At 42.0% G+C, this 72,089-nt stretch overlaps 1 protein-coding gene across 3 annotated transcripts; it reads left to right on the plus strand.

The window, feature by feature from the left end:
• The first annotated feature begins 6,979 nt into the window (after window positions 1-6,979).
• On the plus strand, window positions 6,980-34,912 carry TBX19 (T-box transcription factor 19). Of its 3 annotated transcripts, none has more exons than XM_088834973.1 (8): window positions 6,980-7,176; window positions 16,074-16,338; window positions 17,913-18,047; window positions 21,470-21,531; window positions 23,196-23,257; window positions 28,488-28,721; window positions 31,221-31,356; window positions 34,333-34,618. In XM_088834973.1, exons 1-8 carry the CDS (start codon window positions 6,980-6,982, stop codon window positions 34,616-34,618), a joined length of 1,377 nt encoding a protein of 458 aa, XP_088691099.1. The 3 variants fall into 3 exon arrangements, with proteins under 3 accessions (XP_088691099.1, XP_088691100.1, XP_088691101.1); XM_088834974.1 differs by having other exon boundaries at window positions 28,530-28,721; XM_088834975.1 differs by lacking the exon at window positions 6,980-7,176 and adding an exon at window positions 34,838-34,912 and having other exon boundaries at window positions 16,078-16,338; window positions 34,333-34,477.
• The last annotated feature ends 37,177 nt before the right edge of the window (window positions 34,913-72,089 follow it).

The following is a 72,089-nucleotide window of genomic DNA, read 5'->3' on the forward strand; positions in this document are numbered from 1 at the left end:
TGAGCCCATCTTTGCATGAATTGTTCCCTTGGTATCTCTAATTTTCTTGAAGAGATCTCTAGTCTTTCCCATTCTGTTGTTTTCCTGTATTTGTTTGCATTGATCATTGAAGAAGGCTTTCTTATCTTTCCTTGCTATTCTTTGGAACTCTGCATTCAGATGCTTATATCTTCCATTTTCTCTTTTGCTTTTCACTTCTCTTCTTTTCACAGCTATTTGTAGGGCCTCCTCAGGCAGCCATTTTGCTATTTTGCATTTCTTTTCCATGGGGATGGTCTTGATCCCTGTCTCCTATACAATGTCGTGAATCTCCATCCATAGTTCAACAGGCACTCTGTCTAACAGATCTAGTCCCTTAAATCTATTTCTCTCAGAGGTGTATGGTGCATCAAATCCCTGAGGCATTTCAGGGTTCTGTGGTACAACTAGCTTGCTTCTTATTGACCTCTTCCCCTGAAGCTTATATTTCAACTTTCTCTGATCTGCCTCATCAGTAACCACTCAGCCATTTGTTTTGGCAGTCTCCAAAATTTTGGTGACATCTCTTTTCTGCTGTTGTTTGCTCTACTGTACCTCTCAACTTTGTGGGTTTACATTTCATATTACCTTAGTGCCATTTTAGAGCTGTTTGAGGAGCATATATAAAATAATGTGTTTAATCTGCCATGCTTAATCAAGAGCCTTTAAAAATTCCATTTTAAAAGAGGAAGTATGCATGTATTATAAATAAAAGTATCTTCATCAAACTTGTTAGCAGAGGTCATCTGTTGGTGCTGCAATTATAGTTTTTCTTTATTTAATTTTTCAAAATTATCTATAGCAAGATACTTAGTAACTAGAGAAAGATCATTCAAGTAAAATGATATTATTGGGTTGGCCAAAAAATTCATTTGGATTTTTCCATAAGATGGCATGGGAAAACCCAAACAAACTTTTTGGACAGCCCAATATATAGCTGTTTCAGTGAAAGCATTTTGTATTAGTTTCAAATCCAATAATTAGTTGAACTATATGAATTTGCTTTTTTTTCCAAATAAAACAAAGGTTGAATAGCAGCAGTTTCATGTGGTTCAATCTAAACTATCTAATATAATACAGACCTTAGAGGTGATAGTCTGGAAAATGGAGTCATTGTCTAGATAGGCTAGACTCAAAGTCAAGAGAGTGTAAACCATTTTTGATTGCTGGTTTCACCCCATAACCACTGCATATACTGGTTTCCAAGGATCATTCTTTACTGGGTATACTGGTTGAAGATATTTGTGTGTTAACCTAATTTTTAGGAACACACTGATTTGGATGTAACGGATAAGAAAATTAACACTATTTATTTATTTTCTTCCTTGTAGGTACACTTCACACATCTCTGTATTGTAATTCCCAGGGCATATGACTGCAAAGATGTTTGCTCCTTGGAAGAAAACCTATGACAAACCTAGACAGCATATTAAAAAGCAGAGACATTACTTTGCCAACAAAGGTCTGTGATAGTCAAAGCTATGGTTTTTCCAGTAGTCATGTATGGATGTGAGAGTTGGATCATAAAGTAGGCTGAGCATCAAAGAACTGATGCTTTCGAATGGTGGTGTTGGAGAAGACTCTTGAGTGTCACTTGGATGCAAGGAGATCCAACCAGTCCATCCTAGAGGAAATCAGTCCTGAGTGTTCATTGGAAGGACCGATGTTGAAGCTGAAACTCCAATACTCTGGCCACCTGATGTGAAGAGCTGACTCATTTGAAAAGACCCTGATGCTGGAAAAGATTGAAGGCAGGAGGAGAAGGGAACGACAGAGGATGAGAGAGTTGGATGGCATCACCGACTCAATGCACATGAGTTTGGGCAAGCTCTGGAAGATGGTGAAGGACGGGAAAACTGTATGCTGCAGTCCATGGAGTCAAAAAGAGTTGGACACAATGCGGTGACAGAACAACAATATGCCTTTTTCTCTGTTTTAGTTTGTTACATACTTTGAAGGTAGGGATCCTCATCCTACTGGTATTTATGGACCATTTGAGAAAACGTTATTCAACATATCACACAGTGTTTTCCTCTAAAGACTCATAGGAGAGGTTTCCCTTGGGCAAATGGCTTGTTTTTTATTTCAGGAACACAGTGTAATGTATGTCAGATTGTATTTCTCCCTGCTTGTACTGGCTGCTAGGAAGATCAGAGCCACACTTGAGCCATAGTTTTAAGTAGTTTTTGCTAGAAATCTCTGCTTAGAAGTCTCGTTGTCTTTGAACTAGTTTCTTATTGCTGCTATAATAGTTACCATATACTTAATGACTTAAAGCAACACAAATTTATTATCTTACAGTTCTGAAGGTCAGGAGTTTTAAATCAGCTTCACTAGACTAAAATCCAGGTATTGGTGAGAATTCTTTCTGCAGGCTGTTGGGGAGAATTCATTTCCTTATCTTTTTTAACTTGCTTGGCTTGTGACCCCTTCCTACATTTTCAAAGCCAGCAGCGCAGTAAGATACTGTTCTTTCTGACCTCTGCTTCTGTGCCTACATCTTTTTTCTCTGACTCTGATCCTTTTGTCTCCTTCTTATGAAGACCCTTGTGATTACCTTGACTCTACCTAGATAATCCAGGATAATGTCCCCATCTCAAAACTTTAACTGAGTCATATCTGCAAAGCCTCCTCCCCACACCAATTAGTTTTAATTTTTAGAATAGTTTTAGGTTTGTAGGAATACTGAGCAGAAAGTACTGAGATTTCCCATATACTTTCTAACTTTATATATGCATAGACTCCCCAGCTGTCAACATTCTGGGCCAGAGTCACACTGATGAACTTATGCTGAAAAATCATTATCACCCAAAGTCCATCATTTACAATCTGGTATTGTACCCTTTTGGTGATGTATGTCCTATGGGTTTGGATAAGTATATAATGACAGGTGTTCATTACTATGAAATCATACAGAGTGTTTTCACTGCTTTAAAATTCCTCTATGAGATGGTAACAATAACCCTGTATGCGAGACAGCAAAAGAGACACAGATGTATAGAACAGTCTTTTGGACTCTGTGGGTGAGGGCGAGGGTGGGATGATTTGGGAGAATGGCATTGAAACATGTATATTATCATATGTGAAACGAATCGCCAGTCCAGGTTCGATGCATGATACAGGATGCTCGGGGCTGGTGCACTGGGATGACCCAGAGGGATGGGATGGGGAGGGAGGTGAGAGGGGGGTTCAGGATGGGAACACGATGTATGGCAAAACCAATACAATATTGTACAGTTAAAAAAAAAAAGAACTTAAAAAAATTCCTCTGCTGTTGCTCCTAAGTCGCTTCAGTTGTGTCCCATTCTGTGCGACCCCATAGACGGCAGGCCACCAGGCTCGCCGGTCCCTGGGATTCTCCAGGCAAGAACATTGGAGTGGGTTGCCATTTCCTTCTCCAATGCGTGAAAGTGAAGTCGCTCAGTCGTGTCCGACTCTTCACGACCCCATAGACTGCAGCCTACCAGGCTCCTCTGCCCATGGGATTTTCCAGGCAAGAGTACTGGAGTGGGGTGCCATCGCCTTCTCTGAAAACTCCTCTATGTTCTGCCTATTCATCTCTCTTTCTCCCAGTCCCTGGCAACAACTGTTCTTTTATTGTCTCCATAGTTTTGTGTTTTTTAGAATGTCATATAGTTGAAATTACACAATATGTAGCCTTTTGGGATTGACTTTTTTCACTTAACAGTATACATTTAAATTTCCTCTATGTATTTTCACGCTTGCTAGTTCATTTCTTTTTAGTGCTGAATAATCATTGTTGGGTGTACCATTTATTAACTCTTTCAACTATAGAACAACTTCTTGGTTGCCTCCAAGTTTTGTCAATTATAAACAAAGCTGCTGTTAACATCTGTGTGCAGGCTTTTTTTGCAGACATAAGTTTTCAACTTATTTGAGTAGTACCATGGATGTTAGATCATGTGGTAAGAGTATGTCCAGTTTTGTAAGCAACCATCAAACTGTGTTCTGAAGTGGCTGTATCATTTTGCATACCCACCAGCAATGAATGAGAACTCCTATTGCTCAGCCACCTCATTAGCATTTGATGTTGTCAGTGCTTTGTTCATGCTAATGGGCACATAATGGTAACTTGTTATTGGTTTAACCTGCTTCTCCCTGATGACGTATGATGTTGAGCAGCAAAGTTCTTTTTTTATCATATGTGAGGTACCACATTCACAGGTTCTGGGGATTAGGGCATGGGCATATTATTCAGACTATCACAATTTTCTCAATATTAATTACATGAAAATGAAAATTTTGATTCCTCAATCTAAAGCTGTACCTCTGTAGACTCCTCTCCCTGCATCCTTCCCTATCTCAGTAAATTGCCCTCTTACCTACTAACCGTTCACCACAGACACTTGATTCCTCACTATCTCCCTCACCCCACATCCAGTCCCTCTGAAGTTCTGTCGTATCTACTTCTAAAATGAATCTAGATTTCTATCATCTGTCTTTGTGGCTACTGCCACCACCCTAGGATAAACCAGCGCCATCTCTTGCCTGAACCACTATAATAACCCTCTAATTTTTCTCTTTTCTTCAATTCTTGACTTTTACTACTTTATTCCCTATAATTTGTCCAGATTTAAAAAAAAACACAAAGCAAAACATGCTATCTTCCTGCCTTAATACACACTAATAGTTTTGTATCTCATGTAGAATAAAATTCAAATTCCTTTGAAGATTTATAAGACCCCTCTTAAAGCACATCTCACGGTGATCTCTGTACCACCATGTTCTAGCCACGCTGGCCTCCTCATGGTTCTTTAACTGGCCCAAGCGACACTTCTCATATATGCCTCCTCTGCCTGAAACTCTTCCTCCAACTCTTCTCTAACTAAATCCTTGTCATCTTTTTTGTTCTCACCTGAAATGTCTCCTCCTCAGAGGAGACTCTCCATACAACACCACCTAATTAGGATCCTCCCCACCCTGCATTTTTCTCCGCCATCTCACCCCTTTACAGTCTTCATAGACTTATCACTACTGGTAATTACTCAGTTCAGTTCAGTTGCTCAGTTGTGTCCAACTCTTTGTGACCCCACAGACTGCAGCACACCAAGCTTCCCGGTCCATTACCAACTCCCAGAGTTTACTCAAACTCATGTCCATTGAGTTGGTGATGCCATCCAACCATCTCATCCTCTGTCGTTCCCTTCTCTTCCCGCCTTCAATCTTTCTCAGCTTCAGGGTCTTTTCAAATGAGTCACTTCTTTGCATCAGGTGGCCAAAGTATTGGAGTTTCAGCTTCAGCATTAGTCCTTCCAATGAATATTCAGGACTGATTTCCTTTAGGATGGATTGGTTGGACCTCCTTGCAGTCCAAGGGACTCTCAAGAGTCTTCTCCAACACCACAGTTCAAAAACATCGATTCTTCGGCACTCTGCTTTCTTTATAGTCCGACTCTCACATCCATACATGACCACTGGAAAAACCATAGCCTTGACTAGCGAACCTTTGTTGGCAAAGTTATGTCTCTGCCTTTTAATAAGCTGTCTAGGTTGGTCATAATTTTTCTGCCAAGGAGCAAATGTCTCAGTTGTTTATATTATTCATCTTCTCTGTCAGATTTTTAATTCCATGAAGTCAGGGTCATTTCTGTTTCATTCATTGTTGGATGTAAAGCTTAATCAGTATCTGGCACTTAGTAGGCACTGCATACTGTTTGTATACCATACTTACTCTGACTTTATCTTATGTTTTTGCTTTTATCTTTCTTTTCTTTTCATTTTTTGCAGCTTTCTGTTGTAGCAAGAGGACAACTCACAAGTCCCAGCATCTACTTAGTGTTGGGGAGGTGGAGCTGTCTCTGCCATCCCCATGTATACTGTGTGTACTCTGTATCATGTGTAAAAGAAATGTTTTCTACTAGTAGTATCTCCTCAGGGAAGGTGGGGATTCACCTCCGAATGCCAGATAGGCCATAAACCATTGAAGGGGAAAACCAGAATGCCTTTCTAGATTTAAGATTATAATTGCATAATAAGGCAAAAAGCTTATTTTTCAATCACTGGGGACAGAGTGCTTCCTTAGATTAATATGGTGCTAGAAGGATTTTTTCTCCTTCTGGCTAGGATTGGAAATAGGAAATATTTGGGCTGTGGATACTAGGGAGGAGGAGCAAAGTTCAGAGCTCTTCTGCTTGTGGGAGGCAATGAGGGACCTTGAGATGAGCAGGAGACTACACCTTGAGAGGTCTGTAGGATCCTTCAGGAGAGAGATGGCCAGTAGGGGATATCCTGGGATAATTAAGTCCTTAGCTCTTTTCTCCTGATCTCTGACCCTTGAGTGGATGGCACACAGAGCATCTTCCTTCCTTCTGTGGTACAGTTGTCATATTCCTTGGCACAATGCCCTTGGCCTTCCATATATTCTATTCTATTCAGAGCTAGTGGTTAGGTTCTCAACTGTGTCAGGAAATCCTGTATTGGCATCAAGGTTTTCAATCCTTCATTTTCCCTATAGATACCACAAGCCATGATTTATACACAAATGTGATTTGCCTGATTGTTACAGTCTGGGCCCACAACAATTTTAATTAACTGGAAAATGGTCCTCAATACACTGATTAGACCTCTTCAGGTACAGCAAGATAAAAGCCTGATAATTTGGATGGAGTACCCTTCTTAAATATCTACTCTATACACAGCAGCCAATGGGAAAGCCAGGCTTTCTCCCACCTGATCCAGTGAGTAATTAAGAGAGGGCTTTTTCTTCCCCACCTCTCCCCTCCCACCCACCCCCAACTAAAGCTTAACAGGTTGGTGGTATAATTTGTAGACTTTCAGGGTGTCGTGCTAGGAGCTTAGGCAAGAGACTAGGCATCTCTTCCCTAGCTTCCCAGGCACTGTCCAGCTGGCTTTGAAAAGCAGGCAAGTTGACAGGAGGAAAGAGGTGGGAGCCGACAAAGTAACTACCATTTCTCAGCAAAGTTTGAGAGGGGCTGTGGCCATGAATGAATTGGACACTCAGAAGACGTGTGATGGAACTGTTTCTCGTCTGCTCAATGTGGTGGAAAGTGAGCTTCAGGCAGGGAGGGAAAAAGGCGACCCTACAGAGAAGCAACTTCAGATCATTCTGGAGGATGCCCCTCTCTGGCAGAGGTTCAAGGAAGTCACTAACGAAATGATCGTGACCAAGAACGGCAGGTGAGATTCTCTGTGGCTCTACTTGGGCTGGTGGGGCTTGGCAAGGGAGGCAAGGCCCCTTGAACATAGAAAAGGCTGTAGCTCTTCACTCAGAGGTAGCGGGGTCTGATTAAATGCTCCCGAGGACAGTCTCCTACGGCTTTCTCCCAGCCAATTTAATTAATTTCTCTGAGATCGTCAGAGAAATGGAGGATGAAGCCACCTGTTCTGCCTGCATTTTAAATGAAGAAATTCTTTGAAATTACTGTAAAGGGGGGCATGTCACATGGGTTTGGGAAATGCACTCAAGTGTCAGAAAATAATGTTAATTTTTGACTGACTGTACATCCTGGAGCAGATTACTATTCTTTGTACCCCAATTCCATTCAGATAAGATAAAATAAAAGGTAACTTTATCCAGAAGCTGGGTGATTTTGTCTGAAGTATAGCAAACTTGCGAGACATTTCTGACAAGCTGAAGATTCAGAGGCTAAAAGGCAAATTTAAGCTTACTTCCTATTACTACACTTGCTTCTTCCTGTGTGTTTGTGGTGATTGTTCATTTGAAGTTGTGTGTGTTTGACAGTATGAAAGCCATTGCAGTAATAGTTAATGAGACCATAATATACTGACTGAAAAAAGAGAAGATGCCTTCTGTTTTTTCATTGCAACAAATTAGGGATTAACTGAAATGGGTCTCTGTTGGCATTTCTTGGATTATATTAAATCTATTCCTGCCAAGTGACTGTCTAAGGTAATATTAGGGGTTTCTGTTTAGTAAAGGAGATAAAAATATTTAGAAAGAAAGTATCATTGCTCCTAAGCTTGGCCAAACAGCTCCCAATATTAATGTGATATTGATATTTCTGTTCACATGATCAGAAAAGTACATTGAAAGGTATTTTCAATATGGTTAGTTTCAGCACAATCTCAAAGATTGTGACCTTTGAGAAAAATTATGCTTTCCAATGAGAGAAAAGTCCAAGCTAGCTGAAATTCTGGCAGACTTTTGTCCTTGTGAAAAACACTTTCATTCCTGACTTCTCACTTTTCCATTTCTGAATAAAATGCATGGCATAGAGAATGAACCATTCTATCTGGGAAAATTATGAACTTGAGTGTTGTTGTGTGACATTACAGTGCTTCATAAATAAAAATTGTTCTAGATATAATGGCCTTTCAATAAATTGTGATTACTAATATTAGCAGGAATATCAATCTTGCTTGATGCTTATATTTTCTCTCTCTAAATGGGTCCCATATTTATTTCATATATATAATTTGTTATTTTTAATAATTATAATTGTAATTTCACCTATTCTTACTCTTGATCTGTATTGACACATGATATTCTGTAAAAAGAAATAGAAAACATGTTTCTAATTTCAAAGAATTATCCCCAATTCCTAAAACTGGATATACTTTCTTTCCTTTTAAAGATGAGTGATGATACAATTATAAAACTTTTATGATGGCTGATGATAGGTAGACCTTTCTGTTTATTATTCTTTTAGTTACACTAATACTTAGCCTCATACTATTTGGCTGTCAAAGTGGTCATATATGATAGTAAATTAAGTATAATCATCAAGTAAAAATATAGTCCATATATTTGAATGAGGAATAAATTAAAATTTTGAAAACCATTATAAAATTCAAGTTAATAATATGTCATATTGGTATGTTCTTTTATAATTTTAGAAGAACGTTCTCTTGCCTTTTTGCACCTATATAATTTTCTCCATATTTAAAGTTGAGAAGTCTTCACATATTTAAACTCATTAACTATGTGAAAATTATTCTCTGTAGAAAAGGTCTAATTATGGTCAATGTGATTATTCTTATTTTCTGTGGAGGTCCTGCTGACATTTTACCTCCTCAGTGAATTAAATCTTTTCTTAGGATCTCTGAATCCCTCCTGGTCAAGATTTTGCCAGGAGATAGTTCCCTTTGTATTTCAGATAAAGAAGGGAAGACGAATCTCTAAGAAATGAATGCAGTTGGTAATGAATGAGTGTGATCTGGAATTACTCTCAGTCTGCTTAGTTTCTCAGAATAAACTGTTAACAACACTTTCCTGCTCTTGATATAGGCATATCTTTCTTGTTTTGCTGTCTTCTTTTTTCTCTTCATCTCTCTTTCCCTCTTTTTTCTTCCTAACCTTCTATCACTCCTTTTGACCCATTTTCCTCTGTCAGTAGACCCACAATGTCTCCTCCAGATGCCTGATCCTTACCTTTCATACCAACTCCCGAGCCTAAGGCAGATGGAACTGTGGCCCTTCTCTGGAAAGAAGGATATTCCTGGCAGTTAATACCCAGTTTTGGCCCTTTTCATTCATGTTGCCCTCCTGCCCCTGTAGTCAGTTAACTTTCTGACTTTTCTAAATCTTTGATGGGGTTAATCAGATATCTCCTGTACTCTTGAGCATAATTGTCCTGTGTAACAGCAAGTTTTAAAATAGCATAGATGGGATGATGAATTAAAAGACTCATTTTCAAATGGACATCTATTTATATGCATAAATAGGAGGCTTGCTTCTGACACTGATCAGAAGTAACAGAGATTTTCCCTGAAAAGCAGTGAATTATCCTCAGAAACTGGGATTATGATGGTTCTTCATTCCTTCCTCTCCTGTCCCTTCCTCATGCTGTTTTACTGTTTCTTTTCTTTCTCTTCTCTTTTTTCCCTTCCTTTTTTATTGAAAATGCTTAGTTATAGATATTCAATAGCCTTTCAGACATAATAACAATTATAATACCTCCTTAGAGCTCATTTGAATCATCTCTAGTGCATCAGCTTGTAAATACTTCCTTTCATTTCCATCCTTTAAGCTAGGAGCTTGTATTTTAGGTTGCATAAAAAGATTTATTTCAGATTTCAGTGGCAAATAAGTGAAATCTTTTGTAACTTTTGTTTCTCTACAGTAACGTATTTGCTTTAGGGGGAAAAGCTATATTTCATGTGTATTTCCATGCAGTTGAATAATTTGATTTCATTCAGATTAAATTTGCCTTGAGAAGATTTTAATAAATTGGAAGAGTTTCTGATGTAACTGGTGTATCCACTTGTTATCATAAAATGTTAGGATCACTAAGTTGAACTTCCCAGTGATTTAGAGATGTTGGTACGGAGGGCCCTGTAGGTATAGTGGTGCAAGAGGAGAGAAAACCAATGTTGCACATCAGGAAAAAATTTTCCATGTCCCTGTAGTCTATGGAGATTTTTCTCTGAAGTTTACAATTGCAGTTTATGAGGATCATATGTTTTTGTGTGATCTGCCTCTAACCAGGCTAATTTGGTTACTTGCTCCTCTTATCTTCACATAAGTCTAAATATCCATGCCCCATGTGTCTGCATACACATACACTCCAAAACCCTGATGAATGCTTCATGATTATTAAAATTCTTTGCGGGGAAAGAGAGGGAGTTTACTTCCTGAATTTTGCCTTTAACCATCTCTGCTGTTTCCCCACCTAGAAAATCTGCCTTGTCTGCCCTCTTTCTTCCTATAGATCTCATCCTCACAGCCTCTTTCAGCAGTTCTGGCTCTCAAGATCCCCTGTAAGAGAAATAAAAACTGAGAAACTAGCCTCATAGTTAAACAATACAGAGTTCATGTCCAAGCCTAAGCATGGGTGGTTCCTCAAGCATTGTTTTGGTCAGTGCTTATATTCCCTACTACATTTGCTTCTCTCTCTCTGATATAGGGATTGGTTTACATATTTCTCAGTTTCTCAAAGATTCTTGGCCATCTCTGTGGTTAGACACAGAGATGGAAGAAAAGGGAGAAAAGAACAAAGAAGTGCAGCTCATCCCTGAAAACAGCCTGGTCATGAGTGTTGCCCACAAGTAAAGAGATATCACATCCCAGTACTTGTGAGGCTGGAGAAAGAGGCAGAGGCTAGCAAGAGGTGCTGAACTTGGCTTGGAGGCAGGGTGGCTTCAAATGCTAGTTATAAGACTTTGGGTAAGTTGACATTTATTTACATCAGTGACATTTATGACATCATTGGTATAAAGACGACAAAAATACATAGCATCTCAGTTCATTTGTGTAGTGATAAAAAAAGAAAAATAATGATAAAATTCTCAGCAAATGAAGTATTAGAGATTAAAGCAACAAATGGTCCTGCTATGTTTTACATGTGTTCTTCTAAGAACCAAGATGCTGCTTTACTTTTTTTACTTTTTCTTTATTTACTTTTTTGGTTAACAACTTTATTGTGATAATTTACATACCGTACAACCCAAAAAACTCATTTAAAGTATACTATAATTTACATACCATAAAACCCCAAAAAACTCATTTAAAGTATACCATACAACCCAAAAAACTCATTTAAAGTATAACTCATATATTTTTATTGACAAATAACATTTCACTGTATAAGTATACTTCATTTTATTTATTCACTCATCAATGGACATGTGGGTTATTTCCAGTTTTCAACTGTAATGAATAATGCCACTATATGTGGGTGTATGTTTTCATTACTCATTCATATAACACCTAGGCATGGAATTGCAGGATCATATGGTAACTCTGTATTTTAACTTGTTAGAGGAATTGAAAGACTAAATTTTTTTCCAGAGTGGCTGGTCCATTGTATATTCCACCAACAGTGTATGAGCATTCCAATTTCTCCACATCCTCACCTATGCTTGCTGTTATTCACCTTTTATTATTATTATAGCCATCTAGTGAGTTTGAGGAATAGGTTTGTTACGTGTCAGCTCCCACTCTTCCTGAAGTTGGTTTACTTAAACTCACCAAGCTTCATTTTCATTATCTTACTCACCCAGCCTCTAGTACTCAAATGTGCTATTTATTATCTATTAAATGCTTCAGTTCAGTTCAGTCGCTCAGTCGTGTCCGACTCTTTGCAACCCCATGAATCACAGCACACCAGGCCTCCCTGACTTCACTCAAACTCATGTCCATCGAGTCGGTGATGCCATCCAGCCATCTCATTCTCTGTTGTCCCCGTCTCCTCCCACACCCAATCCATCCTAGCATCAGACTCTTTTCCAGTGAGTCAACTCTTCGCATGAGGTGGCCAAAGTACTGGAGTTTCAGCTTTAGCATCAGTCCTTCCAATGAACACCCAGGACTGATCTCCTTTAGAATGAACTGGTTGGATCTCCTTGCAGTCCAAGGGACTCTCAAGAGTCTTCTCCAGCACCACAGTTCAAAAGCATCAATTCTCCGGCGATCAGCTTTCTTCACAGTCCAACTCCCACATCCATACATGACCACGGGAAAAACCATAGCCTTGACTAGACGGACCTTTGTTGGCAAAGTAATGTCTCTGTTTTTTAATATGTTATCTACGTTGTTCATAACTTTCCTTCCAAGGAGTAAGAGTCTTTTAATTTCATGGCTGCAATCAGCATCCACAGTGATTTTGGAGCCCCCAAAAATAAGGTCTGACACTGTTTCCACTGTTTCCCCATCTATTTCCCATGAAGTGATGGGACCAGATGCCATGATCTTTGTTTTCTGAATGTTGAGCTTCAAGCCAACCTTTTCACTCTCCTCTTTCACTTTCCTCAAGGGGCTTTTGAGTTCCTCTTCACTTTCTGCCATAAGGGTGGTGTCATCTGCATATCTGAGGTTACTGATATTTCTCCCGGCAATCTGGATTCCAGCTGGTGCTTCTTCCAGTCCAGCGTTCCTCATGATGTACTCTGCATATAAGTTAAATAAGCAGGGTGACAATATACAACCTTGACATACTCCTTTTCCTATTTGGAACCAGTCTGTTGTTCCATGTCCAGTTTGAACTGTTGCTTCCTGACCTGCATACAGGTTTCTCAAGAGGCAGGTAAGGTGGTCTGGTATTCCCATGTCTTTCAGAATTTTCCACAGTTTATTGTGATTAAATGCTTACAACCTTGGTTGGTGTAAACTCCCACAGGTTCTTTGTATCCTGCCATGAGTTTTGAAGTGGTCTCTAAGGCAAGGCATTTAGAAAAGAGGGGGGTGCTGAAAACAGATCCCTGTCATTCATACACAGTTGGAGGACTAAGTTGGAAGAGGACCCAGCAAAGGAGTTGGAAGGAAGTATTGATGAAGTGGATGAGCCAAAGGGAAAAGTATCCTGTCTGTACAGCGTATTCAGGTGGCCCATGTAATTTAAGGTCAGAAGACTGAGGAGCCTGGATGGCTTGAGTCCATCTTTAGATGCAGCCCTTGTTATCTGTTGTTCAATTTCTTCACTTTCCATATGTGACAGTTCTTGTTGTACCTCATTTCAAAACTAGGCACTACTGGGCACAGGAGGATTCTCTTGGTGACCCTCCAGTCCCTCATCTATGCCCATTATGCTTTTAATATTTCCATACCTGGCATCCTCGGACTCCTTCTTTTAGCAGTAGACACACTCAGTTTTCCCCTTTTTATTCTCTTCCCAACCTTAATAGAATCACAAATCCTCCAAGTGACTCTGCTTACTCCCTTGAATGTCTCCTTCAGTTCAGTTCAGTTCAGTTCAGTCGCTCAGTTGTGACCGACTCTTTGCGACCCCATGAATCACAGCACGCCAGGCCTCCCTGTCCATCACCAACTCCTGGAGTTCACACAAACTCATGTCCATCGAGTCGGTGATGCCATCCAGCCATCTCATTCTCTGTCGTCCCCTTCTCCTCCCGCCCCCAATCCCTCCCAACATCAGAGTCTTTTCCAGTGAGTCAACTCATCGCATGAGGTGGCCAAAGTATTGGAGTTTCAGCTTTAGCATCAGTCCTGCCAATGAATACCCAGGATTGATCTCCTTTAGAATGCACTGGTTGGATCTTCTTGCAGTCCAAGGGGCTCTCAGGATTCTTCTCCAGCACCACAGTTTAAAAACATCAATTCTTCGGCGATCAGTTTTCTTCACAGTCCAACTCTCACATCCATACATGACCACTGGAAAAACCATAGCCTTGACTAGACGGACCTTTGTTGGCAAAGCAATGTCTCTGCTTTTTAATATACTATCTAGGTTGGTCATAACTTTCCTTCCAAGGAGTAAGCGTCTTTTAATTTCATGGCTGCAATCAGCATCTGCAATAATTTTGGAGCCCCCCCCCCCCGAAAAAAATAAAGTCTGACGCTATTTCCACTGTTTCCCCATCAATTTCCCATGAAGTGATGGGACCAGATGCCATGATCTTCGTTTTCTGAATGTTGAGCTTCAAGCCAACCTTTTCACTCTCCTCTTATGCAGGTCAGGAAGCAACAGTTAGAACTGGACATAGAACACAGACTGGTTCCAAATAGGATGTTCCTTAGTTGCTATCTTAAAAGCTAAAGATACCCTAGACCAGTACATTTTAAGCTTTAAAGTTCTGGTGACTTAACTGGAGATTTTGAAAAGCACAGATTTTGATTGTGTATGTCTGGAGTTAGGTCTGAACTCCTGCACTTCTGATTATTACTACTGCTGAGTCATGAATCACCTTGAGTAGCAAGTGTTTGGACCCTAGTTTGTTAGCTTCTCAACTTGGGGACTCAGATTTTCAAGGATGTATTGATAAATAAGATAGCTTCTGGGGCAATCAGGAGGTGGTAGTGGTTTCTGTATGGAAACTAGGTCTTTTGAGGAGATTGGAGCAACTTAGAAAGCTTGGTGAAAGAAAAATAAGCTAAAGAGAATCATAAGCCAGGTGAGATGGCTTGTCTAAATATTTGTGAGAGTAAGCCTGCTCGTATTTTCTTAGAGCATAGGAGCTGCTGCAGCAGCTATTTAGTCTCTACGTCGTGTCCGACTCTTTTAGGGCCCCATGGACTGTAGTCATCTAGGCTCCTCTGGCCATGGGATTTCCCAGGCAAGAATATTGGAGTAGGTTGCCATTTTCTTCTCCAAGGGATATTCCCAACCCAGGGATCAAACCCATGTCTCCTGCATTGCAGGCAGATTCTTTACCACCGAACCACCTGGGAATCCCCCAGAGGGTGGGAGAAGGACCAACAAATCCAGATCATCATGTCTCAAAGTATGTATCTTCCTTTTTTAAAAAAAATTTATTTATTTATTTTAGGCTGTACTGGATCTTTGTTGCTGTGTGCGGATTTTCTCTAGTTGTGGTGAGTTGGGGCTACTCTCTAGTTGTGGTTTGAGGGCTCTATAGCATGCAGGCTTCAGTAGTTGTGGCTCATGGACCTAGTTGCCCTATGGCATGTGGAATCTTCCCAGGCCAGGGATTGAACCCATGTCCCCTGCATTGGCAGGCACATTCTTAACCACTGGACCACCAGGGAAGTCCTCAAAGTGTATTTCTTGAACACAAATTCCCACAAGATGCTCAGTGAGAAGATGGTTGCACTGGTATGCAATGCAGAATGCGGAATCCCTCACCCCTTCTCAAAGTGCACACAGGTGAATTAAAGCCTCTGACAAGTCCTGCAGGGAAGGAACTGGTCTAAATATGTAGAGTCAAGGGTCCCCTTCACTGCCTTTACCACAAACCATGTTTTCTGTAGTAACACTGTTACTATTACTTAGAACTGTTTTGTGACATAGAGAAGGCCTGCGCCGTGGCAATAGTGTGAAAATCTGATGTATGCTGGGAGAAAACCTTTGAAGGAAGCTCTGTGAGAACCTGGCACCTGCCTGTATATAATACCTCAAGTTTCAGGAGGAATTTCATTCTAGTCAAATGACTAGATCAGTGATTTTCAGACTTTAAAACAGAGCACAGCATTTAAAAGTAAAACCTCAATATAAAATACATTGGTAAAAAGAGGCCTGGCTGACTTTGGGGCTGCTGGCCTGGCCCCTCTTTATGTGGCTTTCCCCTGTGCATTTTCTGCACCACCAGAGCCCTCTAAGGACAGTCTCCTCTGAGCAGAGAGAGGACTGGACAACTGGAAAGATGTTCCTAACATTCCAATACCCTTCTTGTAGCTCAATTTCTGCCTTTTCTTTTAGACGGATGTTCCCAGTCCTAAAGATTAGCATCACAGGGCTGGACCCCAATGCCATGTACTCACTCCTTCTGGACTTTGTCCCAACGGACAGTCATCGCTGGAAATACGTCAATGGAGAATGGGTGCCCTCAGGCAAGCCAGAGGTCTCCAGCCACAGCTGTGTCTACATCCACCCAGACTCCCCCAACTTCGGTGCCCACTGGATGAAGGCACCCATCTCCTTCAGTAAAGTGAAGTTGACCAATAAGCTCAACGGAGGTGGGCAGGTATGCTCGGTAGTCTGGTCACCCAGCTGCCCCACAACACCCATCAAGAAATATCAAGGGTGCATTTAGGCAATTAGAGGGTCCTCACCGACCTCTTCTCTCACGGAAGCCAATTATTCCCCGGAGTCCAAATGTGAACAGGAATAAACAGCTCTTAATTGGTGCTTTCAGTTTTTAATGGACTTCCTGATGTTAAGAGAGAGTGAGAGAGTGCAGTAGTTTACTTAATCATCAGGGGCCTTTCAGAGTTTTGCCTTGTGTGTGGTGCTTTTTACCAAGCTTGGGAGGAGGGAGATGTTTGTGGGTACCAGGGTTTTGTTATTCCCTCTCCCCCCTCTTTTTTTTGGTGTAAGTGGCATCTTAATAAAAAGCTGCTCCTAAATGAAATAATTGCTCCCTCCACTTGGGTATTATGATAATTATCTTAGAATATTGAATCAGCTTTGGGTTTTCAGAAAAAGAATCCAAACAAACCTTAAATAAGGAGGGTTTTATTTAGGGTCTCCAATTAGAGTAAACAAGATTTTGAGGCTTTTTACTGTTTTGTTTTCTCTGGTAGGATTGTGCATACTAGTGTGCTGTGCAAGGTTGTTATTTGCTTTATAAAATGTAGACTGTTTGGGGGGATTAGACCCAGTTGTGGGGAGAGGTCTTATTCCCCCAGATTTCACTTTCAGTCTCATAGCCCTTAGACTTTTCACCCCTTCTCTGATCTCTGTGTGTATCTAGCTGGGATGTAGGGGTTCTTGTTTTAAGAATGGTAAGTCATCTTCCTAAGTCTCTGCAATATTCGGAAGTTTCCAGTTCTTTATTAAATCAGGAAATTGAAAAGTAAACTATTATTCCCTCCTAGTTTTCACAACAGTTTCAATAAACCTTTGATTTGAATCACAAAGAGTGGATGTTATATAATCATCTATCATTACTTTGTCAGGATTTTGAGATAATTGGGATTTCTTACTAGGGGGCTTCCCTGGTGGCTCAGATGGTAAAGAATCTGCCTGAAATTCAGAAGACCCAGGTTTGATCCCTAGATCAGGAAGATCCCCTGGAGAAGGGAATGGCAACCCTTTCCAGTATTATTGCCTGGAGAATTCCATGGACAGAGGAGCTTGGTGGGCTAGATTGGGTGCAAAGTTTCAGACATGACTGAGCTACTAACACCAACACACTTTCTCATAGGAAGAAAAACAGTATGTTTTAACAGAGAAAAATTCATATCATTGTGCTGAAAATAGGCGGAAAAAAAAAAAAAAGGAAGCCAGGATTTTGGCAGAAAACTGAATACTCTTTAGACCAACTCTTCTCTGGCAACCCACTCTTCACCCTCTTATATGTATATGTGCTTAGTCACCCTCATATAAGCAGCTCCAATGTTATTCTCCTTAAGAGTTTCTAAAAAAAATCTCCCTTCAATAATTTCTCAGAGAGACAGTGGCAGCTCAGATGACTGTGTGGCCCTAAATGATGTGGGTGTTGACTTTAGGACTAATCAGAGGTGCTGGGTCATCTGTCACCTGTCACCTGTGATGCCCCAGGCTTTGTGTGTCCTCTCTCTTCTTCTCCATAAACAGATAATGTTGAATTCTCTGCATAAATATGAACCCCATGTTCACATAGTGCGTGTTGGAGATGCCCATCGAATGGTGATGAACTGCTCCTTCCCTGAAACCCAGTTCATAGCTGTGACTGCCTATCAGAATGAGGAGGTGAGTGTGTGTGTATATGTATGTGTAAATGTCACCTGGGGGAGTGTGGTGGGACTAGGGGGTGGTGCTTTTATTGCTATGACCAAACTTGGATGAAAGGTAGGTTTTCTAAGATTCAGATATACTCAGATACACCGGTAGAGACAAAGTTAAACAGTGTGGGAATCACTTTCCACCTCCTTCTCCCTGCTTGCCAAAGCTCCATCAGTGTTTCTTCTTCTGGTGCCAATAAGGCACAGTGGTGCATTGTAATACAACCAGCAGAAATGCAGGAGTCTTTGTTTCCAGGCCCTTGACCTGACAGAGCTAGGCGTCTCTCCTGCTCTAAAGCAAGTCTGTGGGAATTGATCCAATCGTGCACCTTCTTTGGGTTTCTGTTATACTATCTGTCCCACTTGTTAGCTCTTTTGGGGGCATATGTAGATCTTTTCCTGCCTAACTTGGGCCACTCTGATGGTTACAGCTGAGTAGCCAGCATCTGGCCTCGTAAACTCTGTGGGAGCAAAATTTTTTTGGTTCATCCACATACTATAGGAGTTTCCAGGACTGCTGGTCACCAGGACACCTGATCGGGTGGATTCTTTTTGCTTAAACTTTAAAAGATTATTAAAAATTGAAGTATAGTTGATTTACAATGTTTTTATTTTCTGCTATACAGAAAAGTGATTCAGTTATATATATATATATTCTCTTTTTACGTTCTTTTTTTATGGTTTATCTCAGAATATTGACTATAGCTCCCCATGCTATGCAGAAGGATTTAGGTGTTTTTCCATTCTATGTATTTAATAGTCTGCATTTAAGCCTAAACTCCCAGTTCATCCCTCCTCCACCCTTAAAATTTTTTTAATGGTAATAATACATGTTTATTAAAAAAAACTTCACATGATAAACACGTAGTATGGAAGTATATACAATGAAATGAAAACTTAGAGGTAAAAATTTACTCTTTCCCTCCTATTTTGTAAATCCTACACCCCAGGGACACTACAAATAATAGCTTAGAGTGTGCTTTTATCCCACGCATATTCTGTTCATTTATAAATATGCACAGTGTATAGATTTCCTCACACAAATTGGCTCATGTTCATATTAGTATGAAATTTCTACCTACCCCCATATTTAAGAGTGCATTATGAATATCTTTCTATGTAAATTGGATTTGGATTTATCTCCTTTTCTGAAATTATTACAGAGGATACACTGCATTTCAGGCAATCAGTTTCCCACCTAAATGACGTTTAGGTCATTTCCAGTTGTTTTATTTTCTATGATAAATAATACTGCAAAGAATATTAAGCAGTCAGAAATGGAATTGTTCTGTCAAGGAGAGTGTATGTTTAGAACTGTGACAGACAAAGCCCCATTGCCTCCCTCCAAAGAGCGTATCCATTTATAATTTCCACACCAATCTCAACACTGGTGATTACCTACATTTTCAGCTTTGATAATTCAATAGGGTAGAAAAAATGGTATCTTAATTTGCATTTCTTTATTTGGAAGCTTTATAAGATTTTTAGGCTCCCATCCAGCTAACTGAGTTAGAATTTCCAGGGAGAATACCCAGAATACCCAGAATCTAGTTTTAAGAGTCTTCTTAAAGGATTCCGATGATCATCCAGGTTTGGAAACTACTTCCTTAGTGCCTACAGATGATGTGCAGGGAAATGTAATTTCTTTTCTATAGATAAACTTGCCTCTCAGCTGAGCCCTTTAGCAGGTCAATGGAAAGAAAAATTATCCAAATATCTGAAAATTTAAACAGGCCCTCAAATACAGTTTTTATAGGCTGACACATTTTGTTTCTCAGATTGCTTTTCATTCCCTTTTACTCTCTGTAGGATGGTCTCTGAGTTTATGAAGGGAGAGTGGGCTTTTGCAACTTTGGAAAGTGGGGAGGAGTTGGGGGCCACATCCTGGCCTCCTCTGTTCTCTGGACAATGTCCATTATCCACTGACATGCTGCCTGCTCTCTTAGTCCATGGCAGGTTGAACCTGTCATCTGGTTGCCCTCTGGCTAAGTGCTCAGATATTCCTGGACACATACTGGAGGGCTCCCTCTGAACTAGCAGCAAGGCTAAGGCTATGTTTTCAGCAGGCTACCAGCCTGATGCTGTAATCTGGTCTTGGCCATGCCTCAAGGGAATCAAACCTGGGAAACTCTAACCTCAGAGCCTCTGTCTCCTGCCAATGTATCTCTGCCAATGTAAATGCACCCTGAGAGTGGGTACAGGGGTGGATGAGGGAGCCAAAAATCTTCTTTTATTTAGCAAATATTTGTTGAGTATTACTACAGGCTGGATGTTTTCCTACATGCTGGTAATACTGCACTGTACTCAAGGCACTTACATCCCAGTGAGAAGAGATGAGAGCCTATTATACAGAGTGAAGTAAGCCAGAAAGAAAAACACCGATACAGTATACTAACACATATATATGGAATTTAGAAAGATGGTAACGCTAACCCTGTATGCGAGACAGTAAAAGAGACACAGATGTATAGAACAGTCTTTTGGACTCTGTGGGAGAGGGCGAGGGAGGGATGATTTGAGAGAATGGCATTGAAACATGTATATTATCATATGTGAAATGAACCATCAGTCCAGGTTCGATGCATGATACAGGATACTCGGGGCTGGGGCACTAGGATGACCCAGAGGGATGGGATGGAGAGGGAGGTGGGAGGGGGGTTCAAGATGGGGAACACATGTACAACCAGGGCGGATTCGTGTCAATGTATGGCAAAACCAATACAATAATGTAAAGTAATTAGCTTCCAGTTAAAATTAAAAAGAAAATAAAAATTGAAAAAAAAAAGAAACTGATAAATATATATTTGGTCAGATGGCTCTGAAGGAAAATGAAGTAGGCTAAGGCTGGGGAAATAAAGGGTGACAGTAGGTGGAACTAATTGTGTGTGTGTGTGTGTGTGTGTGTGTGTGTGTGTGTGTGTAAACATGGCCCAAAGGGTAAGTGATTATTTAAGAGGTCAGGGAGTTGATTCTAGTCTGTAATTGAGAGTCTAGAGATAGGTGTTCATCAGTATATTCTCCTTTGTGTCCCAGTGACTAGAAAAGTAACTGACAGATGGTGGGTGTTCAATTACTGTTGAAAAAAATGAATGAATATTAGAATAAATGTTAGATTTAGCACATCAGGTTTGTGCAATTTTGCTGCTTTGTCCTTTCTTTGCTCACTTTATACTGCATTTGCCATTTTCACCATATGTGACAATAAAACGTTTCTTGTTGGACAGTGCAATAGTGATTTTGTGCAGAAGGAAGCAAAGAAACATGGAGAGGGAGAAAAAAGAGAGAGGAGGACTATTCTGATTTTACAGAAATTCACAGGTGAAGATAAAGTGTTCTGTTCCCCACGCATATTCTACTTTCACTAACACTTCTTGTCTTTGTAAATGCAAGATAACAGCTCTCAAAATCAAGTACAACCCTTTTGCCAAAGCCTTCTTGGATGCTAAGGAAAGGTGAGTAGAGAAATTTCAGGGAAATCTTATGGTTTTTGAAAATATGAAGTTTATAATGATCTTGGAAGGAACTAACTACTGGCATTTGCATTACCGTTGATAGAAACATGTTTTTAATATTTAATTCAGTGTCCAACAAAATCAGCAAGATAAAACAAATTTATAATTACTTGTCCTTTATAATAGGGGTCCAGGAGAACCTGGGGCTTCCCAGATGGCTCAGTGTTAAATAATTCACCTGCCAGTGCAGGAAATGTGATTTGATCCCTGAGTCAGGAAGAAGAAGTCTGGAGAAGGAAATGACAACCGACTCCAGTATTCTTGCCTGGGAAATCCCATGCACAGGGAGCCTCATGGGGTCACAAGGAGTTGGACACGACTTAGCAGCTAAACAACAGGAGGACCTGGAACTGGCCATGTTTTATCTGTCCTGTTTTATGATAGATTCTTAAAAATACTATAATCACATTAAAAAAAAAACCTAAGTGATTTAATTTTTAAATAATTCAATCTTCCTTTACCACAGTTATCTGAGTAGTATGATTTCAATAAATTTTTTAAAGCTAGATTTCACCTAGGAAATGTGAGTAATTCATAAAGGTGAGAGGCTCATGTCTTTCAGAAGTCAGAGACTTCTGGGGGGTGTGAATGATTTCCTTTGAAGTGTTTGGATTTTGTTGTTTCCGTTTCAAAATGTTACACTAATTCCTATAACTTTCTAATCTTTCTTTTTCATCATAAGGGCTCTAGACTAATGGACAGGTATTTATAATGTTGTGTCACAGGGGTCTGTCCTGTCAACATTTGACTTAATTTTGATGATGTAGAAGAAATACCTTTTTTCAGATAAGAAAAGTCATATAATAAAAATATTTAGGACTTTGAGAGAGAGAGAGATCCTGGCTTTGAGTCCTGGCTTTACCATTTCCTGACTTACATAGGTCAGTTTGCTTTTCTAGGACCTACTTTCTAAATCTGCGAAAACATGTAGTAATATTCTATCACAAGATAATTGGTGGACCTAGCATATCACAGGTGTGACTGTGTCCTGAAGTCCTATGCAAATGTTAGCTGCTATAATCATTGCTTGAATTTTGGCAAGCAGGAACACTGACCACAAATCAGTAAGATCAAGCTACATAGTGATAGGTGTAAATAAGGTAAATTGGATTGACTGCTGCTGCTGCTAAGTCACTTCAGTCGTGTCCGACTCTGTGTGACCCCATAGACGGAAGCCCACCAGGCTCCCCTGTCCCTGGGATTCTCCAGGCAAGAACACTGGAGTGGGTTGCCATTTCCTTCTCCAATGTGTGAAAGTGAAAAGTGAAAGTGAAGTCGCCCAGTCGTGTCCGACCCTTAGCTACCCCACAGACTGCAGCCTACCAGGCTCCTCCATCCATGGGATTTTCTAGGCAAGAGTACTGGAGTGGCTTGCCATTGCCTTTTCCGTTGGATTGACTATAAAGTTGCAATTCAAAGAGCAATTGCACAAGAACATAAAGTAGGAGAAGGAGAATGGGGGAAAGATAGTTTGAGGGGAAAAAAGTGTTTGATTTTCTTATTTCAAGAAATTTATTGCTCTCCAAAGACAGTCTTGGGTGTACTTGATGCTGGATGTGAATGGTAAGCTGGACAGCTATGGTGCACTTTCATTGCTCTTTCAGGAACCACCTCAAGGATATTCCAGAAGCTATGTCTGAGAGCCAGCATGTGACCTATTCTCACTGTGAGTTGGGTGAACCCTGGATAGGAGGGGCCTGGGGCTACACTAGGAGCATCTCCACCACGCTCAGACTTTTTACCTGTCATGACTGCTTCAGGCTTGTTCCCAATATTCTATCAAGACCCAACGGTTATTTCTTCCACTCAAGACAAGTATATGCCCTTCCAAGAATTCCCAGAGGGAACCACTGCTCCTGGGGGAGCATACACAAATCCAAGGCAGGAGAGAAAAATGGAAATAGTGAATTTCTTTGACTCCCATTTTTGTGTCAGGGAGGCTAAAGAGCTCATAAAAGTGCATTCTGGATATAGCTTCTACCCTGACACTGCTTTGGGGTTTCCTTGTTCTTAGTACTTTCTGGTTTTTGAGTTTATCACCATTGCCACGCCTCAGGAAGGCCACAGCTTTGCACATGAGGAAACTTCTGTATTTGTTGACTGGAAAGCTACAGTATTAGTGGAGTCATATACCTGGGATTCTGCACGTAGACTGGATGTTCCCGATAGGGTGCCACCCTCTCCATGTCTCAGAACAGACAGGAGGCTCCACAGTGGAGCAAGTCCTCTAAAGCTGCAGCAGTAATCCAAGGTCAGTAGCATCAGTGTCTAAGATACCCTTTAATTTAGAGTATAATGGTTTGCTAAGATCCCTTCTTCAGTTTTCCAGCTATGTAATTCTTTACTCCCTCCTTCCCCTAAATGCATTTTTCATTGCAGAAGTGAGGGTATAGCCACATAAAAAGAGACAACTCTCAGAAAATCACTTAAAAAAACCCTTTTCTCAGGAGTCTTTTTTTTTTGTCTAGTTGCCATCTGTCACCATATAGTTATTACAATATTATTGACTATATTCCCCATATTGCACACTTCATCCTCATGACTCATTTGTGACTGGAATTTGGTACCTTTTAATCTCCTTCACTGGTTTATTTCCTCCCCACTGGCTGGTATTTTCTTGTTTGTTCTCTATATCTATGAGTCTGTTCTGTTTTGTTATGTTTGTTCATGTGACTTGTTTTTTAGATTCCACGTATAAGTGAAATCATATGGTATTTATCTTTTTTAAGATAAGTGAAGATACTTATTTCACTTAGCATAATACCCTCTAAGTCCATCCATGATTTTGAAAATGGCATGATTATTTTTTATGGCTGAATAATATTCCATTGTATGTGCATATATATATATATATATACACATACCTTCTTTATTCATTTACCTCTTGGTCGTCACTTGATTTGCTTCATTTCCTTGGCTATTGTAAACAGTGATGCAGTGTTATTTTTTGTTTTGCTTTGTAGCTTTCTTTTTTGTGGTGCTGTTGACTGGTTTTGGTATCACGGTGATGCTGGCCTCATAGAATATGCTCTCAGAAGCATTCCTTCCTCTTCAGTTTTGGGATAGTTTGAGAAGGATAGATGTTTACTTCTTAAAACATTTGGTAGAATTCAACTTTTGTTTGTTGGGAGTTTTTTGATTACTGATTAAATTTCATTATTGGTAATCAATTTGTTCATATTTTCTATTTCTTCCTGATTCGGTTGTGGGAGATGGTACATTTCTAACAATTTATCCAAGAAAAGCAATTTTTAACTTACCAGGAATGAAAAGCTATTTTGTATAGGATAGGATCACATGTAGAACCACACCGTTTCAAGTTCATGTGTTGCAACCTTCTCAGTAAACATCCTTATATGTGGCAAACTTCATGAACAAAAGTCTTGTTCTGCCTGGCTTCGCTTACTGAGCACCTGAATCTTGATTCTGTCATTCAGATAGCAATCTTTTGTGCCACGTGTCTATACAACAAAGAGAAAATGAAGATAACAAAATGATTTATTGAGAATGACTGACCTACATTTTGTAATATGAATTCTGTACAATTTGTTTACTTATACTTAAAACGTATTAAGCAAATGGTTTTAATAAAAGTTCTATTTCCATATCACAAAAGCCCTGGTGACAATCCCTAGTCAATATTCTTAAGGAACATTTCTGGTCCTGTCTGAATCTTCATCTGTGGGCCCCTCAGTTGAGAGCTGGTTGGTGAAAGGATGTGCTTCTTGTTCTAGGGCCTCTCTGTCCTTTCCCGTGAATTCACTTAAAGTAAAGCCTTTTCCTCATAATACTTACTAAATTTTTATTGTGGCTTAAAAACCACAATATAAAATGCACCTTCACAAGAATTGTATGTATAGTACAATATTGTCAATCACATGCACATTTTGGTGCAAAAGATTCCCAGAACCACCTGCTTGCCCCCGTGACCCCAATTCCTGCATGTTAAAACTACATATACTCACCAAACTTCATCTCTTCACATCTCTCTTCCCACAAAGCCCTTGGCTACCACCGTTCTACTCTATACCTCTATATTCATAGCCTTTAGATACCTAGTATGAGGAATCATGCAATATATATATATATAAAAATATATATTTTATGACTGGCGGCTTCTGCTTCCTAATGTTCTTCAAGGCTCATCCATATAGTACCATACGATAGTATTTCCTTCTTTTTAAGGCTGAAATAATATTCACTTGAATGTATATACTAAATTTTCCTATCCCATGGTCTATTGATGGTCATTTAGGTTACTTACACCTCTTGGCAACTATGAATAATGCTGCAACGAACATGAGTGTGCAAATGTCCTTAATTCTCCTGGATATATAGCCAGAAGTGGAATTGGTGGATCATGCAGTACTTCTATTTTTAATTTTTTAGGAAACTCCATAGTGTTTTCCATGCCAGTTGCACCATTTTACAGCCCCACGAACAGTTCACAAGGGCTCCAATTCCTCCACATTCTCACCAACACTTATTATTTCCTAATCTTTTTTGGATAATGGCCATTCTAATAGTATGAGGTGATATCTTGTTTCTATTTGTGTTTTGCTAATGAATAGTGATGTTGAACATCTTTTTATATACATATTGGCTTTTTGTATATCTTTGAAGAAATGTCTGTTCAAGTCCTTTGCTTGTTTTAATTAGGATTTTTGTTGTTTTATTGTTGAGTTATAAGAGATCTTTACATATTCTAGATGAGTGAACTCCGGGAGTTGGTGATGGACAGGGAGGCCTGGTGTGCTGTGATTCATGGGGTCGCAAAGAGTCGGACACGACTGAGCGACTGAAATGAACTGAACTGAACTGAATCCCTTTTATAGTTTGCCAATATTCTCTTCCACCCTATAGATTTCGCTTTCACTCTGTTGATTGTTTCTTTTGCTGTGCAGAAGTTTTAAAGTCTGAAGTAGTTTGTCTATTTTTGCTTTTGTTGTCTGTGCTTTTGGTGTCATATCTAAGAAATCATTACCAAATCCAATTTCATGAAGTTTTCCCCTGCATTTCTTCTAGGAGTTTTATAGGTCTTACATTTATTTATTTATTTAAAGTTAAAATTTTTACATGGTGTAATACGAGTTTAATTTATTTCTTTTGCATGCGGATATCCAGTTTTCCTAATACTGTTCGCTGAAGAGACTATCCTTTCCCCATCGTGTAGTCTTGGCACCCTTGTTGAAGATTATTTGACCATATAAGTGGAGTTTATCTATAGGCTCTCTTTTCTTCCATTGGTCTATATGTCTTTATGCCAGCACCATACTAATTAGGGGACTTACCAGGTGGCTCAGTGGTAAGCTATCTGCCTGCCAGTGCAGGAGACACAGGAGATTGGGTTCTATCCCTGGTCAGGAAGATCCCCTGAAATAGGAAATGGCACCCCACTCCAGTATTCTTTCCTGGAAAATTCCATGGACGGAGGAACTGGCGGGCTGCTGTCCATGGGGTCCAGAGAGTCGGACACGAACGGGCAACTGAGCTCATACAATTTACAGTATTGCCGCTTGGTAATGTGCTTTGAAATCAGGAGCTGTGAGGCCTCCAGCTTTATCTTTATTTCTCAGGATTGTCCTATTTGGATTTCTTTGAGAGTCTATATGAATTTTAGTATTGCTTTACGTTTCTGACAAAAGTGTCTTACGGATTTTGATAGAGATTTCTTTGGGTAGTATGAACATTTTAATAATATTAAGTGGGGATGTCTTTCCATTTATTTATATCTTCTTTAATTTCTTTCATCTATATTTTGTAGTTTTCAGTGTACGAGTCTTTTGCCCTGTAGGTATATTTTGTTCCAAAGTACTTTATTAATTGTGGTGCTATTGTAAATTGGATTGTTTTCTTAGTTACTTTTTGGATTGTTTGTTGTTAGTGTATAGAAATGCAATTGATTTTTGTGTGTTTATTTTGTATCCTGCAACTGCTGAATTTATTATAAAAGTTTTTTTTTTGTGTGTGTGTGTGGGATATTTAGAGTTTCATACATATAAGATTGTGTCATCTATGAACAGAGATAATTTTATTTCTTCGTTTCCAATTTGGATGCCTTTTCTTTCTTTCTTTATTCCTAATTGCTCTGACTAGTACTTCCAGTACGATGCTAAATAGAAGTGGTAAGAGTAGATATTCTTGTCTTGCTCATGATCTTGGAGGAAAAGTTTTCAGTTTTTTACCATTGAGTATGGTGTTAACTGTTGCCTTGTCCTATATGGCCTTTATTATGTTAAGGCAATCTTCTTGTAGTCTTTATTGAATGCTTTTATTACGATAGGATGTTAAATTTTGTCATATGCTTTTACCGCATCAATTGAGATGGTCTTTCACAAACACATTTCTGTGAAGTATTTTACAGTTTTCCAAAACATTTTGCAAGATTCTAATCAAGTTGCTAGCCATCTCCCTCTCTTTTTGCCTTCAGAATCCTCTTTGTTGGGTGGTGATGGGAGGCATCATGTCTCCTCTTGCTTGGAGTGAGAACTAAAGATATTTTCTCACTTGGCAGAAACAGAGGGCTCCATTCTTTCTGGGTAACCACATTAAACATTCCCTAGTGGCTATTAATCAATGATTAACTTATCATCTGACATCTCTTTCTTGGACTGACTTTTAATCCAATTAAGTCAGAAGCAACTTAACGTTTGTATTTTCTATTAACTTATACATTCAAATAATATTTTATATAGCTGTGATTCCAGCATTTCTTAAGAGATTTTCCAAACTTGATAGGACCTGTCATCCATCTCCAAAGAAGCCAGCTTTGCTGCTAACATGGAAGGGGAGTAGCAGTGGAGGTGGTAGTCTCTAACTTCCCATAGTAGACATTGCCATTCACACAGAGACATAACTATGCAAAGTGGCTGGTAACCTGATTTTTGGTGTGGAAGTTCACAGAGTCTTTCTCTGTGTCTTCCTCTTATCTCTTCCAGTGGGAGGCTGGATCTTTTCCAATCCGGATGGAGTGTGCACAGCAGGAAACACCAATCACCAGTATACTACTCCTTTGCCTCTGTCTGCTCCCCACACCCACCATGGCTGTGAGCACTATCCTGGCATCCGAGGACACCACCGGCAGGCTCCCTACCCTTCTGCGTACATGCATAGAAATCATTCTCCCTCAGGTGTGTGATTCTGCTAACAATATCCTTGTGGGTGTGGATGGTGGTAAGAAGTAGGTAAAAACTAGTAGAAGTAAAGATCTGAAGATAGAATCCATTTTATCTAATATATGTAATATTATTATATATTAAAATTTTGATGTTTTATATACTAATAGTTGACTATATCATTATAGCATTATTAGTGTTTTATAATTATTTCAAATAATTACAAAAGCTGGGAGACAACCAGTTTCCCAATTTCTAATGGGTGTGAAAGTCCTCCTCCCAGGGCACTGTTGTACTAAGTAGTTTCAGGCTGCATCTCTAAAAGTCAAGTTAAGTCATGGAGTTCTGAGACCCTCAGCTCATTGCCCTCACAGGACTCTTTACAGCACGGCTCAGTCCAGAAAATATTGGGCCCAATATTGAAGAGTTATTAGGAAGTTTTGGGAAGCTAGCTCACTCTTCATCCAGGCTTTGGTCTGATTTGGCAAATTTTTATCGAGGGTTAACTTTGTGCCAGCTTTTGTCCATGAACAAAATAGATTACAGCACCAATCATCTCACAGAGATTCTATTCTCGTATGGGGACACTAACAGTAAATGAAACAAGTGAAGTCCATGGTATGGGAGACAGAGGAGTGTGTTAGGGTACCAGCCTCAGGGACATCCTGAGCTCTGTACCTGCAGATGACTTTGCTGGTCAGCAGCTACCTGTCCCTGTGCTCCATCGCTGGCTACTCCCAGCAACCTTGAAGCAAGCTGCTTCCTGGAAGGGAGAAAATGGAGCTTAATGGTATCAGAAACTGAGCAGGGTTCTCATTTACTTCTTAATTCTTTCCTGGGGTCAGCACACAAAACACATCTGAGCATTTGCTATGTACCAGGCACTCTTCTCAGAGAAGGCAATGGCAAGCCACTCCAGTACTCTTGCCTAGAAAATCCCATGGACGGAGGATCCTGGTAGGCTGCAGTCCATGGGGTCGCTACGAGTTAGACATGACTGAGCGACTTCACTTTCGCTTTTAACTTTCACACATTGGAGAAGGAAATGGCAACCCACTCCAGTGTTCTTGCCTGGAGAATCCCAGGGACGGGGGAGCCTGGTGGGCTGCCATCTATGGGGTCGCACAGAGTCGGACACGACTGAAGTGACTTAGCAGCAGCAGCAGCAGGCACTCTTCTAGGCAGTGGGGTAAGGAAGGTGATTAAGGTTTAATTTATTCCCTGGAGGATCTCAGAGTTATGCAAATACATATAATTAATCCTGATACAGTATAGTGAGAGCTCTCATGTGGTCCTCAGACCTGTAGCTTCCCCGGCAACTTGTTAGAAATGTAGGCTCTCAGGTTCTCCTTCTGAAAGAGTTTGCAGTTTAACGAAATCCCCAGGTGGTGCTTATGCACAGTAAAGTTAGAGAAACATTCTATAAAGTACACAAGCCACGGTGCTACGGGAATGAAAGAAAAAGGGCAGCTAGATCTACCAGAGGGCTTAATGCTTAAGTTGAGATTTGAAGAATGAATAGAAAGGGATAAAGGTTCAAGTGGGCAGGCATGAAAGATGGATGACATGGGACACAGGCAGAAATGAAGGGCCTTCCATGTGAGAGTGTGGGATGAGCAAAGGTACAGAAGGAGGAGAGAACCTAGGTTATCTGGGAATGGTTTGGGAAAAGAGTGGAGAAGGAGGGAGGCAATGTGGTGGATGCAAGAGTTGAGGCTGAGGGCCACACCATGAAAAGGAGTGGCTTGGCCAGGGATGTACATGAAATCTGCTTCCTATCTTTCCCCTCCTTTCTTCCCATGTTCTTTCCCTTCTTCCTATCTATTATATATGCACTATTTGTGCAAATGAAGATTCAAATACGCAGAAGACACTATTCCTGAAATGTTTAAATCTCTCTGGGGTTGCTGAGAAAAAATAGGTCCTGATCCTCAGAAATTTCATCTGAAGCACTGGTGGCCTTAGGCTTGTTATGAGGGGATGAAGACATGGACCATTTTAAAGGGGATGTGAGCATAGTGACCTGAGTTAGATCTGTGTCAAAAAGGGAAAATCATCCCACCTGTCGGAGCCTCATCTATAAAATGGAGGTGAGAAGTTGTTATGAAGATTAAAAGATGAACAGTACATGACCCAGCTGGTAAAGAATCTGCCTGCAATGCAGGAGACCTGGGTTTGACCCCTGGGTTGGGAAGATCCCCTGGAGAAGGGAAAGGCTACCCACTCCAGTATTCTGGCCTAGAAAATTCCATGGACTTTATAGTTCATTGGGTCGCAAAGAGTTGGACATGACTGAGAAACTTTTACTTTCAGTACATGACGTATGGTTGACATTCAATAAACTTCAATAAACCTAAGTTCCTCCCTCCTTTCTGTTTCCTTCAGAAAGTATCAACACACTGTTGGCACGTGTGGCACAAGGCATGGTTGTATTTTGACCTAGGATAATGTCATTGGTCACCATCTTTACGTTTTCCGTGCTTCATAAATTGAACTGTTGTTATTTCCCCAAAGTGAATTTGATAGAAACCTCCAGCAATAATCTGCAAGTTTTCTCTGGAGCTGACAACTGGACTTCCTTATCCTCCACACCCCACGCCAGCATCCTGTCTATACCCCACACAAGCGGACCAGTCAACACAGGAACTAGGTAAGACCAACACAAGCAACTTGCTCATTGTTCTTGGAGGTTTACTTTTTAGCATGGGGTCTCGAATTCATATTTTTCTCCTGGGGTGCCTTGGTCTGAGCTTTTGTCCTGACTTCTAAGCCACTAAGAAGTGAAAATAACAACAAGGTCAACTCTTTGCCCCTGGAAAAAGTGTAGTGAGAAAGCACCTACTCAGTCATGTACTCTTTTCATTTGTAATTTTGGTATTTTTTTTAAGAGGGAAAAGATATTGTGGCCAGGGACTGTTTGTCTCAAGTCAGGAAGAAATATTGTGAACAATGGTGGTAGCAGATAAATCCTGAACATCAGGGAATTAAAAGGGAAAAGTGTAAACATGCACTGAAACCTCAAGGCCCTTGATTGTCTATATCCTCATGAGCTACTCATTCTAACAGGGTAGAATGGGTCCCTGGGCCTCAACCCAGGCAATAAGGCTGAGAGTATCTAGTAGGACCCCTGGCATAACTCTTATACCAGAGACCAGCATTCAGTTCTGACTGTTGGAAATCAGTGTGATGAACAGAAAGGAAAGGGGCCTGGAATCTGACATATGTGGCCTTCAGTCCCAGTTTCACTTCTTATTGACTCTGTGACTTTAGGAGATTTTCTTAGCCTCACTAAGCTTAAACTTTCTTATCTGTAACATATGCAATAGTATGTGCTACTCTGTAGAGTTATGGTGAACACCAAAATTAAAAAGAGCATAACATGTACTGTAAGCAATAACATTGTATCATTATATACATGTCTTGTTAAGTTCAACATAATTAGGCAGAGTTTTGAGAAGGTCCAAAAAGCAATTCAAAATTAAAAGATGTCCTATCTTTTTTGGGGGAGATGTTAGATGACTTATGACTTGCAGGTCTAAAAAAGTTTGAGGGTCATAGAACTTTGATTCACAGCAATGCTCCTCACTCTTTAACATACATTAGAATCACCTGGGATGTTGTTCAACTGCATAATCTGATTAATAGGTCTCGGTTAGGGCCCAAGATTCTGCATTTTTAACAAGCCTCCAGGTGTTGCTGATGTTGCGGTAAACTGTGATCTTGATTTTGATGTTGATATTGCTATGGCCCTTGAGGATCTAGTGCTGTGCTGTTAAGGCAACAGCCCCCAACTGCCTCTGGCTCCTGGACTCTTGTAATGCAACTGGTCCAAACTGAGATGGGCTGTAACACACAAAATGTTAAAGACAGTAGATAATAAAGAATAAATTCTTAATAATTTTTTATACTGATTCATGTAAAAATGATAATATTTTAAATATTTCAGTTACATAAAATATTATTAATAATAAGTTCATTTGTTTCTTTTTATTCTTTTCTCAAGTGTGGCTTCTCAAAAATTTAGCCTCATATTTGTGGCTCACACTTTATTTCTATTGGACAGTGCTTGACTAGAGGACCTCAGGGAAATGCATTTATTGGTGCTGTGTTGGAAGTGAGGGAAAGAGTGTCCTTGAAGCTATTAGACAAATAACTATGTGCCAAGTTCTGTACTAGATCCTTTATGTAAGTCATTTATAGGATTCAAAGACATCCATGAGGCTGCTTTTAAAATTCCTGTTTTCCTGATGGAGAAACTAAATCTCAGAGGCATTAAAAACTGCCTGAAGCTAAGACATCAAATAAAGTAACTCAGAGCCCATGGTTTTTGAATCAGCCCAGGAAGCATCAGAAAGGGACTCTGATTGTTATTGTAGGAGAATTTCTTTTGAAAACTGGGGAATTTGAGTCAGAATCCCAGCAAGCTGAGCTGGTTAAAAAACCCAACAACCCCCCTGGCCTATCTAGGTTTCTGCAAGTTTCATATGGTCCAATGAGGTCTGTGAAATCTGAAATATGGCAGAGTGCAGGGTGGCATTTCTACCTCTGGTTTCATCAGTGACATGTTTAACCCATTGCTGACTCTAAATATTTTGCTAGAGAAAAGCAAAATGTGTTCAGTAGTGTCAATGGGTAATGAGCCTATTATCAAGCAAAGTAGGGACTCTGAAAAGTGATGATGAAAGTACTGGAAGTTATTTTGCCTGTGTTGACTGCAGTCATTTTAATCCAGGTTCTATGTTAAGGTGCAAAATTGGCTGCACATCACAGTCAAGAGGAAAACTTTGAAAAATTCTGATACTACATGCCAGCCTAATTCGATCAGAATCTCTGGGGGTAGAACCCAAGTGTCAGTAATGTTTTTAATGTGCTAAGTGATTTCAGTGTACAGTCAAGTTCATGACCCACTGATGTAGCATAGAAAAGTCTAAGAAAGTGGTCCAGTTACATGTCTTTCTACCAGGGACCAGAACAGGTAGAAACCTGCAATGGAAGAATTAATTATACCAACCACAATTTACTGAGTGCTATGTTTTGGATTTCACGTACTCATTTTCTTATTCAATCCTCATAAAAATATTTAGTAAGGTATGTTTAATTATCACTCCAAATCTTGAAGATAAAGAAACTGAGGCTTATCTATTAAACAATTTGTTCAAAGTCACAGAGCTAATAAGCTGTAATGCTAGGATTTAAACCTAGATTTTCTGTCCTGGTTATTAGGCCACATCACGTCTCTTAGCCAGTGAGAGATTTTACTCACAGATTATATCATCCTTTCAATCCTCCAAATATCCTCCTTTCAACTCCCCTGCACATTTACACAGGGAGCAAGGGAAGCCTAGAGAAATAAAATGCTGTGTTAAAACTGAACAACTTGCTAGAGGCAGGGCCAGAATCAAAATGCAGGTCTCAGGACACCTAACTGTATGCTTAATCTACTACATCTTGCTGCTTCTCTGCAGAAATGGGACCAGTGTGTGTCAGAGCTGGAAAGAAAGCCATGGCTAGATACTCTCTTTCTAACTTGTGTCCCTCTCAGCACTGTGTATGTGCTAATCAGAAGGCAGTCCTGTATGGGATTATCATCACCATTCTCTCTCTCTCTCTCTCTGTGTTTCTGCAGCCCATACCCATGCCTGTGGACCATCAACAACAGTGGCGGGGGCCCTGCTGGGTCGGGCTCAGAGGTGCATGCCAACTCCCCGGGGGCGTTTCTCCTGGGTAACCCAGCTGTGACGTCACCTCTCTCCACCCAGACACCCACTTCGGTTAGTGTGGAGGTTCTGGGAGAGCCCTCGCTGACCAGCATCGCCATGTCCACCTGGACAGCAGTGGCTTCACATTCCTTTACAGGTTGGGGTAGCCCAGGTAGGGGTGGGCGCCCTTCTCCCTCCTCACTGGATAGTTAAGCAGGATCCTAGTGAAGGTATCAGTAGAGAATCTGCTAGGTGTAGAGCTCTTAGAAGAACTACCTACCGATCCCAGTGAGTCAGACTGCAGAGTCTACCCACCCAGTGAAGTGGGTTGTAGCAGAAGCCTCCTAGGAAATGGTTTGGTTTAGATGACACTAATTTTGTCACCTGCATCTGTCTACCGTTTTCTCTTTGTGCTCCCATTTTTTTCTGCAGCTTATCCGTGCCATGCTTAGGCAACAAAAGTTCGTTGAGTACCTTCCTTGTGCCCTGACCCTTACTCTCAAATGATTCTAGAAGGCTGCCCCCCCTGTTCTGTGGACATAGTGTAAAGCTGGTAAGTGAGCTCAAAATTTACCTAGCTTAAGGCTACTGCATCATAACTTTGTAGAGTCCTAAAGGTATGTGTAGCCACAGAGCTTCTGCTTTGAGACCAAGAGAGGGTGTAAATTTGTGGAGTGAAGTCAACAGAAGTAGAATTAATCACATGTTATAGCACTGAGGATTGAGGAAATGAAATCATGTTGCTCCTTGGCTCAGAAACCTTGGATAACTCACCATTACCTACAGATCAAAGTTGATCTCTGCCATCTGCCCCCAAAACATTTCTCCAGCTTTAGCTCCCTGTTAGCCCATTAGCATCCTCTGTTTCAGTCAAGGCATACATTCTGCCTCTATCTTTTGAACAGTCAGTGTTCTTTCCCACCTCTGTACCTTCTCTCCTGCCTGAAATTTCCTTCTCTGCTCAGTTCCACCTGTGCAAATCCTGCTTCTCTCCCATGGACTGACCAGAGCACCACCTGCTGCACCAAGCGTTTGATCTGCCTGGGTTCCCTGCCTTCCCACTGGTTTTGCCTTGTATTTTCAGTACCTGTGTCTCTCTTCTACTAGACTGTGAGTCCCTTGAGGGCGAGGCCCAGCCTTCTCTACTCTGTTCCCTATAGCAGCACCTGGTTCTGTGCCTTGCCTATAGGAGGTGCCCAATAAACACTGGCTGAACTGAATGGATGTGAAGTGTATATGTGAAAAGGACAGCTATGGAGCTCACTAGGGGGCAGAGCTCAGAGATATATGTCTCAGAATATGCAGCGGGTCAAAGCAGGAGATCGGAGACACTCTGGGTGTTACGTTTGCAGTGCAGCCCTTTCTCAGTGATTGGTTGTACAAGGAGATGGTGTGGGCTAGGGTGATTGTTCCCAGACACGGGTCCTTGGATTCCCCTCCTCTGAACCATATGAAACACTGAGAAATAAATTCTTCGGCACACTCCACAGCTCTTGAATCTTCGGAGGTGGAGTCCAGGAATCTGCATTTCATACAAGTGTTCCAGACAGAGAAACAGAATGATAAATACTCCCGGGATCTCATCAGATAAGAATTTCAAGCTCTGCACCATTCTAGGCTGTTGCTATAGCCAATGAGCAGAATCACGTTTCATTGGTTTTCCTTTTCTACCCCCTACTGGATGTGCTGATCACTACAGGAGTGAGGTCTCCAGACCTGGATGACAGGTGGCTCTCCCAGCATCGACAGCATGCTGAACTGACTGGGCAGCTTTCTTCGGTCATTCCTGAGGGACTCTGAGAGTCCATTCGGAACCTGGCCATGGCTCAGCTCTTCCCACTGAGGCAGGAGACAGGCATTTATATCTGGTCTCCTGTTTACATTTCTTGAGGCAAGAAAAAGATGGGCTTCAGGCCAGACACTTACAGCTAGCCACATGTTTGCATTTCTTGAAATAGTCGATAGATGGGCTCCAGGTTAGATATTTACAACCAGCCTCCTATATGCTCTTCTAAATGGAACTAACAACTGAAACAGGGTAAATAGCCAAGTTTTGTCTCCTGTGGACACCCTAAGGTAACAATCATGGCAGGAACATAGAGGAGTTAAACCTTGTTTGAGTGAAGAATCAGGAGGTTATATATTTGCCATCCTTGGGGCAAGAGAGACATTTCACATGTGCAGAAAGACTCCTTGGGGTCAAAAAGAATGGTGTACTGCCCCATAATATGTGATGTTAATATGTGATTCCATAGGCCTCGCAACTGGAATCCATCTTGGGAAACAGTTGTGTGTGCATGTTGGGAAGGGTTCTAGGGTAGGTCGGGTGTGGAAAAAGAAGCCAGATAATTGGGAGCAGATAAACACAGATCTGAAGAGCTGTCCTATATAAGCAGCATAACTGCTTCTTTTTTGTGCTCCTCCTCACTGGGGGTACACCTGCACCCTTTCTCTTTGGTTGTGCATTCCTCCCTCACTTCAATCCTAACAAACCATTCCCTGTGTGCTGTCCCACTGGTTGTGGTGCTGTGCCTCTAATAATAAACTTTGAACCTGCATTTACAGTTTTTGCCTCCATAATAAATGCATTTTTCACTGGAGGAAAGAGCCCAGAGAAATAGCTTCTAGCCTCTCGCCCGTGCCAGTCTGGTGGCCCAGTCTTCTAGTTTTCATCCAGGCTATCCGGGTTCAACTCCTGGGCAGGGAACTAAGTTCTCACTTCATGTCACCACTCACTGCTGAGTACCAAGAGCACTGCCACAGTTCCATCAGCAGAGCCCATGCAAACCCACCCAGGCCAACTCTTAACCTGGGGCATCCAAACACAGCACTGTTGAGTCCTTGATTCTTTCTACAGAGAAAGATCTTTTAATATGATGTAGTGCCATTCCATTTTTGGACCTGGATCTCTGGCAATGATGCCACTCCAAACACGTGGTGACCTTCAGTTGAGTTCAGTTCAGTTCAGTCACTCAGTCGTGTCCGACTCTGCGACTCCATGGACTGCAGCACGCCAGGCCTCCCTGCCCATCACCAACTCCCGGAGTTTACCCAAACCCATGTCCATCGAGTCAGTGATGCCATCCAGCCACCTCATCCTCTGTCGTCCCCTTCTTCTTCTGCCCTCAATCTTTTCCAGCATTGGGGTCTTTTCCAATGAGTCAGCTTTTCACATCAGGTGACCAAAGTATAGGAGTTTCAGCTTCAACATCAGTCCTTCCAATGAACAGTCAGGACTGACCTCCTTTAGGATGGGCTGGTTGGATTTCCTTGCTGTCCAAGGGACTCTCAAGAGTCTTCTCCAACACCACAATTCAAAAGCATCAGTCCTTCAGTTCTCAGCTTTCTTTATAGTCCAACTCTCACATCCATACATGACCACTGGAAAAACCATAGCCTTGACTAGATGGACCTTGGTTGGCAAAGTAATGTCTCTGCTTTTTAACATCCTATCTAGGTTGGTCATAACTTTCCTTCCAAGGAGTAAATGTCTTTTAATTTCATGGGTGCAATCATCATCCACAGTGATTTTGGAGCCTCAAAAAATAAAGTCTGACACTGTTTCCACTGCTTTCCCATCTATTTCCCATGAAGTGATGGGACCAGATGCCGTGATCTTAGTTTTCTGAATGTTGAGCTTTAAGCCAACTTTTTCACTCTCCTCTTTCACTTTCATCAAGAAGCTTTTGAGTTCCTCTTCACTTTCTGCCATAAGAGTGGTGTCACCTGCATATCCGAGGTTATTGATATCTCTCCTGGCAATCTTGATTCCAGCTTGTGCTTCTTCCAGCCCAGCGTTCCTCATGATGTACTCTGCATATAAGTTAAATAAGCAGGGTGACAATATACAGCCTTGACATACTCCTTTCCCAGTTTTTCTTTTTTTTTATGAGTAACAGTAATTTTACTTAAAGACAAAGCTTATTTACACATACACACAACACATAGTATACTTGTGTGCACTAAAATATATCCTAAAGCACAAACTCATAATTATCTTTTTTTGTTGTTGTTGTTACTGTTGTGGTACCTGGCACCATTTTTTAAATTACGTTTCTCAAACATCATCTGGAAAGAAAACATTCTAGAGTAATGTCATTAAAAACAGATCTGATAAAGCACTGTCACTACTACATATCATAAAGCAGGTACAAGATATTTTACATTCACAGAGGTATGATACAGTACTGTCCTACATCTATAATACTAGAGGATATAATTAAAAAGGCATTATTTGAGACTTGATTCTACTTTTCCAGCAGAGGGCCCAAAGGATGGTTATGACACAGCTCTGGTACAGAAAAGCACATTTTAGTTCACATATGATAATATACATATTTCAATTCCATTCTCCATGCCACCCTTGCCCTTTCCCACAGAGTCCAAAAGACTGTTCTATACACTTGTGTCTCTTTTGCTGTCTCGTATACAGGGTTATCATTACCATCTTTCTAAATTCCATATATATGAGTTAGTATACTGTATTGGTGTTTTTCTTTCTGGCTTACTTCTCTCTGTTTAATAGGCTCTAGTTTCATCCACCTCATTAGGACTGATTCAAATGCATTCTTTTTAATGGCTGAGTAATACTCCATCATGTATATGTACCAAAGCTTTCTTATCCATTTGTCTGCAGATGGACATCTAGGTTGCTTCCATGTCCTCGCTATTATAAACTGTGCTGTGATGAACACTGGAGTACATGTGTCTCTTTCAATTCTGGTTTCCTCGGTGTGTATGCCCAGGAGTGTGATTACTGGATCATATGGCAGTTCTATTTCCAGTTTTTTGAGGAATCTCCACACTGTTCTCCATAGTGGCTGTACTAGTTTGCATTCCCACCAATGGTGTAAGAGGGTTCCCTTCTCTCCACACCCTCTCCAGCATTTATAGCATGTAGACTTCTGGATAGCAGCCATTCTGACTGGTGTGAAATGGTATCTCATTGTGGTTTTGATTTGCATTTCTCTGATTATGAGGGATGTTGAGCATTTTTTCATGTGTTTGTTAGCCATCTTTATGTCTTCTTTGGAGAAATGTCTGTTTAGTTCTTTGGCCCATTTTTTCATTGGGTCATTAATTTTTCTGGAATTGAGCTGAAGGAGCTGTTTGTATATTTTGGAGATTAATTCTTTGTCAGTTGTTTCAGTTGCTATTATTTTCTCCCATTCTGAAGGCTGTCTTTTCACCTTGCTTATAGTTTCCTTTGCTATGCAGAAGCTTTTAATTTTAATTAGGTACCATTTGTTTATTTTTGCTTTTATTTCCAATATTCTAGGAGGTGGGTCATGGAGGATCCTGCTGTGATTTATGTCAGAGAGTGTTTTGCCTATGTTCTCCCCTTGGAGTTTTACAGTTTCTGGTCTTACATTTAAATCTTTAATCCATTTCGAGTTTATTTTGGTATATGGTGTTAGGAAGTGTTCTAGTTTCATTCTTTTACAAGTGGCTGACCAGTTTTCCCAGCACCACTTGTTAAAGAGACTGTCTTTTCTCCATTTTATATTCTTGCCCCCTTTGTCAAAGATAAGGTGTCCATAAGTGTGTGGATTTATCTCTAAGCTTTCTACTTTGTTCCATTGATCTATATTTCTGTCTTTATGCCAGTACCATACTGTCTTGATGACTGTGGCTTTGTAGTAGAGCCTGAAGTCCAGCAGATTGATTCCCCCAGTTCCATTCTTCTTCCTCAAGATTGCTTTGGCTATTCGAGGTTTTCTGTATTTCCATACAAATTGTGAGATTATTTGTTCTAGCTCTGTGAAAAATATCGTTGGTAGCTTGATAGGGATTGCATTGAATGTATAAATTACTTTGGGTAGTATACTCATTTTCACAGTTTTTATTCTTCCAATCCACGAACACGGTATATTTCTCCATCTATTAGTGTCCTCTTTGATTACTTTCACCAGTGTTTTATAGTTTTCTAGGTACAAGTTTTTGTTTCTTTAGGTAGATATATTCCTAAGTATTATATTCTTTTCGTTGCAACAGTGAATGGAATAGTTTCCTTAATTTCTCTTTCTATTTTCTCATTATTAGCGTATGAGAATGCAAGGGATTTCTGTGTGTTGATTTTATATCCTGCAACTTTACTGTATTCATTGATTAGCTCTAGTAGTTTTCTGGTAGAGTCTTTAGGATTTTCTGTGTAGAGGATCATGTCATCAGCGAACAGTGAGAGTTTTACTTCTTCTCTGCCTATTTGGATTCCTTTTATGTCTTTTTCTGCTCTGATTGCTGCAGCCAAAACTTCCAGAGCTATGTTGAGTAGTAGTGGTGAGAGTGGGCACCCTTGTCTTGTTCCTGACTTTAGGGGAAATGCTTTCAGTTTTTCACCATTGAGGATAATGTTTGCTGTGGGTTTGTCATATATAGCTTCAATTATGTTGAGGAATGTTCCTTCTATTCCCACCTTCTGGAGGATTTTTATCATAAATGGATATTGAATTTTGTCGAAGGCTTTCTCTGCATCTATTGAGATAATCATATGGTTTTTATCTTTCAATTTGTTAATGTGGTGAATTACATTGATTGATTTGCGGATATTGAAGAATCCTTGCATTCCTGGGATAAAGCCCACTTGGTCATGATGTATGATCTTCTTAATGTGTTGTTGGATTCTGATTGCTAGAATTTTGTTAAGGATTTTTGCATCTATGTTCATCAGTGATATTGGCCTGTAGTTTTCTATTTTTGTGGGATCTTTACAATGTTTTGGGATTAGGGTGATGGTGGCCTCATATAATGAGTTTGGAAGTTTCCCTTCCTCAGCAAATTTCTGAAAGAGTTTGAGTAGAATAAATGTTAGCTCTTCTCTAAATTTTGGTAGAATTCAGATGTGAAGCCATCTGGACCTGGGCTTTTGTTTGCTGGAAGATTTCTGATTACAGCCTCTAATTCCGTGCTTGTGATGGGTCTGTTCAGATTTTTTATTTCTTCCTGGTTCAGTTTTGGAAAGTTGTACTTTTCTAAGAATTTGTCCATTTCTTCCAAGTTGTCCATTTTATTGCCATATAATTGCTGATAGTGTTCTCTAATGATCCTTTGTATTTCTGTGTTGTCGGTTGTGATCTCTCCATTTTCATTTCTAATTTTATTGATTTGGTTCTTCTCCCTTTGTTTCTTGATGAGTCTGGCTAGTGGTTTGTCAATTTTATTTACCCTCTCAAAAAAACCAGCTTTTGGCTTTGTTGATTTTTGCTATGGTCTCTTTTGTTTCTTTTGCATTTATTTCTGACCTAATTTTTTAAGGTTTCTTTCCTTCTACTAACCCTGGGGTTCTTCATTTCTTCCTTTTCTAGTTTCTTTAGGTGTAGAGTTAGGTTATTTAGTTGACTTTTTTTTTGTTTCTTGAGGTGTGCCTGTATTGCTATGAACCTTCCCCTTAGTACTGCTTTTACAGTGTCCCAAAGGTTTTGGGTTGTCATGTTTTCATTTTCATTCATTTCTATGCATATTTTAATTTCTCTTTTGATTTCTTCTATGATTTGTTGGTTATTCAGCAGCGTGTTGTTCAGCCTCCATATATTGGCATTTTTAATAGTTTCTCTCGTGTAATTGAGATCTAATCTTACTGCATTGTTGTCAGAAAAGATGCTTGGAATGATTTCAGTTTTTTTGAATTTACTAAGGCTAGACATATGGCTGAGGATGTGATCTATCCTGGAAAATGTTCCGTGTGTGCCTGAGAAAAAGGTGAAATTCATTGTTTTGGGGTGAAATGTCCTATAGAGATCTATTAGGTCTAACTGGTCTATTGTATCATTTAAAGTTTGTGTTTCCTTGTTAATTTTCTGTTTAGTTGATCTATCCATAGGTGTGAATGGGGTATTAAAGTCTCCCACTATTAATCCGTTGTTGTTAATTTCCCCTTTCATAGTTGTTAGTAATTGTCTTACACATTGCGGTGCTCCTATGTTAGATGGATAAATAATTATAATTGTTATATCTTCTTCTTGGATTGATCCTTTGATCATTATGTAGTTTCCTTCTTTGTCTCTTTTCACAGCCTTTGTTTTAAAGTCTATTTTATCTGATATGAGTATTGCTACTCCTGCTTTCTTTTGGTCTCTATTTGCATGGAATATCTTTTTCCAGCCCTTCACTTTCAGTCTATATGTGTCCCTTGTTTTGAGGTGGGTCTCTTGTAGACAACATATATGGGGTTCTTGTTTTTGTATCCATTCAGCCAGCCTTTGTCTTTTGGTTGGGGCATTCAACCCATTTATGTTTAAGGTAATTATTGATAAGTATGATCCCGTTGCCATTTTCTTTATTGTTTTGGGTTCGAATTTATACACCCTTTCTGTGTTTCCTGTCTAGAGAAGCTCCTTTAGCATTTGTTGGAGAGCTGGTTTGGTGATGCTGAATTCTTTCAGCTTTTGCTTGTCTCTAAAGCTTTTGATTTCTCCTTCATATTTGAATGAGATCCTTGCTGGGTACAGTAATCTGGGCTGTAGGTTATTTTCTTTCATTACTTTAAGTATCTCTTGCCATTCCCTTCTGACCTGAAGAGTTTCTGTTGAAAAATCAGCTGTTATCCTTATGGGAATCCCCTTGTGTGTTATTTGCTGCTTTTCCCTTGTTGCTTTTAATATTTGTTCTTTGTGTTTTATCTTTCTTAATTTGATTAATATGTGTCTTGGAGTATTTTGCCTTGGATTTATCCTGTTAGGGACTCTCTGGGTTTCTTGGACTTGGGTGATTACTTCCCTCCCCATTTTAGGGAAGTTTTCAACTATTATCTCCTCAAATATTCTCTCATGGTCTTTCTTTTAGTCTTCTTCTTCTGGGACTCCTATGATTCGAATGTTGGAGCGTTTAACATTGTCCCAGAGGTCTCTAATATTGCCCTAATTTCTTTTAATTTGTTTTTCTTTTTTCCTCTCTGTTTCATTTGTTTCTACAATTCTATCTTCTAGCTCACTTATCCTGTCTTCTGCCTCCATTATTCTATGTTTATTCCCTCCAGAGTGTTTCTGGTCTCATCTATTGCATTATTCATTGTATATTGACTCTTGTTTATTTCCTCTAATTCCTTATTAAACCTTTCTTGCATCTTCTCAATCCTTTTCTCCAGGTTATTTATCTGTAACTCCATTTTGCTTTCCAGATTTTGAATCATTTTCACCATCAAAATTTGAAATTCTTTATCATGTAGATTCCCTATATCTTCCTCTTTTGTTTGTGTTGGTGTGCATTTATCCTGTCCTTTACTTGCTGGGTATTTCTCTGCCTCTTCATCTTGCTTATATTGCTTTGCTTGGGGTGGCCTTTCTGTCTTCTGGCAGTTTTTGGAGTTCTCTTTATTATGTAGTTTCTTCACTGTGTGTGGGGTTGGACTGGTGGTTTGTTAAGGTTCCCTGGTTAGGGAAGCTTGTGTCGGTGTTTTGGTGGGTGGAGCTAGATTTCTTCTATATGGAATGCAATGAAGTGTCCAGTAATGAGTTATGAGATGTCAATGTGTTTGGGGTGGCTTTGGGAAGCCTGTATATTGAAGCTCAGGGCTATTCTCCTGTGTTGCTGGAGAATTTTCGTGGTATGTCTTGCTCTGGAACTTGTTGACACTTGCGTGGTTCTTGGTTTAAGTGTAGGTATGGAGGAGTTTGATGAGCTCCTATCGATTAATGTTCCCTGGAGTCAGGAGTTCTCTGGTGTTCTCAGTATTCAGGCTTAAGCCTCTTGCCTCTCGTTTTCGGTCTTATTCTTGGAGTAGCCTCTAGACTTCTCTATCTTTCATTTCCAAGGTGGTTCCCTCTGTTTTAGCTTCTGTTTGCTGGTCTCTTCAATGTCTAATTTCCACCCTGATACTACGGGGCGGGTGGACACTTTTTAAGGCTCACTTGTTCAGTCCTGTTCTGGGAAGGGAGGAATGCTGCAGACAAATATCTCTGGAGTTTGTGGGGAGTGCTCGCAGTGTCTCAGCCACACTGGGTTTGCCAGCTCTCACAGCAAGTGTGTTGTCCCAGTCTACAATGCACAGGCTCTAGGTTGCTCTGCCAGGAACTGTCCGAGGCCGGCGCTGGGTTGCATGCACTTCCCAAGTCTGAGCGGCTCAGGTTCAGGCACTGGGGTACTCCAGAAAGGCGCAGACTTGGTTGGGCCTGCGTTTTGTGCCTTCCCCGGTCTGAGCAGCTCAGGTGACCAGGTGTTTAGCGAGCGTGGTTGTTGCGACTTATCGCCTCCCCAGTCCCTCCCATCTGGTTTTCTGGGTGTACAGCCAGTGCACCTTCTCAAGCGGATGTTGACTGGTCAGAAACCCATGAAGTCTTGGTTAGCAACGAAGCCTGCCTGAAGTTTCGTGTTGGATGCCTCTCTGGGGCTGCGATTGCCCGCTTCCGGCTCTGGCCCCCCTCCCCTGCCTGTGTCGGTGGGGGAATGGGCCGACCGCAGTCAGCTAGCTCTGCTCAGTCCCTTGTTCTCTGAGCGTGGCTGTTGGAGTCTTAGGTTAGGGCTTTTCGCCCTTTCACGGGGTAGCTACCCCACAGTCTGCTTTGCTATCTCCAGTCAGCTCCCCCAGACTGCCCTTGTGGCATTCAGGCCTGGTCCTCACTCTAAGCAGTTCAGCTGGCTCCTCCCTGCCCAGCCCCCGCTTTCTAATGGCGGTTGCAGGCATCTGCGCTGCTTCTCCGCTGGGAGTTACCCTTTGGCAGGTAATCTGTGGGTTTTAATTATTTCTTTCTTTTTCCTCCAGTTATGTGGTTTCCTCTGAGGTTCCAAGGCTTGCCATAGACTTGCCAGTGAGAGTGTTTCCTGGTGTTTGGAAACTTCTCTCTTTTTTAAGCCTCCCTTCCCGGGACAGAGCTCCGTCCCTACCTCTTTTGTCTCCCTTTTTATCTTTTATGTTTTTTCCTACCTCCTTTTGAAGACAATGGGCTGTTTTTCTGGGTGCCTGATGTACTCTGCCGGCATTCAGAAGTTGTTTTTGGAAATTACTCCATGTTCAAATGTTCTTTCGATGAATTTGTGGGGGAGAAAGTGGTCTCGCGGTCCTATTCCTCTGCCATCTTGCTCCCTCCTCCTTTCCCAGTTTGGAACCAGTTGGTTGTTCCATATCCAGTTGTAACTGTCGCTTCCTGACCTGCATACAGATTTCTCAAGAGGCAGGTCAGGTGGTCTGGTATTCCCATCTCTTCCAGAATTTTCCACAGTTTTTTGTGATCCACACAAAAAGCCACACACAAAGGCTTTGGTGTAGTCAATAAAGCAGAAATAGATGTTTCTCTGGAACTCCCTCACTTTTTCGATGATCCATTGGATGGTGGCAGTTTGATCTCTGGTTCCTTTGCCTTGTCTAAAACCAGCTTGAACATCTGGAAGTTCACGGTTCACGTATTGCTGAAGCTTGGCTTGGAGGATTTTGAGCATAACTTTACTAGCGTGTGAGATGAGTGCAATCGTGTGGTAGTTTGAGCATTCTTTGGCATAGCCTTTCTTTGGGATTGGAATGAAAACTGACCTTTTCTAGTCCTGTGACCACTGCTCAGTTTTCCCAATTTGCTGACATATTGAGTTATCACTTTCACAGCATCATCTTCTCGGATTTGAAATAGCTCAACTGGAATTCCATCATCTCCACTAGCTTTGTTCGTAGTGATGCTTTCTAAGGCCCACTTGACTTCACATTCCAGGATGTCTGGCTCTAGGTGAGTGATCACACCTTCGTGATTATCTGGGTCATGGAGATCTTTTATGTACAGTTCTTCTGTATATTCTTGCCACCTCTTCTTTTTTTTAAATAAAATTATTTTTTTCTTTTTTTGTGGTAATTTTATTTATTTTTCTATTTATTTATTTTACTTTACAATATTGTATTAGTTTTGCCATACATTGACTTGAATCCGCCATGGGTGTGCATGTGTTCCCCATCCTAAACCCCGCTCCCAAATCCCTCCCCATCCCATCCCTCTGGGTCATCCCAGTGCACCAGTCCCGAGCACTCTGTATCATGCATAGAACTTGGACTGGCGGTTTGTTTCACATATGATAATGTACATGTTTCAATGCCCTTCTCCCACATCATCCTGCACTCGCCCTCACAGAGTCCAAAGGAGTGTTCAATACATCTGTGTCTCTTTTGCTGTCTCGCATACGGGTTTTCGTTACCATCTTTCTAAATTCCATATATGCATTAGTATACTGTAGTTGCGGAGAAGGCAATGGCAAGCCACTCCAGTACTCTTGCCTAGAAAATCCCATGGATGGAGGAGCCTGGTAGGCTGCAGTCCATGGGGTCGCTATGGGCCGGACACGACTGAGCGACTTCACTTTCACTTTTCACTTTCACACATTGGAGAAGGAAATGGCAACCCACTCCAGTGTTCTTGCCTGGAGAATCCCAGGGACGGGGTAGCCTGGTGGGCTTCCGTCTATGGGGTCGCACAGAGTCGGACACGATTGAAGTGACTTAGCAGCAGCAGCAGCATATTGTAGTGGTGTTTTTCTTTCTGGCTTACTTCACCTCTTCTTAATATCTTCTTTTCTGTTTGGTCCCTACCATTTCTGTCCTTTATTGAGCCCATCTTTGCATGAAATGTTCCCTTGGTATCTCTAATTTTCTTGAAGAGGTCTCTAGTCTTTTCCATTATATTGTTTTCCTCTATTGCTTCACATTGATCGCTGAGGAAGGCTTTCTTATCTTTCCTTGCTATTTTTTTGGATCTCTGCATCAAATGGGTGCATCTTTCCTTTTCTCCTTTGCTTTTCGCTTCCCTTCTTTTCATAGCTGTTGATAAGGCCTCCCCAGACAGCCATTTTGCTTTTTTGCATTTCTCACTCTACCTACATTTATATCTTCTCCCCACCCTGCACCAAAAATACCCCTGCCACTTCAAGCCACCCAGGACACCTCTTTGTGCCTTGCTCAATCTCGACCCACTACACGCCTACACATGCCACACTAATCTGCCCCTCCCAGTCTTTCCACCTCACCCCGACTGCTCTTCCACACATCAACCCAATCCATACCTGTCTTGTCCCAATCCACACCTCCACATACCTACTCGCTCCACTTCACACCTACCAACCTCACCCCAACCTGCCCTGCTACATGACTTCCCTCCATACTCCAATCTGTCTCACCACACACCTATGAGCCTCAACCCAGTGTGCTCCTCCACATGCTTACCTGACGTACTTTTACCTGCCATGTCACACGCTTACCCACTTCAACCCAACCCACTCTGCCACACAACTGCCTGCTATGCCTCAACCTGCCTGCCATGCAACTAACCAATGCACCACAACCCACCCAAAATATGCCTATTTACCTTGCTCCAACCCAAAGCTACAAATGCTCACTAATATTGTTGCAACTCATCTTGCCACACACCTACCTGCCTCACTCAATCCATCTCACCACATGTCTAATTTCCTCGCATCGAACTTGTTTGCCAAATGCATACCTGCTTCTCCCAAATCTGCCCTGAAACATTCATATTCCTGCCACTTTAAGCCTCCCCACCACATACCTTCATGCATTGTCCAAACCCAACAAAATACATGACTACCCTCCTCACCCAACCCTTCCAAGCCACACACTTTCCTGACTTGTTCAACCCACTTCCCCAGAGGGCTACCTGCCTGTTGTAAACCTGTTCTAAACACACTCGCCTGCCTTGTCCCAACCTGCTCTGCCACACGTCCACCAGTTTTGCACCCAATTGCCCCACTGCTTACCTCGCTGCCTTACACCAACCTGGACAGCCACACGTCTACCTGCTTTGCCCCATGTGCCTATCCGCCTTGCCCCATTCATCCAACAAACACCTACCTGCCTTGCCTCAATTAACAATGTGTCTACATGCTGTGTCAAACACCAGTTCATCTCACTCCAGTCCATACTGCCACACACTTAGTTTGTCCTTACCAGCCTTGCCACATGCTTACACCCCTTAATGCAAGAAATATCACATCTACCTTTGTCACCTCACTCTGCTTCATCTCATGCCTAAACACCATGCCACACCCTGCCCCACCATGTGCCTACCCACCCTGCCCCAGTGCATCCCACCATGCAACTTCACTCTAACCTGCCTTGCCACATCCCTACCTACCTCACCCCTACCAGGACTTTGAAATGGTTATCCATGTCGCCCAGACCTTACCTACGACATGCCTACTTATCTAACCTAACTTGCCCTGACTATGTTTACCTGCTTCACTGAAATCACCCCACCACACACCTACCCAACTCACCCCAACCCACCTGCAAGATGAGTACCCACCTCACTTCAAATTGTCCCACACTTGCCAGCTACCTCACACCAACTCACACCACCACACCCGTACCCACCTCACTTCAACCAGCCCTGTGACATGCCACCTGCCTTGTCCCAATCCTCCTCGCTGAACACCAACCTGCCTTGTCCCAAGCCACTGCATCACGCTTCCTACATGTGTTGCACCAACCAGCCCTGCAACATGAACAGCTAGCTACCTTGCCCCAGATTGCACAACTTCACTGCTATACACCTCACAACTCACCCTGTCAAATAGCCACCTGTCCTTAACCCACCCCACCACATATCTATCAGCCTCACGCTAAACCACTCTGCTTCACACTTATAGCCACGCCAAACATGCACCTCCATATGCCTACCCACATTGCCTTCACCTGCCCAACCACACATTGTTACACCACTCAACAATCTTCCCTGCCACACACCTACCCTCCTCTCTGTAACCCACCCATCACACGCCTACAGATGCCACACTAACATGCCCTGTAATATGACTACTCACATCCACAAGCCTACCTACCTTGCCCCAGCCCACTCAATTACACACCTGGATGCCTCACTCAAGCTGCCTTGCTATGCACCATTTTCACCCCAACCTGCCTTGTCACACACCTATCCATCCTGCCTAATTCCTTTGTCAGACACTCACACAGCTTGCCCGAACAGGCCCCACACATGTGTACCCATCTCACATGGACTCATCCTTCCACACACCTACCAAACTTACCCAACACACCCTGCCACAGGCCTACCCAATGTACCCCAACCCTCCTGGCACAAGCCTAACCACCTCACCATAACCCACCCCGCCATATGCTTAACTGTTTTGCACCAACCTGCCCAACCACATGTTCACCCTCACCACATGAAACTGCCCCTCCACATGCATATTAGCCCACCCAACAAATACCACTTCAGGCAAACTGCCTCATTCCAAGCCCACCTGCTGCTTTACTTACCTTACTGCCTGAGCACACGCCTACCTGCCTTGTCCCAACTCGGCCCTCCTCATGCCTAGCCCCTCATCACAACCCACCCCTTAAAATGTGTATCTGCCTTGCCTCAGTGCACCCCCTGATACACATACCTGCCTTGCTGGTAACCGCCCTGCCATACACCTACCCGCCTCTTGCCAAATCACTCCAACTCATGACAGCTGCCTCTCCCAACCCTGCCACATATCTAACAGCCTCACCCCAACCCATCCCACCACACTCCGACATGCCTCATCCCAACCTGCCCCACTACACATTTACCCGCCATGCCCCAACCTGCCCTATGACGTGCCTGCATGCCTCTTTTCAACCAGCCCCCCACACATGTGCCCATCTCTCTTCAACCTGAGCTGCCACATACCTACTTGCCTGGCCCTAAACCACACTACCACATGCCTACACCTGCCACCCTAATTTGCCCCACAACAAGCTTATCCACCTTGTCCTCTCATACCCCTCCAAATGTTTACCTGCCTCAACCCAGTACTTTCCACACACACCTATGCCCACACTCCCATTTTGCTCTGTCACTCATTTATACACCTCACCCATAACCATCCTGCCACATGCCTATCTGTGTCACCCCAATATGTCCGACCACACACCTACCAGCCTTGCCCCAACCTGACCCTCCACTGGCCTATGCACCAAGCCTAAACCTGACCCACTATCCGCTTCACCACAACTTGCCCTGCCACAGACCGACACTTTCCATCCCAACCCACCACATGTTTACATGGCTCACCCGAACATGCCTTGCAACAAACCTGCATGCATTGCATGAACTCACAGGTCCTCATGGCTACCAGCACACCCCACCACATACCTACTCACCTAGTGCTAATGCACCCTGCCCGCACACTTACCTGCCTTGTCCCAACCTACCCCATGACACACCTACCTGTTTTGCCCCAACCTGCACCACCACATGCCTAAAACCACCATATGAATTTGCCTGGCCACATGCCTATGCACCTCGCCCAGCCCACACCATCACATGCCTGTCTACCTCATTTCAACCCTCCCCACCACATACCTACCCTCTTCACCCCAACCTGCTCAACCACATGTCTCTCCACCTCATACCAACCTGCTTCACCACATATTTACCCTTTTGCTCCAACCCGCCCTGCTACACGCCTATTCCTGCCAACCCAAGTCACCCTCCACACATTTATGCACCTCGCCAAAATCCAGTCTTCTTTAACCTACTCTCTTGGCCCTAACCAATCCCCATTACATGACCACCAACCTTGTCCCAACATGCCTACCCACATGGATACCCAACTCACCCCAACCTGCAATGCCACACAACTATCTGCCTCACCCAACTCACCTTGCCACACAACAACCCTCCTCCCCCAACTTGCCCTATTACGTGCCTATCCACTTCACCCCAAATTGCCCCACCACAAGCCTATCCACCTGTCCCAACTTGCCTCACCACACGACTAGACACCTTTTTCCACTCTGCCCCATGACACACCTACCCCTTTCTCCCCAACCCATTCTTGAAACAACTAACTGCCACCCCTTAACTGGCCCCAGCAGAAGATTAGCTGCTAGCCCTAGTGGACACTACCATACACCCAGCCACCTCTTCCCCGCTTGCCTTGCCACGTGCCTCACCCCACCACCCTAATCTGCCATGCTACACACATAACCTGCCCACCTCGTGTCATCCAGCCGCACACCTATTGTCATGCCCCAACCTGCATACCAGAAGTCTATCCACCTTGTCCAAACCCACACCACAACACAACCACGTGCTTTGATGCCCCTACTCTTCTAAATGCCTATCCATCTCACCTGAATCTGCTCCAACCCAAACCTACACATCTCAACTTAACTCACCTTGCCACATGCCAATCTCTGCATCCCAATTGCAATACCTCACGCCTACTCAATTCAATCCAGCTCGCCCCTTGAATTGGCTACCCGCCTTGCACCAAACTGGCCTGCTACACAACTATCCCACACCCCAATTCACATCTCCACACTCCTAACCCTGACACCCTTACACCCAGACACACATCTACATACCTTGGCCAACCCGCACTACCACAGACCTAACTGCTTGACTAACCCACCCAGACCTAACTCAGACTTAACCCACCCTGCCACATGCCTACCCACTTTACTCTAATCCATCCTCCCACATGCTAACCCTCCTTAACCAAATCCACCTGGTCACACCTCTACCCGCCGTGGCCCAACACTTTCCAAGGATACTTCCAATTCACCCCGAAAGATGCCTACATACCCTGCCCTGATCTACTCCATCGCAGGCCTACCAGTTTCATGCCAACCTGCCCAGACAAATGCCTACCCACTTAGTTCCATCCTACCCCACAACATGCCTACCCAACTTGCCTGAACCCAACCTTCCACATTCTTACACATTCCACTGAACCAAACTCCACCACAGGCCTAGTGGTTGAGTCTCAATTTACCCTGCCAAAAGCCTACCACCCTCTCCCCAACCTGCCCCACCACTCACCTACTGCCTCACACTAACCCCCACCACATGTCTACATACCTCTCCCTATCCCACCTCACCCCACACCTACCCTTGCCACGCCAAGTTGTCCAGCCTACACCTACATGCCTCACACCAACTCACCCCTCCAAACACCTGCCCACCTCATCCCAACCCACCAGCAACATGACTATTGCCTCATTGCACCTGTTCAACCAGTGCCGATCTGTATCAACCCATCCTGCTGTGCCAAAAGCCTACTCCATTCACCCCAAACCTCCCCTCCCCAAGCCTACTCATGTCTCTGACTCAGGACTACCTGCCTTGCCCCAGCCCACTCTGCAACACACCTACGCATCTCGTTCCAACCTGCCTCACCACACATTGAGAAACCTCACCTGAACCTACCCCCAAGATGCATAGCCAACTCAACACAACTGGCTCTGCCACATGCCTAGCTGACTCACTCCAAAGGACCCCACCACAGGCTTACTTACTGCACCACAATCCACACTGCCACATGAAAATCCATCTCTCCATATGCCAACTTCCTTCTTAAAACCTGCACTTAAACTTACCTACCCACTTCATCCCGACCTGCCCCACCAAAGGCCTATCCCCCTTGCACTGACTCACCCCTCCATATGCCTACCCATTTTGCCCATCACACCCAGTTACACACCTAACCATCTCTCCCCAACCCAACCCACAGCTCACATCCCACCTCGTACCAAATAGCCCTACCACAAGCCTACCTACCTTACCCTAACATGCCCCACTATATAACTATATGCCTCCTGCCAACCCACCTGGTAATAAGCCTACACGTCTCACCTTAACATGCCTTGCAATATACCTACCCACCTCACCCCAACAGATCCCCTATGTGCATAGCCCCCTAGCCCCAGCTTCCCTCGCCATATGCATAATTGACTCATTCCAATAGACTCCACCATAGGCCTACTTGCTTTGCCTCAACTCACACTGAAAAACAAAAACCTGTCTTGCTTTAACCCTCTGAAACACACTGCCACCTGCCACCCCAATCTGCAATGCTGCATGCCTAACTCCTTGCCTCAACATGTCCCACCACACACCTATGTGCCTTGCCCAAACCCGTCTAACCCCATGCCCACCAACCCCCTGCCTACACATGACACCCTATCCTGACCCACCACTTGCCCAACTGCCTGGCCCCATCCCACCTGACAAGTGCCTATTCCTGTTACCCCAATATGCCCTGCCACATGCTTAACCTTGTCACCCCTACCAGCGCTGCCACTTGCCTACCCACCTCACCACAACATACCTCACCTACATGCATCCTGCCAACCCACCTGGTAACACTCCAACCCACCTCGTAACACTCCAACCCACCTCACCCTAACCCACTCTGTCACAGGCCTTCCCGCCTCACCCCAACCTGCCCAACCAGAAGCCTAACCACCTCACCTGAATCTGTCACTCCATATGCCCACTTGCTCTGCCATATGCTGCACTGCCACAAGCCAGGTGGCCACATCTCAACTCATTTTGACACAGGTCTAAGCACCTTGCCCCAACGCGCCCAGGAACACGCCAGCCTCCACCACCTCGCTATGCCCCACCAGCCGTCTGCCCACTTCACTGCAACCTGCCCCCCCACGTGCACACCTGCATCACCGTAACCAGCCCCATCACACACTGACCCCCACCACCCGGAACTGCCCAGCCTGTGCCTACCCGCCCCACACCAATTTTCCCTCCAGACGCCTACTGGCATTGCCCCAGCCCACCCTGACACATGCTTACCTGCCTTGCTGAACCTGTCCAGCCAATGCTTACCCATTTTGTCCCATTCTGCAGTGCCAAATGCCCTACCCTATTCACCACAGAACTCTGCCACACACCTATCCACTTATTGTCAACCCAGTCTGACTCATGTTTACCCACCTTGCTGCAACCTGTACTGCCACACACCTACCCAACTCAACCCAACCCACCTTGCCATATGCAGACCAGCCTCACACCTCACCTTGTCACATGGCAACACAGCTAACTCCAACATACCCCGCAAGAAGCCTACCCACCTCATATGGACTTAACTCTCGATATGCCTACCTGCTTCAGCCAACATGTCCCATCTCACACATATACACCCTGCCCCAACATGCCCTACCACATGATTACTTTCTTCTCCCCAACTTGTGCTTATACTCCCCTACCTACCTTGCCACAATCCACCCCACCACAAGCCTATCTGCCATCCCTTCACATGCCTACCTGTTTTATCCATCGCACCCTCCATACACCTAACCACCCAGGCCACCCTACCTTGCACCAAACCACCTCACTACATGCCTACCTGCCTTGCTGAACCCATCCAGCCTTTACTAACACATTTGACCCAATCAGCTGCACCAAACTCCTACGCTATTCATTCCAAATCTCCCACCTAACACACCTAACCACCTCTTGCCAACCTGCTCTGACTTGTACCTACCCGTCTCACCTCAACCCACCCGGCCACAAACCTACCCACCTCATACCCACCTGCCTCTCTACATGTTGATAATCCTTACCCCAACCTGCCTCATGACATGCCAGTCCACCTCACTCCAACCCATCTCCTGTGGACATAACCACCTCACCCAAAATGGGCTCTACATACTCCTAGCTGCCTCACCTCAATGGACCTGACCAGAGGCCTACATGCCTTGCCTCAACTAACTTCACCACATGAAAATGTGCCTTGCCACAGCTTCCTCCCACAAAACTACACATGCCACCCCAATCTGCAATGCCAAACATCTGTCACATTCACTGAAACCTGCCCAGTCACATGCCTACTGCCTCACTCTAACTGGTCCCACCAGATGCCTATTCCCCTTTCCAAACCCACCATGTCACATGCCTATCGACTGGCCCCACCCCACCCCACCACATGTTTTCTGTCTATCCTTAACCTGCCCCACAATCCACCGACATGTGGAGCCCAAACCTGCCTTTTCACATGCCCATCCACCTTATCCAGCCCGTCTGACAAATTGCCACCCCGCCACCCAATCTGCCCTGCCACATGCTTAACCCTGTCACCCCTAACTGCCCAGCCACTTGCCTACCTGCCTTATCCCAAACTGGCATGCCAGACACTTATGTAGGCCTCATCCCAACCTGCCCTTCAACATGCTTATCCATCATGCTTTAACCTGCTCTGCCACACGCCTAGTCCCTCACTCCAAGTAGTCCTGCCCCATGTCTACATGCATCACTCCAATTTGCCCCAAAACACACATACATGAGTTGTTCCAGCATGTTCCTCTTCATGCCTACTGGCCTAATTTCAATGCAACCTGCTACAAACCTACCACCACACCCGCCTTGCCCTGCAACATGCCTATATGCATCACCCTAAACTACCCACCACATATCCACTCACCTGGCACTAACCTGCCCAGCAAATGCCTACCTTACATGCCATCTCTCCTTATCACATCCTGCCACATGCTTACACCCACCACCCTAACCTACCCTACCACACACCAACCTACCTTTCCAAACCTGCCACCTCCTCATGCCTACCCACCTCCCCAAACCCCTCGACCACATGGCTAACCACCCTAACTCAATCCTTTCTGCCACACGTCTACCCACCACACACCAAACCACCACATAACATGCCTACCTGCCTTGCCTAAACTGGCCCAGCCACGTGCATACTTACCTTGCCCCAAGCTGTTCTGCTATATGCCTACCTGTCTATTCTTAACCCGCCTAACCACACACATACACTAAGCAGCCTAACCTACCCCAACACATGTTAACCTGCCTAATATCGACATGCCCCTTGACAGGCCTACCCGTCTTGCCTTTAGCTGCCCCTGTAACGTCTATATTCCTTCTGCCACCCCACCTTGTTACATGCCTACCCACATCACCCAAACCTGTTCCACAAATACCTATCCCTGACACCCCAGTCCACCCTGCCACAAGCTTAAACCTGTCACTGCAACTTGCCTTGCCACACCCCTCACAACTTGTTCCATCCCACAGTGTCACATTCCAACACAACTCTCCACAACACCCCACAACATGCCCATTCATATCTCTTGAACTCACACCTCCTCACACCTACCTACCTCACACAAATCACACCATCACACTCCTACCTGCCTCTCCACAACCCATCCAACAATATGCTTACCTGCTTCAGCCCACACTGATACACTCGAGGCCTAGCAGCCTTGATCCAACCCACCCTTTATCATATACACTCACCATGCCTTACCTGTTCTTCAATGACACAAAACTACCTGCCTCAACCTAGCCCGTGCTTGTCTAGCTATCTTGCCAGAACTGGCCACATCGCACATCTACCCATATTACCACAACAACCACAACATGTCATCCTCCACACCCCAGCCCATACAGCCTCACATCTGCTCTTGAAAGGCTGTTGTTGACCCATGAAAAGATGGTGGGATTCTTGGCCACCAGAGGAGAAGAATTCAATCTGGGGCCAAAGATGAGGCTTGATCACTCAGAGCTTTTGTGTAATAAAGTTTTATTAAAGTATAAAGGAGATAGAGAAAGCTTCTGACATAGGCATCAGAAGAGGGCAGAAAGAGTACCCCCCCTGCTAGTCTTCAGCTAGATGTTATATTGTCACTAGCAGTCTGTTAACGAAAGAAAAGAATGTCTTAAAATCCAGAATGGCACCAGGCCCCTCATCCATAAGATATATTTTGGGGTAATCATGGCACCAGATGAGTCATCCCAGGCAATAAAAAGATTGACTTGAATCTTGTAGAAGGTCAGATTACCATACAAATAGTTTCATTTACATAGTTTAGGGGAACAGTGTCCAAGTATAGCATAATGGTTTGTCAAGTGGTTCTGAGCCACTAGGCAGAACTGACTTGAAGACAGAGTCTGTGGTAAATGCATAGTACATTAACATCACTTAAGACAAACATTTTCATAAGGAAAATGCATTGGTTAACTCAAGGTTTGAGAATAGTCAACTTCAGGTGGAACCAGGTGTCATTATGGCAACACAGTATTTTCAGAGAAAACTCCTTTTAAATTTGTATAGAGGAATATATATATATCACTAGTTTGTTTCCTCCTGTCGCTAAAGAGAGATAAAAATGTCTGACACTTGCAGCCTATTTTATCTGTTTGGAGACGCCTGACCTTCCTGCCTGTTATCCTCTCACCCTCTTCACCCCAAACCACCACACTACATACCTACCCGTCTCATCCCAACTTGCCTTACCTCATGCCTACCAGCTTTGTCCTACCAGGCCTCACCTGCCTTACCCAATATACCCCTCTACACACCTACTACCCTCATTGCAATACACCCGGAAAATGCCTATCCCCATCACCAGTATCCAACCTGCCACACTCAGGTTCACAAATAGCATCTTCCCTGCATTTTCAGAGCAGTGGAAAGACACACCAAAGATACACTGGATCTTTCCATAAAAAAACTTATTTTTGCAGAGCGTTCTGTGAGTGGTGAATGTCATACCTACTATTTCCCTGGTTAGACAAAACTACTGTGAGAAGACCTCCCAGCAAGAGGTTGAAAACAGCCTGTTCCTTTTAGAAAAATTATCATTTGACTAAAGATGTCACTGCAATGAATAGAAGAAAAGAAACCAGAGTGTTTTTCAGGCAGCTTTTAGGCCTCAGTTATAACTTTCAAAGGTGAAAAATACTGCTTTTGCCAGCAAGCCCCAATTTCCACACACAGCATGTATTCCTTCAGGTTCCAAGCAGTGTAAAGGCCCACATAAGACACACTGGACCCATCCATGACAATATTTGTTTCCACAGCGTGTCTGTGAGTGATGAGTGTCATACATCTCACTACCCTGGTTAGATGAGATTGCAGTGTGAGATGACCTCTTAGCAAGGAGTTGCAAGCAACCTGTTTCTTTCAGAAAACTCAGACGTTGTTGAACCAAATTAAAAACAAACAAACAAACAAAAAAACCAACGAAAGTGCTTTTCAAGTAACTTTCAGCCTAAACCTACCTAGCTTTCAGAGGCAGAAAATAAAGTTTTACCAATAGACTAAGATTTCCAGGTTCATACACAAAATGTTTCTGAAGAGTGTAGGGACACAAACAGGACTCACTGGATTCTTCTGTGAGAACACTTGTTTGAGCAGTGAGTTCTATGATAGTTAGTACTATACCAATAACCACCCTGATTAGGGGAAAATATATTCTGAGATGACCTAACAAGGAGTTTCAAGAAGCTTGTTTCTTTCAAAAACCTAAAGTATTAGATAAGGAAGTTGTAGAACTGAATAGAAGAAAAGCAAACCAAGAAACTTTGAGTCTAAAACTACCTTGCTTTCATGGGTAGAATGTACAGCTTTGCCACAGGCTCTGATTTCCAGGTTCACACACAGAACATTCCTGAGCAGTTCAGAGACACACACAGGACACACTGAATACTTCTTTGTGAACACTTGTTTGAACAGAGTGTTTTGTGATTAGTTATTATTATACCTACAACTAACCTGGTTAAGTGAAAATGTACCCTGAGATGACCTCCTAACAAGGAGTTGCAAGCAGCCTGTTTCTTTAAAAAAACTCAAATGTTAGATAAGGAACTTGTTGAACTGAATAGAAGAAATGCCAGCCAAGAGTTTTTCAAGTAAGTTTCTTTTTTAAAAATTTAAACGAATTGCCAGTCCAGGTTCAATGCATGATACAGGATGCTCGGGGCTGGTGTACTTGGATGAACCAGAGGGATGGGATGGGGAGGGAAGAGGGAGGGGGGTTCAAGATGGGGAACACATGTACACCCGGGGGCAGATTCATGTCAATGTATGGCAAAACCAATACAATAACGTAAAGTAATTATCCTCCAATTGAAATAAATAAATTAAAAAAATTTTAATTTATTTTTAATAGAAAGATAATTACTTTACAGATTTTTTTTTTGTTTTCTGCTGAATATCAGCATGAATCAGCCATAGGTATACATATGTTCCTTCCCTCTTAAATCTTCCTCCCCATCCTACCCCTCTAGGTTGTTACAGAGTCCGTGTTTGAGTGCCCTGAGTCATACAACAAATTCCCATTGGTTATCTATTTTACATATGATAATGTAAGTTTATGTGTTATTCTCTCTATACATTTTACCCTTTCTTTTCTCCTCCTTCACTTCCCTAATGTCCATAAGTCTGTTTTCTATGTCTGAGTCTCCATGGTTGCCCTGCAAATAAATTTATTAGTACCATCTTTCTAGATTCCATATATATGTGTTAGTATATGATATCTATCTTTCTATCTCTGATTTACTTCACTCTGTGTAATAGGCTCCAGTTTCATCATCTCATTAAAACTGACTCAAATGCATTCCTTTTTATGACTGAGTAACATTCCATTGTATATATATACCACAGCTTTTTTATCCACTCATCTGTTGATGGACATCTAAGTTGTTTCCATGTTCTAGCTATTGTAAATAGTGCTACAGTGAACACTGGGGTACACGTGTCTTTTCAGTTTTGGTTTCCTCAGGGTATATGCCCAGTAGTGGGATTGCTGTGTCATATGGTGGCTTTATTCCTAATTTTTAAATGAATCTCCATACCATTTCCATAGTGGCTGTATCAGTTTACATTCCCACCAACAGTGGAAGAGGGTTCCCTTTTCTCCATGCCCTCTCCAGCATTTATCGTTTCTAGACTTTTTGATGATGGCCACTCTGACTGGTGTGAGGTAGTTGTAGTTTTGATTTGTGTTCCTCTAATAATGAATGACTTTACTAGCGTGTGAGATGAGTGCAATTGTGCGGTAGTTTGAGCATTCTTTGGCATTGCCTTTCTTTGGGATTGGAATGAAGACTGACCTCTTCCAGTCCTGTGGCCACTGCTGAGTTTTCCAAATCTGCTGGCATATTGAGTGCAGCACTTTCACAGCATCATCTTTCAAGACTTGAAATAGCTCAACTGGAATTCCATCACCTCCACTAGCTTTGTTCGTAGTGATGCTTTCTAAGGCCCACTTGACTTCACATTCCAAGATGTCTGGCTCTAGGTCAGTGATCACGTTATCGTGACTATCTTGGTCATGAAGATCTTTTTTGTACAGTTCTTCTGTGTATTCCTGCCACCTCTTTTTAATATCTTCTGCTTCTGTTAGGTCCATACCATTTCTGTCCTTTATCGAGCCCATCTTTGCATGAAATGTTCCCTTGGAATCTCTAATTTTCTTGAAGAGGTCTCTTGTTTTTCCTATTCTGTTGTTTTCCTCTATTTCTTTGCATTGATCACTGAGGAAGGCTTTCTTATCTCTCCTTGCTATTCTTTGGAACTCTGCATTTAGATGCTTGTATCTTTCCTTTTCTCCTTTGCTTTTCTCCTCTCTTCTTTTCACAGCTATTTGTAAGGCCTCCTCAGACAGCCATTTCGCTCTTTTGCATTTCTTTTCCATGGGGATGGTCTTGGTCCCTGTCTCCTGTACAATGTCACGAACCTCCGTCCAGAGTTCATCAGGCACTCTATCAATCAGATCTAGTCCCTTAAATCTATTTCTCACTTCCACTGTATAATCATAAGGGATTTGATTGAGGTCATATCTGAATGGTCTAGTGGTTTTCCCTACTTTCTTCAATTTAAGTCTGAACTTCGCAGCGTGATTCTAGAGGAGATCAATCCTGGATGTTCATTGGAGGGACTGATGCTAAAGCTGAAACTGCAATACTTTGGCCACCTCATGCGACGAGTTGACTCACTGGAAAAGACTCTGATGCTGGGAAAGGTTGGGGGCGGGAGGAGAAGGGGACGACGGAGAATGAGATGGCTGGATGGCATCACCGACTCGATGGACATGAGTTTGAGTGAACTCCGGGAGTTGGTGATGGACAGGGAGGCCTGGCGTGCTGTGATTCATGGGGTCGCGGAGAGTCGGACACGACTGAGCGACTGAACTGAACTGAACTGAATAATGAATGATGTTGAGCATCTTCTCATGTTTGTTAGCCATCTGTATGTCTTCTTTATAGAAACGGCTGTTTAGGTCTTTTTTCCCACTTTTTGATTGGGTTGTGTGTTTTTCTAGTATTGACTTGTATGAACTGCTTGTATATTTTGGAAATTAATCCTTTGTCAGTTGTTTCATTTCAGTTTTTTCCTTATTATTTTCTCACATTCTGAGGGTTGTCTTTTCACCTGGTTTATAGTTTCCTTTGCTGTGCAAAAGCTTTTAGTTTAATTAGATCCCATTTGTTTATTTTTGTTTTTATTTCCATTACTCTAAGAGGTTTGTCATGGAGGATCTTGCTTTGATTTATGTCATCTAATGTTCTGCCTATGTTCTTCTTGAAGAGTTTTATAGTTTCTGGTCTTATATTTAAGTCTTTAATCCATTTTGAGTTTATCTTTGTGTAAAGTGTTAGGAGTATTCTAATTTCATTGCTTTATACATAGCTGTTCAGTTTTCCTAGCACCAATTATTGAAGAAGCTATTTTTGCCCTATTGTATATTCTTGCATCCTTTGTCAAAAATAAGGCACCCATAGATGTATGGTTTCATCTCTGGGCTCTATCTTGGTCCATTGGTTTATATTTCTGTTTTAGTGCCATTACTATACTCTCTTGATGACTGTAGCTTTGTAGTACAGTCTGAAGTCAGGAAGGTTAATTCCTCCAGCTCCATTCTTCTTTCTCAAAACTCTTTTGTCTATTTGGGGTCTTTGAACTGTACATGGAACAACAGACTGTTTCCAAATAGGAAAAGAAGTACATCACGGCTGTATATTGTCACCTTGCTTATTTAACTTATATGCAGAGCACATCATGAGGAACGCTGGGCTGGTAGAAGCACAAGCTGGAATCAAGATTGCTGGGAGAAATATCAATAACCTCAGATATGCAGATGACACCACCGTTATGGCAGAAAGTGAAGAGGAACTCAAAAGCCTCTTGATGAAAGTGAAAGAGGAGAGTGAAAAAGTTGGCTTGAAGCTCAACATTCAGAAAACTAAGATCATGGCATCTGGTCCCATCACTTCATGGGAAATAGATGGGGAAACAGTGGAAACAGTGTCAGACTTTATTTTTTTGGGCTCCAAAATCACTGCAGATGCTGATTGCAGCCATGAAATTAAAAGACGCTTACTCCTTGGAAGGAAAGTTATGACCAACCTAGATAGCATATTAAAAAGCAGAGACATTACTTTGCCAACAAAGGTCCGTCTAGCCAAGGCTATGGTTTTTTCCGTGGTCATGTATGGATGTGAGAGTTGGAAAGTGAAGAATGCTGATCGCAGAAGAATTGATGCTTTTGAACTGCGGTTGCTGGAGAAGACTCTTGAGAGTCCCTTGGACTGCAAGGAGATCCAACCAGTTCATTCTAAAGGAGATCAATCCTGGGTGTTCATTGGAAGGACTGATGCTAAAGCTGAAACTCCAATACTTTGGCCACCTCATGCGACGAGTTGATTCACTGGAAAAGAGTCTGATGCTGGGAGGGATTGGGGGTGGGAGGAGAAGGGGACGACGGAGAATGAGATGGCTGGATGGCATCACCGACTCTATGGACATGAGTTTGAGTGAACTTCAGGAGTTGGTGATGGACAGGGAGGCCTGGCGTGCTGTGATTCATTTGGTCGCAAGAGTCAGTCACGACTGAGCCACTGAACTGAACTGAAAAATTGTTCTAGCTCTGTGAAAAATGCTGTTGGTAATTTTTTATGGATTGCATTGAATCTGTAGATTGCATTTGGTAGTACAGTCATTTTTCCAATATTGAGACTTTCAATCCAGGAGCATGGGATAACTCTCCATCTGTGTCATCTTCAATTTCTTTCTTCAGTGTTTTATAATTTTCTGTATATAGTTAGTTTGTCTCCTTAGGTAGGTTTATTGCTAGATATTTTATTCTTTTTGTTGCACTTATGAAAAAGTTCGATTCTTTAATTTTTCTTTCTCATTTTTCGCTGTTAGCATTTTCTGTGTATTGATATTGTATCCCATTACTTTGCTAAATTCACTGATTAGCTTTAGTAATTTTCTGATTGTATCTTTAAGGTTTTCTATGTATAGTATCATGTCATCTGCAAACAGTGAGAGAGTGACTTCTTTTCCAGTCTGGATTCCTTTTATTTCTTCTTTTCTGATTGCTGTAGATAGGACTTGCAAAACTATGTTGAATAATAGCGATGAGAGTGGGCACCCTCGTCTTGTTCCTAATCTTAGAGGGAATGCTTTCAGTTTTTCACCATTGAGAATAAGGTTTGCTGTGGGTTTATCTTATATGGCCTAGATATGTTGAGGTAGGTTCCCCCATGCCCATTTTTTAAAAAGTTTTTTTTTATTATCATAAATAGGTGCCGAATTTTATCAGAGGCTTTTCCTGCATCTGTTGAGATTAACATATGGTTTGTATGATTTAGTTTGTTAATATGCTGTATCATATTGATTTGTGTATATTGAATAATCCTTGCATTCCTGGGGTAAATCCGACTTTATCAATGTGTATGAGGTTTTTAATGTGTTGTTGAATTATGGTTACTAGAATTTTGTTGACGGTTTTTGCATCTGTGCTTGTCAGTGATATTGGTCTACAGTTTTCTTTTTTTGTGTGCTGATTTTGCCTGGTTTTGGTATCAGGGTGATGGTGGCCTCATAGAATGAGTTTGGAAGTGTTCCTTCCTCTGCTATTTTGTGAAAGAGTTTTAGAAGGCATTAGCTCTTCTCTAAATGTTTGATAGAATTCACCTGTGTAGTCACTGGGCCCTGGGCTTTTATTTTTTGGGGGGAGTTTTTTTTTTAATCACAGTTTTGATTTCAGTGCTTGCAATTGGGTTGTTCATAAATTCTATTTCCTCCTGGTTCAGTCTTGGAAGATTGAACACTTCTAAAAATCTTTCCATTGCTTCCAGGTTGCCCATTTTATTGCTATATAGTTGCTCAAAATAGTCTCTTATAATCCTTTGCATTTCTGCATTGTCTGTTGTAACTGCTCCTTTTTTTATTTCTAATTTTGTTGATTTGTTTTTCTTCTCTTTTTTTCTTGATGAGTTCGGCTAAAGGTTTGTCTATTTTGTTTATCTTCTCAGAGAACCTGCTTTTAGTTTATTAATCATTACTATTGTTTCTTTCATTTCTTTTTCACTTATTTCTGCTCTGATCTTTATGATTTCTTTCCTTCTGCTAACTTTGGGGTTTTTTTGTTATTCTTTTCCCAGTTGTTTTAGGTGTCAAGTTAGGGTGTCTATTCAATGTTTTTTTTTTGTTTATTGAGGTAGGATTGTATTGCTATAAACTCCCCTCTTAGAACTGGCTTTTCCCGCATCCCATAGGTTTTGAGTTGTCATGTCATTGTCATTTTTTTCTAGGATTTTAAAAAATTTCCTTTTGATTCTCCAGTAACCTGCTTGTTATTTAGAATGTGTTGTTTGATCTCCAACTGTTTGTGTGTGTTTTTTTTTACAGTTATTCTATTGTAACTGATAACTAGTCTCATAGCACTGTGGTCAGAAGACGTGCTTGATATGATTTTAATTTTCTTAAATTTACCGAGGCTTGATTTGTGTGACCCAAGACGTGGTAGCCTATGCCCTGGAGAATGTTTCATGTGCACTTGAGAAGAAAGTGTATTCTTCTGCATTTGGATGGAATGTCCTAAGGATATCAATGAGATCCCTCTGGTCTAATATGTCATTTAAGGCTTGTGTTCCCTTATTTTCTGTTTTGATGATCTGTAAGTGGGGTGCTAAAATCTCCTACTATTATTGTATCACTGTCAATTTCTCTTTTTATGTCTGTTAGTACTTGTCTTATGTATTGAGGTGCTCCTATGTAGGGTGCATAGATATTTACAACTGTTATGTCTTCACTTGGACTGATTCCTTGATCATTATGTAGTATCATTCCTTATCTCTTATAATATTCTTTATTTTATGGTCTGTTTTGTCTGATATGAGGATTGATACTCCAGCTTTCTTTTGATTTCCATTTGGATGGAATACAGTTTTCCATCCTCTCACTTTTAGTCTATATATGTCTTTATGTCTGAAGTGGATTTCTTGTAGACTCATCTATATGGGTCTCACTTTTGTACCCATTCAGCCACTTTGTGTCTTTTGGTTGGAGCATTTAATTAATTTTCATTTAAAATAATTATTGATATATGTGCTCATATAGCATATGAACATATTGATATGTATGTATGATATCCTTCATATATCAATATGAACTCTATATGTGATATATATATATATATTGCCATTTTCTTAATTGAGTTTTTTGTTTGTTTGTTTTAAGATCTTTTTCTTCTCTTGTATTCCCTGATTATGTAAGTCTTTTAAACATTTGATGTAAAGCTGGTTTGGTGGCACTAAATTCTCTTAACTTTTGCTTGTCTGTAAAGCTTTTGATTTCTCCATCTGTTTGGAATGAGATCCTTGCTGGGTAGAGAAATCTTGGTTGAAAAGTTTTCCGTTTCAATACTTTTAATATATCCTGTCATTCCCTTCTGGTCTGCAGAGTTTATGCTGAAATATCAGCTGTTAAACGTATGGGGTTTCCCCTGTGTGTTACTTGTTGCTTTTCCTTGCTGCTTTTAATATTCTTTCTTTGTGTTTAATCTTTGCTAGGTTGATTAGTATGTGTCTTGGAGTGTTTCTCCTTGGGTTTATCTTGTATGGGAGTCTTTATATTTCTTGTACTTGATGGACTATTTCTTTTCTCAGATTGGGGACATTTTCAACTATAACCTCTTAAAATTTTTTTTCATGCCCTTTTTTTCTCTTCTTCTGGGACTCCTATAATTCGAATGTTGCTTCACTTAATATTGTCCCAGAGGTCTCTGAGACTATCCTCAGTTTTTTTCATTCTTTTTAATTTATTCTGCTCTTCAACCATTATTTCCACCATTCAAACTTCCAGTTCACTTGTTTGTTCCTCTGTCTCAGATATTCTACTATTAATTCCTTCTAGAGTATTTTGAATTTCAGTAATTGTGTTGTTTGTCTCTGTTTATTCTTTATTTCTTCTAGGTCTTTGTTAATTGATTCTTGCATTTTCTCCATTCTGTTTTCGAGGTTTTGGATGATCTTTACTATCATTATTCTGAATTATTTTTCAGGTCTTTTGACTATTTCCTCTTTATTTGGACTTGTGTGTTTCTAGGTTGTTCCTTCATTTGCACAGTATTTCTCTGCCTTTTCATTATTTTTAAAAAATTTGTTGCATTAGAGTTCTCCTTTTCCCAGACTTTGAGGTTGAATTCTTTCATCCTAAGAGCAGGGCTGAGTGAGGTTGTAATCCTGTCTGGTGATGACTGAGTTTTTGTCTTTGCTGTTAGGATGAGGTGTCCTGTGCAGGGTGCTGCTGGCAGTTGAGTGAGGCTGGGTCTTGTATACAAGTGGTTGCCTTTATGGGAATTCTCACGATATGATTCTCCCTAGGGTTAGGAGTTCTATGATAGTCTAGGATCTTGCAGTCTGTGCTCCAAACTCAAAGGCTCAGAGCTTGATCTCTGCCCAGGAATGGAGATTCCACAGGTGGTTTGTTATGGTATTAAGTAAGATGAAAACAAATATGTAAAAATGAGAAAGAAAAGCACCCCAGACAAATGGCAATTACAAAATCTGGCAAATAATAACTAAAACAGTGGAATATACACACATGCATATCCATTCATAAGCAAAATCAAAAGAGTAAAAAAAAAATAGTACAACAGGTTGACCCAGCAAACAAAGGAAAACAAAAATGATATCCACTGGCTAAGAACAAACTAACAAAAGCACAAACTGAAAAACGATACTAAAGGAAAGAGACAACTGGGGAATAAAGCAATGAAAGCAAAGCAAACTAACAAATATGATGAGGAAAAGAAAGGAAAGAAAGAATAGATGCAAAGTTAAATAGAGGTAGATCAAGAAAATTTATATATGTTAAAGATTAACTGCAATGGGAAAAAACAGTAGGAGACGCAAACAAAGGAATAAGTGTGGAAAAAATAATAAATTTTAAAAACTAAAAGTTTAAAAAATGAGAGAGAAAAAAGAAAAAGAAAAAAGAGAGGAAAACCCTACAGAGCCACAAAAGGCCAATGTAGAGGCAGAAGTATATAACAGAAATAAAAAGTGTGATAAGAAATTCTCAAAAGGGTAAATAAATATAATAATACTAATGAAACTGTAGAAATTAAAGAGATGGGAATACCAGACCATCTGACCTGTCTCTTGAGAAACCTATATGCAGGTCAGGAAGCAACAGTTAGAGCAGAACATCGAACAATGCACTGGTTCCAAATAGGAAAAGGAGTATGTCAAGGCTGTATATTGTCACCCTGCTTATTTAACTTATATCCAGAGTACATAATGAGAAATGCTGGGCTAGAGGAAGCACAAGCTGGAGTCAAGATTGCCAGGAAAAATATCAATAACCTCAGATATGTAGATGACACCACCCTTATAGCAGAAAGTCAAGAGGAACTAAAAAGCCTCTTGATGGAAGTGAAGTATGAGAATGAAAAAGTTGACTTAAAGCTCAACATTCAGAAAACTAAGATCATGGCATCTGGTCCCATCACTTCATGGCAAATAGATAGGGAAACAGTGTCAGACTTTATTTTGGGGGGTTCCAAAATCACTGCAGATGGTGATTGCAGCCATGAAATTAAAAGATGCTTACTCCTTGGAAGGAAAGTTATGACCAACCTAGATAGCATATTAAAAAGTAGAGATGTTACTTTGCCAACAAAGGTTCGTCTAGTCAAAGATATGGTTTTTCCAGTAGTCATGTATGAATGTGAGAGTTGGACTGTGAAGAAAGCTGATTGCCGAAGAAGTAATGCTTTTGAACTGTGGTGCTGGAGAAGACTCTTGAGAGTCCCTTGGACTGCAAGGAGATCCAACCAGTCCATCCTAAAGGAGATCAGTCCTGGGTGTTCATTGGAAGGACTGATGTTGAAGCAGAAACTCCAATACTTTTGCCATCTCATGCGAAGAGTTAACTCATTGGTAAAACCCTGATGCTGGAAGGGGTTGGGGACAGGAGAAGAAGGGGATGACAGATGATGAGACGGGTGGATGGCATCACCGACTCGATGGACATGAGTTTGAGTTAACTCCGGGAGTTGGTGATGGACAGGGAGGCCTGGCGTGCTGTGATTCATGGGATCGCAAAGAATCGGACACGACTGAGCGACTGAACTGAACTGAACTGAAAGAAACTGACAACTACAACAGAGGGGAAAAAAGGAAAAAGAAATCCAGAAGCAACTGCAGAACATGTCAAAATATAAGAATAATAAATGTCTTTCTTCAGTCTCTGCTGTCAGTGTCCTTTCTTCACTGAGGGTCACAGTCCACCCCATTTCCCTAGGATGCCCTCCAAAACTGGGCTGGTCTCTAGACCTGCTGTGGGGGCAACTCAGACTCTAATCTGGTTCTACTCCTGAGTGTTCTAGCCTTCAAGGTCCACACTGTCAGAACTAGTGTGTTTTCTTTTGTGAGAACTCTCATTGTCCTTTTATATATTTCATAGACACAGAGTCTGCCTAGTTGATCATGCACATTTAATCTAAAGCTTGTACAGCTGGTGGGAAGGTTTGGGGTCCTCTTCCTTTACCACACTGCCCCTGGGTTTCAGTTGTGGTTTTATTGCCACCTCTGCACATGGGTCGTTCACAGGGGGTTGCTCCTGAGGCTGCTCTGGAGGCCTTGGGTATGCCCCAGTGAGCACCAGTTGTGGAGTTTGTGCAGCTGCTTGGATCATAGAAGCACTGGCAGCACCAGGTACTCAGGGGAGCCGGTGGCTAGGGCAGCAGGAAATATGTTGCTCTAGAAGGGTATGGCAACCCACTTCAGTAATCTTGCCTGGAGAATCCCATGGACAGAGAAGGCTGGCAGGCCACAGTCCACAGGGTCATAAACAGTTGTACATGAACAAAGTGACCTTGCATGCACAGATGCAGAACTCTTTCTAGCCTCTAGCATCTCTGTCCCAGTGCAGATTGTGCATAGAGGTGGTGCAGTTACTTGGATCACAGGGATCCTGGCAATACTGGCTACCAGCGGCTATTGTTACAGGAGATCTGGCACTATTAGGGATTTTCCTAGCTTGTGGCATCTCTGCCCCAGTGAGAACTGAGTGTGAAGGTGGCACAGCTGCTTGGGTTGTGGGGACCCTGACTGCACCAAATGTGTCACGAACAGGGACTGCCTTGGACACAGGAACTATGGCCCTATTACAGTCTTTTTTAGACTCTGGCAGCTGGCCATCAGAAGGCCTCTTTGTCTAGTCCTTCTCTGTTGCTCTACCTATGCAGGCATTTAGAGGTCTCCCCTGGCTGGGGTCCTTCTCTGTTGCTCAGCACAACAGGCACATTAAGGGGCACTGCTGAATGGGATCTTACTCTGGTGTTCAGTGTGCCAAGGTGCTTGAAGGGCCAGCCTTTCTACTGTTCAGCTGCTGGTGCTGGCATGTGGGGAGAAAGATGTTACAGTGATGGCTCCAACCCCTACATGTGACTCAGCAGTACTGCTTTGCCTCCATGGCTGCCTGGTTTTCCTCCACAGGTATTTCCCACCACAATCTCCTCTCTCACATCCTCATGGGTCATCTCTATAGTCAGCAGCATACTGTGCCCTGGGATTGCTCTACAACCCCTGCACTCCATCTCCCAGCTGCTGTGTTTTTCAGGGGACCCACATCCTTATCCAGGGTACATATGGCTGCAGCAAGGATTGTCTGTGTGGTTCTCATTCTATTTAGACTGTCATAAATCAGTTGCTTCACTATGAACCTCATATGCTTTTCCTCTATTCCAAACAACTGCCCCAGTGTGGGGACTGGAAACTCTTCTGTTCCCCAACCTGCCGAGGGCAGGTCCAGTCCTACTAACTCTCCTTTTTCCCCACTTGCTTCCTTCATTCTAGAGTTTTGCATGATTCTATATTGTCTTCTCCAGTGGTCAGGTACTCCTGCCCGCTCTCAGCTGGTGTTCTGAAAGCACTTCTGTGTCTGAAGGTGTATTCCTTATGCATCCATGGAGAGAGATATATTCCACACCTACCTACTCCTCCACCATTTTGTTCCTCCTCAAATAACTTTCAATCTGAAAATATCTAGCTTTCAGAGGTAGAAAATACAGATTTTGCCAATGGGTTTGGATTTCAAGGTTCACACACAGCAAGTTCCTGAGGAGTTTAGAGACACACAGAGGACACACTGGATCCTTATATGTGAATACTTGTCTGAGCAGAGAGTTCTGTGGCTAGTGAGTACTATACCTATACTAACCTGGTTAGGTGAAAATGTACTCTGAGAAGACCTCCCAACAAGCATCTTCAAGCAGCATGTTTATTTCAGAAAGTTCAAGGGTTAAACTAAAGAAGCTGTTGAACTGAATAAAAGAAAAGCAATCAAAGTGTTTTTCAAGTAATTTTCAGTCTAAAACTACAAACTTTTCACAGGCAGAAAAAACAGCTTTAGCCAAGAGGCTCGGATTTCCAGGTTTACACATAGCATATTTCTGAAGCGTGTACAGACACAAACAAGACACACTGGATCCTTACAGAGAACAGTAGTTTGAGCAGAGAGTTCTGTGATTAGTTATTACTATACCTGTAACTACCCTGGTTAGGTGAAAATTTACTCTGAGGTGACCTCCTAACAAGGAGTTGAAAGAAGCATGTTTCTTTCACAAAATTCACTAATTGCACTAAGAAACTTGTTGCACTGAATAGAAAAAACAAAACAAAAACAAAACAACCAAAGAGTTATTTCAGTAACTTTCAGTCTGGAACTTTCACAGCCAGAAAATACATCTTTTGTCCATAGACTCAGATTTCCAGGTTCACACACAGCATGTTCCTGAGGGTTTTAGAGACACACACAGGATATACTGGATCCTTCTGTGAGAACACTTTTTTGAGCAGAGAGAGTTCTGTGATTAGTTGGTACTATAACTATAACTAAGCTGACTAGGTTAAAAAATACTCTGAGATGACCTAAAAGGAGTTGCAAGCAGCCTGTTTCTTTCAAAAAACTCAAGGGTTAGATAAGGAAGCTGTTGAACTGAATAGAAGGAAAGCAAATGAAGAGTTTTCAAGTAACTTTCAGTCTGATACTACCTAGCTTTCAGAATTAGAAAAACAGCTTTTGCCACAGGCTCTGATTTCCAGGTTTACACATGGCATGTTCCTGAGGGTTTTAGAGACACACACAGGGCACACTAGATCCTCTGTGTTAATACAAGTTTGAGCAGAGAGTTCTTTGATTAGTTTGTACTGTACCTATAACTAACCTGATTAATTGAAAATATACTTTGAATTGACCTAACACGGAGTAGCAATCATCCTGTTTCTTTCACAAAATTCAAGGGTTAGACTAAGGAAGCTGTTGAACTGAATAAATAAAAGCAATGAAAGTGTTTTTCCGGTAACTTTCAGTTTAAATCTACCAAGCTGTCAGAGGCAGAAAATACAGCTTTTGTTAGGAGGTTTTGATTTTTCAGTTCACACGTAGCATGTTTCTGAAGAGTGTAGAGGTGCAGACAGGATACACTAGATCCTTCTGTAAGAACACTTGTTTGAGCAGAGAGTTCTGTGGTTAATGAGTACTATACCTGTAACCCCCTAATTAGGTAAAAGCGTACTTTGAGATGTCCTCCTAACAAGGAGTTGCTAGCCTGGTGTTTCTTTCAGAAAACTCACTGGTTACACTAAGGAAGTTGTTGCACCGAATAGAAGAAAAGCAACCAAAGTGTATTTCAAGTAACTTTCAGTGAAGCTACCTAGCTTTCAGAGTTAGAAAATACAACTTTTGCCAAAGGTTCAGATTTCCAGGTTCACACACAGCATATTTCTGAGGAGTGTAGAGAGGCAAACTGGACACACTGGATCCTACTGTGTAAACACTTGTCTGAGCAGAGGGTTCTGTGATTAGTTAGTACTATACCTATATCAGTGGGCTTCCCTGGTGGCTCAGAGGGTAAAGCGTC

Source organism: Moschus berezovskii, chromosome 4, assembly GCF_049115385.1.
Source record: "Moschus berezovskii isolate FMDL1 chromosome 4, NW_MosBer_1.0, whole genome shotgun sequence".
Lineage (NCBI taxonomy): Eukaryota > Metazoa > Chordata > Mammalia > Artiodactyla > Moschidae > Moschus > Moschus berezovskii.

Bases quoted from the DNA above. Each gene is read 5' to 3' on its own strand.
- TBX19 (XM_088834973.1), top strand. From the start codon at position 6,980: ATGAATGAATTGGACACTCAGAAGACGTGTGATGGAACTGTTTCTCGT. The intron at 7,177-16,073 runs GTGAGATTCTCT...CTTTTCTTTTAG, and splicing joins ATCGTGACCAAGAACGGCAG to ACGGATGTTCCCAGTCCTAA. The intron at 23,258-28,487 runs GTGAGTTGGGTG...TTGGTGTGGAAG, and splicing joins GCATGTGACCTATTCTCACT to TTCACAGAGTCTTTCTCTGT.